At 43.0% G+C, this 60,948-nt stretch overlaps 1 long non-coding RNA gene across 1 annotated transcript; it reads left to right on the top strand.

Annotated features, from left to right (window-relative positions):
- The first annotated feature begins 574 nt into the window (after positions 1-574).
- LOC119706890 lies at positions 575-24,467 on the top strand. Its single transcript, XR_005258623.1, has 4 exons — positions 575-729; positions 17,380-17,466; positions 18,121-18,249; positions 24,307-24,467. It is a non-coding gene; the product is annotated as an uncharacterized LOC119706890 (long non-coding RNA).
- Positions 24,468-60,948: the final 36,481 nt, after the last annotated feature.

Here is a 60,948-nt window from a genome sequence, read left to right as displayed (position 1 = left end):
GGCCTATGTTGCTAGATGAGGGTGAAACTGAACAGGTCTGGGGAGAAAGTTTCAAATTACTTAAATGAGTTCTGTAGGTTAAAGTTGTTTGAATTTACAGTAAAAGAACATTGTGTCAAACGTTGTAACTCCATGTGTAAGGGCAATATAATGAAAGGGAGACTGGCTTTGAAATATAATGCAAGCAACTAGATGCAGTTAATTACATGACTTTCAAGAGGTGAAAATGACAATACTGTGAAAAAGTAACTAATTCCTCTTAACAACATGTTTTTGTTTTCATCAGTGTGACCTTTAGTGCACATTGGCTATTTAGTTAAGTATGGTTTCATCTAAATTGTGTCTGCCTGTAAACTGAATCTCCTTGTCTTCCACAAGCTGTTTATTTCTAGAGCCTTTTCAACATTTGAGTTTTATCTCAGGGTGTGAGATTGGTAGGTGTACTGTATTCTCTTCTGTAACTGGCCTTTGTGGACAAGTTTTGCCTGGACCAAAGTGCCCCAGAGATGTGAGTAAAAGAGTAAAAAGAGAGCTGTCTTATGTCTCTGCATTTGTTTCTCAATTTCAGTATCTACAAATGCTTCAGCCGCTGATGGCTCATCTGTGAAATGAGATGCACTGGCCAGTTGGTGAACTCTGGCAGAGAGTGAGCCTGTAGCTTTGCTTTGGACGATGGGAAATGCACAGTTCATCGTTTCCTGAGCCTTTCTTCCTCTGTCCTGAAGGCTGGTAAGGAGCAGCACCAGCAGTGTGTTACAGCCCCTCTGTGCCTCTCAGCTGTGCTGACTGGTGAAGCCCAGGGAATGAAGCCAGAGCTCAGCTGGCTCCTCCCAAACCCCTGTGGGCTCCCCTGTAGCCCATCACACAAGGAGGATGCCACCCACCTGTTTCCTTACAGACCTTTCCCAAGAGCACAGCCCTGCTCCTGTCCTGGAGTCACTGTGCCCTCTCACCTCTCTAAATCATCTGTTTGGGCACACAAAATCAGTGCCAATCTCACATTTGCATTCCATGGGGCTGGCAGAGAGCCTGGGGTGCTGGGCAGGGTGCTGTGAACGGAAGGACCTGCTGGGTCAGGAGGGCTGAGGTGGCTGTGGTCAGGAAGCCACAGATTGCTGGTGTGTGAAACCACTGGGAGAAGTCAGGAGTGGGCTGCAGGTCAGGATAGTCTGGAAATTGGGCGGCAGGCAGGCTCAGGGACCAGGTCTAAGGTATTCCAAGGCTGGTGCAGCTTCCCAGGACAACCACATTGCTGGCCCAGGGCAAGTGTGGGTGCAAGAGAGTTTGTGCTTGTGCTGGGATCTGGGGGCTGTGTGATCCACTCCTGCTAGGGAAGGGTTCCCTTTTTCTGCTGCAAGGGAAGAAATGGGGATTTGTGTCCAGCCAGCTAGATTTCAGCCCTACATCCCTGCCCATGTGTGAGGCCCTGGCTCGTTCCCTTCCAGTGCAAGTGCAATATTTGCATGCAAGTTACCTCCTCTGGCTTCAGATATTTGCCTTCAAGACTTGACAAAACCCCCCAAATTTTTGATAACTGTTGATTATTGTTCAAACAGGCTTTTAAGTACCAAACTTGTGTGCATAGAGCCACAGGGTATTTGTAATCATGCCTGATTTGGGCAGCTGTTAGTTAGAAGATAGTTGTTGATCATTTAGTTTTCCAAGTTAACTTGGTCTTAGTAAGGAATATTTAAATATTTCTCCTTCACTAAACTCTACACCTTCATATGGAATTCCAGTATGTGGCAAAGAGCTTTCTATTTCTGCTATGCTGTGTGTTGGACCAGCATTACCCCTGTAATTGCTGGCATTATGTAAACAAGAAAAGAATAAGTTCCTAATGGAATATTATTACATCAATAAGTCATTGCATACATCTCATTTCAATAATATAAATGAAATCGAGTCATTCACATCAACTCTTTATTTTATTTTTGGTCGTTGAATTAAAATCTTTCCTCTCTTCTACTGAAGTACTTGAATGTTATTGGGAATTTCACATTGAATTGCTACAATCACAAGCCAGGATTGCTTTGGATCTAACAGGCTTCTTAATTTGGTATTACAAATTGGCATTCAGCACTTCTTTGCATGTTCTACCTTTGCTTTTATTTAATAATACAATCAAGAATTCAGGAGGGGTTACTGTCGTATGTCCTGGCATTTCTTCATTGTTCTGTGCATGAATTAATACCTTATCTGCTGCTGAAATCTGGGTAGATGTTTATTTTCCCCATTTTTGCCTGCCTGCCTCGCTGAGCAGCGACAATGGTCAGTGTACGTGATAGTGTATTCAGGTAAATAAATGAAGCATGGTTTTGGGTGAGTAAATACACCCAGCTATTATTTTCTGCTATAACGGTTTACAGCCGTCTGATGTAAAGCCTGAATGCAGCAGGGCAAGCTGTAAGTCAGGCCTGATTGCACATTTTGAATCAGTGTAATATTTTTATTGTTACTTCTAATGGCAAAATGGATTTTCCTTCCTGAGAGCCTCTGCCTGTGATGCTGGAAGTCCTGAGGGCATCACATGCCTTGCCTGGCCCCTGTGGCACCCTGCTGCCCAGGGTGCTCTTCCTGCTCTCCCTCTCCTTCCTCCCTCTGAAGACTCATGTGCTGACCTAATTTATTGGTGCTTTGCCTTATAAACACAGATTACACTGGCACTCTGATGGGTACTGCATATTAACCTCCCACACTGCCAAAATCATTTTATTGCTGAGGAATACACTTGGTACTGAACAGGAGGTGATTCCATAAGCTTGATTTCACTGTCAGCTTTTTCTGTGTATGAAGAATCAGCAACACACGTTTCAAGTGGTGTGCTGGTATTTTTTCAATAATGCATACTAATGTTCTTTTGGCTGCCTTCTGGCCCAGGGTTTTGTTAGGTATTTGGTATTTTTTTGGAGTGAATCTTGATTAAATCTCCACTCCCAAATCATAGAGGTGGTGTGGTCACCTGCTCCTTCCCATGGTGGCTTTGCTAAGGCTGCCTGAAGGAGCACTGAGCTGCAAGCTGGAGCTCAGTAATGCTGAAAGGATCTGACTTGGCCCTGTCAGATCCTCAGGGCAAAGGGGGGTTCTGTGTGGAAATGCATCACCAGCCTCAACAGATTTTGGAAATCCAAAGCTTCCAGCTCCAGCCTTTTGATTTCAAGTGTGCCCATTCTTTAATTTGGGATACAACATTCTGGATGATCTAAACCCCCAGGGATTTCTTGATCAACCTGCTGGAAGCACTGAGCTGGTTATTCTATCAAGGCAGTGGAACAGGAGGTTTTTCCCCTGCCTGTTTGTTACTCCTCAGCTATTGCTGCTGCAGATCAAGGGCTGGCTCCTCAGCTGGTATCAGCTGGCCCTGGTTTCAATGAAATGCCATCTTATTATATCAGCTGAGGATCTGGGCCACAATGCTTAATTCTTCCACTGTTTGGAACAAAGACCTTCCTGGTCATGCAAGAACAAAATTCTTGTTGTTACTGGAGTGATGGGGTTGGGCCTGTGGAGGGATCACATTTGCTGCAGGCATTCAAGTGGAGTAGTGATCCTGCATACAGCTACATTACAGAGGGGCTGAGGAATTACCTTCCTGAGTGGTAGGATGTTATAAAGAAAATTAGGTGTTAGGAGGTTGTGTTCTTATCTAAAAATTATCCCTGAGACCAAGTCAAAACAAATTATCTTGATGTGCATGACATAAGAGCATGCACTGCTTGAGTTATCATAATTTCATCTTTTTTACAGCAACTAATTCCTCTAAAAATAATTGTGATCAAATAGCCTGTGCTCCTTGTGGACTTTCTGAGTTAGTGCATGAATCTTTGTAAAGCATAGAAAACATGGCTTGCTAAATTACACATAAAATAATTTTGCAGTTTCAGTGAAATTGAGGAAGCTGCCTAATTTATGCCAGGAAAAAAATGCATCCTGATGCTGAAACAAGGTGTAGCTACACATGCACACAGAAAGCCTCTGCCTACTGCAGAGTGCAGTCACACATGGACCCATTTGAGTGCATACAGAACTATGAACAGCTTAATTTTATATTGAAGAATCTCTTCTGGGAATTCTTTTTTTTTTTTAGTCTAATTTTGTTTTGTATGGATGTTTTGACACCTCAACTCGAACTTTTTTCCTCTTGGATGGCTAATTTTTCAATCAGATCATTTAAAAAGAAACACCTGAGAAATTGAGAGCAAACCACAAGACATTTTAAGCATGTGACAGCCTGAAATAGAAATTAAAATACTAATAGAAACCCTCACGGGAGAGTCTTACAACTAGGCAGTGTATCCTAATAGGCTGTGAATTACTCTGCCCCTGGGAGACACCAGGATTCTCCCCAACCTGGATGCTCCTTGCCAATGTGATTCTGAGAAGTTGCTTTAGTTCTGTCTCCTTCTCTGCTGGGAAGGATACCCTGGAGCATTTTGAGATCTATTTATAAAAGCCAATACAGGAGGGAAATGGTGGTGTTTTAGGTCTTGCTTCTTTGGAGAATAATTCGTACTCCTGACTTTAACCCCACGAGAAATTCAGAATCCAAAAAATATCCTTTATAGGAAGGTCTGAAACACTGGGACTTAGGGTGAGTCCTTGAGTCGTGAAACCCCTTAAACTTGGCAGGGTCCTTATTTCTTGGCTTGGTGGGAGCTTCCTTTCGGATGAATGGCTCCTTGCCCTGTGCTTTGGGCCTCTCCTTGCCCCCTTCTGCCAGGGCACTCCCCTGCTGCTGTAACCCCACTGAGGCAGCTGCTCCTGTGCCAGGTGTGCAGCTCCTGCTGCACAGCCCCGAGCTCAGAATTAACCCATTCTAGCCTGAATTAGGGTGGGCCCAGGGCTGGCTCAGCCTCGATGGAGATGTGGGGAGTCTGCTGTTATTTTGCCAAGGGAGTTGGTGCTTCCTGGGGGTCTCTCTCCCTCCCTTCCCTTCAGCAGGATGGGTTTTCCTGGAACTGTTTTGCTGTCAGTGATTTCTGCTCTTCTAGTGCTAATCTCTTTTTGTTTCCCCAAGGGCTTTTTTAAACACTGTCTCACTTTCTGGATTGTTCTTTTTGATATGTTGCAATAGTAAATTTTAGCAATTAGATGTGGCTATTTTGCATTTGCTGTTGAAGGTTGGAGGTGTGTAGCCCTTATGGAAAAGCAGCTGTGCTCTTATGGGGGTGGGATGATCTATGAGTTTGGGAATGTGTCAGGGTGCTGGGGGCAAGTTTGTTTTCTGTATCCATTTTTTCTTGTCAGGCCTTGGGCTTCTCCAAGGAGTGGGTCCAAAACCAGAGACATTTGAGACAATTTAGGTGCCTGAGCTGGAGGCATAATTTCCATAGACTCCCTTGTAAATCAGACCTAATTGCCTTTGGGTTTGTCATTTAGTTGAGAGACCAACATGCTTTTCCACATATAGGTTGGAGTAATAAGATTTGATTTATCTGCTCTGTCTCTTCAGAGAGGGGTGCTTTGGGGCAGGGTGTCTTCTGTCTTCTGTGTTTGTACAGAGCCTACAGCAAGTGAGCTCTGTCCTCAGGTGAAATCCAGGCTGGAAGGAGGGTGGGGATAATATCCATACACAGCACCTGTAATTCAGTGGCAAAAGGAGTTGCTCACTTACCTTCACTGCTGGAAGATAAAACTCCAGGCAGTTGCCAAGAAATGTGTCAAGGTTATGATTCTCAGGTGGGCTGGAAACACGAATGTCAGACATGCAAAGTGAAAGTGGCTTTCAGTGCAGGCTTTGTCCTTGTTGGGTTCTTTGAAGATTGAGGTAACTTAAAAAGAAAGGGGGGAAAAAAAAGGTTTCCATGGAAATTTTTGAAGCCCAAGGAGTGAATATTGGTGTTCGCTTTGTTCTGTGTTCTTCACAGCTGATAGAAGTCACAGTGTAAATGGACTTAACTGCTGGGTGACCTTTGACAAAGCCAGATAGGAAGTCTTTGTTGTTGTTGTCAGTGATTGTAATTTCCTTTTTTTTCCAAGGTAAGAAGTCTTTTTCAGTGTGGTGATTCACTAGTTTTAACTGAAACTTTGAGACAGAGACGTGGTGACAAGATAGTGATTGCAGTGAGTAACAAGGCTCAGTCAATTATTGACCAGCCCATCTCAGCACCTTTGTTTTCCTTGCTGACAAAATATCACAACCTTTATACAAAGAGCTGAGCCGGCAGGAACCCAGCATTGCTCATTCTGGATGTCACTGTGAGAAATGAACATTTGCTTGTTATAAAGTGAATTGAATTCTCTCCTTGCAAAGTTTCTTCCCATTATCTTTTGGATTAGTCCTCTGTACATGGCTGTCTGCTCTGATTTCTGTCCTTTCTCATAGGAAAACATGCAGAAGAGGTAAAAGCCAATGTAATAGCTGTTTTCTGAAATACTTTACAAGACACCCTAGCACAGCCAGCTAGAGCAGGGCTAGGATGGCCCAGGTCTCATCTGGAACCCTTCAGACATGACTGCCATGCACACAAATGCTGATGTGTTGACTCATATTTGTGAACCCTCCTTCAGGAGCCATATCTGCTATTGGTACTGGAGCTGTTCTTTCCAAGAGCATATGGGCTTTGTTGTGACAGTGGCTGCAAAGCTCTTGCTGTGCTCATATTTTGTGTGCAAAGGTGTGCAGCTCCCTTTCTCTTTTCCAGCTCTTTTCAAATATAGGTTGTGCCCTTCTGGCAGGCTAGCCAGGGCCCAGGGATAGGACTTGGTGTATTTTGCATAGATGGTTACTCCATTCAGCACTGGTGTAGCTCTGAGAAAGGGTTCATGCTTGAGATCTCTGAAGGGGTAGTGCCAAGGCTCAAAGCTTTTTGCCTTGAAGTAACAGGAAGAGCCTTTTTCAGTTGGATCCGATTCCCTCAGCTTGAGGTGAGCCAGCAAAACCTGCCTGGCCTCCTTGATAGCTCACAGAAATCAACAGTAGCTTGATATTCAAGGGCTGAACAGATTGAAGTGAGAGGCTGGTGAAGCCCTTGCACATAATTCCATCATCTGGAGCAGAAGTCCTGCTCAGCTCATAGTGAATAACACCATAAATGTGAGCAGACTTCCTTCCCAACTCACTAATGATCAGCACTTTGCTGGACTAGGTTTGCAAGACTCAAATCAATGATATTGGAGACCTCCATGTAAGGCCATAGATGTGTTTTGCTTGTTATAGGGACCACTTTAGAATTCCAGTCTACAAATGTTGTTGAGGTGGGCAAGTCAAGTTTTAGGGGCAAAAAAGTGAAAATTAAATTTAGTAGTTACAATGTGCAGTGATGCAATAAGTTTCCTAGCATCTGATTGCTTCTGTCTCACAGATAAATAAGCCAGCGAGGAAAATAAAAGTTGCATGAAGAGCAAAGTAGCAGCAAATTCAAAAATGCATCAAAGACAGCACATTGAAACTGGCAGAGTTTACAAAAAAGCTTTTGAAAAAAACAGAAGTTAAAAGGATAAAGATCAAAGGAAGAATGAAAGGAAATAGGGACAAATAAATTAAAGAAAAAAATTATGAAGCAAAAGAGCAAAATGTCTTATACAGGAGGACTGAAAATGAAGGACACAGAAAAATAATGAAACAAGGGAATAACAAATGGTGAGAGCAGCTTTGAGAATCATTTGCGTAGGTGTTCGTAGTGCAATACGAACACTTCCTTTATAATTTTGATTTTCTTTTCTTTAATTGTTTCTCAACCCAGAAAAGATAATTATAAGTTCCTTCTAATAATAATTACAGGTGGGCTGTGCCTCCTGCCTTTAGGATCTCTCAGAAACAGCGCTGTGGGTAGTCCCTCTGCTTGGAGGCTTTGCTGTGTGCCCCTGGCAGAAGTGGGTGGGGGTTGCAGATGGCAAAGGGCAGAGCACTGGGAAGCGCTGGAGTTTGGGCAGGACTTGGGGGTGTTCCTGACAGTTGGGTGAAGGATGGGGAGGAGTCTTTGATGGAGGTCTGACAATGTGTGACTGGTCCCATCTGCTGCCTACGGAGTGGTGCAGAGGAACACGAAGTACTTCTGCAGTCCACAGGGTCCTTTCTGCACCAAGGAAGATGCCATTTTCCAGAGTCTCGTCATGTAGCTGTTAGCTGGAAACTCGATGTGGAGGTCAGCACATAAATTAGGGTCAGAAGGTCCCCATGTTCCCCCCCTGCACTGGTGCTCAAGGCACAGCAGCCCTGGTGAGGGCTGAGGCTGCTCTGGGGGTGTAGCAGATGCCCAAGCACACTCCAGGGTGATCCCATTACAGAGCCAGCACAAAAGTCACATAGCTTAATCAGTCTATTTTCCACCTGTTTGGAATTACAAACCTGTGGCAAAATGGGAGTGAAGTGGCTGTTGTATCTCACGGGTCCAGCTAGACCCAAACCATTTCCCTTGTAAAGGAGCCTTCCCCTCCACGCTTGATCTGGCATTTTGGTTTATCCACAGAAGGGAGAGGTTGACATTGCTGCAAAACAGTTCAGAGTCCACTTTTATTTGCACTGAAATACAAATAGTCTGCGGTGAATTGACCCTTGATGGACACCAGGTACCCACCAAAACTGCTCTATCAGCTGGACAGGGGAGGCAAAATATAACAAAAGGCTTGAGGGTTGAGATAAGGGCAGGGATAGATTAATCAACAATTACTGTTACAGGCAAAGGAGTCTCCACTTGGGTAAACAAGTTTAATTTTTTGCCGGTCAAATCAGAGGAATATAGTGAGAAATGAAATCAAATCTTAAAAATGCCTTCTTTTGGTTCCTTTCTTCCCAGGCTCAACTTCACATGTGTTTTCTCTACGTGCTGCTGCCAAAGTGGCACAGGGGGACAGGGAATGGTCCTTCCCCACAGACTGCAGGGAAGTCTCTGCTCTGACATTAGGAGCGCCCCTTTCCCCTCCCTCACTGACCTGGGTGGCTGCAGGGTTGTTGCTCTTGTGTGGTCCCTTCTCTCCTGGCTGCAGCTGTGAGGATTTGTGGGGTTATTCCTGTTCTTAAGCAGGGATCCTGGGGATGCACTGTTGCTGATGGGCTCCGTGGCAGGTCCCTCTTGGAGCTGGCATTGGCTCCACTGGGCCACAGGGGAAGCTTCTGGCAGCTTCCCACTGAAGCCACCAAACCTTGCCATGCAAAATGAATATATAACCCTACCTCAGAGGGCAATATTGGCAGTTTGTATGCCCTGGAGCCTCTTCTTCCACCATTAATTTATCGAGGCCGTGCTCTGGTGCAGCAGCTCGTCTGCTCCTGCCGTGGAAGCAGGAAATGGGGGAAGGCAGCAAATGTGCTCCTGGCTGTACCCCACAGGAAGTGCCATCTGAAGGAATTTTGTTCTTCACTTTGCTGGCACCTGACAGCCAAGAAGGGCTGAGGAACAAACTGCAGTAAAGGAGAGTGAGGAGAGAAAAAAGGACTGAGCCTTAAAGAGGTGAGAGACGCAGGAGTGGCAGTCACTGCTGAAGCCTTTTAATAGAAAATCATTTTCCCCTTTTCTTTGCTCTCCAGGCCCCAGCGTTCAGAGGGCATGGGCAACTCTGACTGCTGCCAGCTGGATCCTCCAGAGGTGCCATTCTTTCAGCTAGGGCAGGCTAATGCCAATAGTGGGAAAATACCCTGGATGCTGAATATTCACATTTGCATTCTTGAAACCCAAGCTGAACTTTTATTTAGTCTGAGTCATGATTCAAAAAATAAAATATGCACGGATCACAGTTGTGAAGAAAATCAGCAGAAATGGCTTTCTGGCACAAACATATGCAAGCCATATTTCTCTAGAAGTAATTTCCCATGGAAATTTAACCTCTGAAGGACACTGAAGTTAAATTAAACTGTAGGTTTTGTAACATAAGATGCTATTGTCAGTCTGGCAAGTCTGGCAGCCATGGAGGAGTAACACAATATGAAAGAAATGGTACACCCATATTTAGAGCTAAAAACAAGGAGCTTTTCCCAGAGTCTGTATTAATGTTGCCATCCCTTTGTTACTATGGCCATGTCATTTAATCTCATTGCATCATCTGAAAATGGCTGTGAAATTATTACCATATGTAGCCAGCACATAAGGGCCAGGGCAATAAATCACAGTGAGAGAAGATCACATTGTCCTTAAAGAGGAGAGCTTTGGGAATGTGCACTTCTGAAGTGACTTGACCTGATGGGCAAGTGGGCACGTGATGAGTGCTTGCCCTGCTTGAGGTGAGGGGAGCCAGTGGCATCTCTGTGGTGATCATCACAGGAGGTAGATGAGCCCTGTAGCTGCCCCAGTTGCTGACAGTTCCATCGTGGTGATGGTCTGGGACCTGTGAGTGCTGGGGGCTGGCTGTGCTGGGCTGGCCTGGCCAGCCAGATGTGCCTCTGCTAATAATAACAGGAATTGCCCTACGAGCAAAGCTCCATCTGGGTCGCTTGTGTAAGCTCGGGGTATCAGCTCCTCTCCTCCAGGACAGGTTATGTAATCGCATCAGAAATCAAATACATAATTTGGATTTCACCTTTTTCTGAACATCTGGCTGTTCACGTTTTGGGCCTGCTGATTTCATAGGGATCCTAGTTAGAAAAAGGTTTTCTGTGCATGCAAGAATGGAAAACAAATGCTGAAAAATTGCCCAGGAAGTGACCTTGGAATTAATTTTCAAATTTGAGTGAATATTCTTATATTTTCTCCACTCAAAGTTTAATAAGAGCAGTGCTGTGGTGTGTGACCTCTCTAGCCCTAACTCTGTGCTTCTTTGAAAGTCCCTCTTTTCTCTAACGCTGCATTGCTGCCTTTGAAATCAGCAGAGAGAAGGGCAGTGGAGCCCTGCAATGAGATGTGACCTAAAGCTGGTGGCATCTACAAAGAGAGTCCAGTTGACTTCAGCAGGCTTTGGAGTGAGCTCCTAAAAGGCTGCTGCCAGGGCACTCAGTGATGCCCTCACAGTGTTTTAAATTCCCCCCTTTGCTGGTCTCTGATAGTGTGAACCTACTGACCTCTGGTGCATGCTGATCATCCTCTGTTTTTCACCAGGGAAGCAAAGCTTGGGACAAGTTTTGCTGGAGAATTGTCAGAGAAGTGATTGCAGCTTTTAATTTGCTTGACTTACTGGCTGAGGTCCACGTTGGCAGAGCCTTCAGTAGCTCGTTATTGTTGGAGGCTTTTCTTGATGGGTGTTCTCTGCAGCTGTGCTGAAGGTATCTGCTACACCCCGAGCTGTGTGCCCAGCCTCAGGATCCTCTTCTCCAGTGAGCAAAGTCAGTGGGATTTTTTTGTCCCAGCAGCAGCATGTAAACAGAAAGAAAGGTTTCACAGCCTTGTTCTTGATGGTTTTGAGTCCAGAGACTTTGAGGAAATAAGATAAGTGTGATAGTCTGTTCCTTCAAAGTCCCCACAGCATTTTTAACTGTACTTCTGATCACTGTAGTAGATAATAAATACAATACATGCACCCATGCACATAAAACAGTGTTATTTTGTGCTTAGTCCATGTGTTTCAAGTAGAAATCTGGATGATGGCCAGATCAGTAAATGACTCTCATTTTTAATGGAAATCAGAAACACAACAGATGTACTGTACACTGAAAAGAGTTAAAAATAGCTGTTTGCAATCTCTGTGCTTGCCTTTAAACAAAATACGTGGTACAGAGCAGTGGTGGTTTAGCATATGGAGGCTTTAACATCCGATATTTCTGAGAGTTTGCCAGGTTTGTGCAGGGAGGTCTTGAAGTTAATGGCAAGTTTCACAGACAGGATTTCTGCTAACATCTTAACTCTCTCCATGGTCAAACCCTCTGGCTCCTGTGAAACTCTTTATGACCACTTGCATGTTGCAGTAAATTTGTGAAAAGATAGGGAAAGCCCAGTAGGAGTTGGTTCCCATCCCTGCCCTAGTGGGGAGCTGGGTATTTTTATTTGGTTTTTATCTGGATAAATTGAGATATTAATTCTGGGTCATGCAGCAAAATATTTTTAATGCTGGTGCCTCTTTCTTATGACTGGTGCCACTTCTTTCTCATTACAAATCAGAATAACTAGAGCAGCATTACATGGGGGATTGGCTGCACCTGGCAAAACTGGATTAATTCCAACATGCTGCATAACTCCAGACTGACTGCAGTCCTTGGGAGAAAAGGAGTTGCCTTTAAGAGTTAACTTAAATGCTGTCCCAATGTGTACATCTTCCAGTGTGCTTGGCTTCATCGCTGTTGTCAAAGGACTGGGGAGCCTTTATGTAAATCATTTTGATAATACACATTTGTAAGCTGGTGTAAAGAAAACATTTTCTTATGAATGTTATATCGTGGAGGAGCTTCATCTCCATATTGCATTTATACTTTAATGCACAACAGCTTTTAGTAGTCTCCATGTCAGATGCTCTGTGTAGACTCAGAAATAAGTCTTAGAGAGCAATTACTCAAACTACCTGAAAGGCTGATTTTTTAAAAAGAGGAATTTTACCTATTTCTGCTGATTTCCATGCAGCACATTTTTGATTCAATATGTTTTTCTTGTTTAAAAAAGACCTTGTTTTCCCAGAGTGCTAAAAAAAGCCCTTTGAAACCCCATGAGACTATAGTGATGAGCTATGCTAGAGAAACCAATATTATATATTTCATCATTTGTCTGGTGTCCTTGCCAAACTTCTAATTTAGCAGCACACAGTAGTGCACCAAAGTGAGTCATGAATTCTTCAGTATAATTACCATGCAGTGCAAAACCAAGGCTACAGAAGTCTGAACCTTTTCCTGTCTGTCGTTTTTCCCTTCTACTCTCTTTTCAAATACCATATGCTGTGCAGGAAAGCTGTGCATTGCATCACAGCTTCAGCCCTGTTCTCAGCAGATATGATTAAAGGCTAAATTTTGAATTAATAACTAAAAGTCCTTTTCCATGGGACAGTCACAAGAAAAAGAAGAAAAAGGTGTTTGATTTCTTTTGCAGCTAAAATGTAGGAGTTTTTTAGAGAAAACTACCTGGTAGAGACAGGCACTGTGGAGTTGTACAGCTTGATATGAGATCTGAGTAAATGCTAAGAGAAGGTCTTGTTGACATTTTAAAATTAGTTTTTCCTTGAATTGATTTTTATGTCTTCATATTTGTCATTTTAGAAAGTGAGCCTTACATGTGAGGTAGTTGCAAAGGGCAACTGGAAACCTCATGTGTTCACTCAGGGTTCACCCCCAGGAATAACCCAACCCAGAACTGTGGTGATGACTTTGTGTTATCAGTGAGATGTGAAAGTGTACCTGCAATCTAGAGTTTCAAAATTGCTGCTGCATCCAAATTCATGTTCAGTTCAGTGTCTGTATTGAGGGTCACTAATTTTTACCAGTTCTGAAAGTGTGAATACAAAGGCTCACATTCTAAAAGGGCATCACACAAGTCAAAGATTTACAGAGTTGCTGACAGATAAAGACTTTCTTCAGAAAGACCCATTTCAGGTTGGTTTTGAAATTCTGCATCATTCAAGTTGCTGCACGTGACTTACACACTCCTGCCTCCTTTTGAAAGTAAGAGCTTAGAAACTCAACACAATTTCTGCCATACTTGTGTTTCTTCAGACTGCAAGAAGATGAATCCTCTTTGCAAGCTAAAATGTGTTGATATGTTAATTATTATCTGTGTTTGAATTATTCCTGCCTCCCTGCCTGTGTTATGGGATGGTTTCAGCACAGGTTTTACCAGAGCACAAAGAGATGAGACAAACAGACTTGTGGGACTCTGCCTCCTTCAGCTGCTGGGAGGTTGGTCACTGCTCAGTTTTGTTTCTAGGAGTTGTGTAAAGCTGTTTCCTGAGCAATTAACTGCAGAATTTTGCTTGCTGCAGAAGGAAGAGGAAAATGTGGTTGCATTTCTGAAGTCACGGTTACATTTCAGAGAGCTGCTAGAGAAATACTGCCACTGCAAGGTTTGACTACATAACCCTTCCCACCTCCCCCTTAATATTTCTTTAGTATTTCTTACTATTTCCCTATTTACTAGGGAAATTTGCCTTTCAGACCTAGGTCTGCTCATAAACTGTAGATTAAAGATTATTATTTTCTAATAGTGACTATGGAAAAATATAATGACAAAAGAGGCTGCAAACTCCCCTTGCGTTTCCAGAAACTTCTTTCCATCCTTTCTAGTTGCTCTTTTGTTCACTGTTACTTCTGTTTCTGGCTTGTGGCTCAGCCTTGCACTTGTTTCATGCTTGGATAAAAGCAGATAAGGCAAAGGCCTTGCTCATGTGAGTGTGGCTGTACAGATGCAGAGCACTCTCAGTTCACTGTTGCTGTACTCTGCCCACACTCCTCTCCCAGCTCTCAATCACCCCTTTTCAGTAATTGCATTAATTCAATGCAACAGTCTGACAAATTCCCAGATGTGTCATTTTTTTTTCCTTTTCATAACTATGTTTAAAGGAACACACTGTGGTGAGAAGTTAATTCTACATCCAACGCTAAATTAGTTGTGTTTTCCCCCCTCAAATGTTCTGTTTCAGAACTGCAAAGTAAGAGCTTAAATAGAGGTGAGACTATTGTGCCATTGTGGGCAGACTACTCCTTTGCTTGGCAGTTGAATAATAAGTTATATTTGTAATGAGAGGGATGGTTCAGGTTATGGAGGTTTTAGGCTTGTCCATTGTGTGATTTGCCCTCTTCAGCTGCTGCAGCATCAAAACATTTCTCCCAATTAATTTTTTGTACTTCCACAGATGCATGAAAAATTGCAAAATGTAAGTAAAATCACTTTTTAAAAAAGTGCACAGCCTAATCTTGTATGTGTATGAGGAAGAGAAAATAGCAGGTGATAGAACACCCTTGGTATGAAAGACTACATAATTATGTAGTGCGATCACTGGGGCAGGTGAACAAATTGGGTGTTTTGATGAGAGTGTGCTGGATGGAAAACTTAGACAAGAGCTGCTGGGAAACAGCTTATGCCAGAGATGAGGCATGGTGGATTAAATCCAACTTGAGGCACTGGGACAGCATGAACCAACCCTGTGCTACTCACTGTGATTAGAATAGCAGCCTGAGAGAGATGGGCTCAGTCTGAATGCTGCATTACTTTGATTTTTGTCAATTAAAGCCTGATGCAATTAGATGAAGCCCTTGCTCTGCCTACTTGACACTGCAAGATGCTGAGGAGGCTGGCCCTGATCCAGCAAAGCACTTAAATGATTCCATTAGTTTAAATGGCTCTACCTGTATGCTTAAAATTAAGCATGCACTGAAGTGCTTTGCTGGGCTGATGCCAGTGTGTGCAATGAGTGGCAAGATCAGATTTTTAGTGACCACCAGCACAGCCTTTCTTTGGTTTTGCATGCAGGGGAACTCTAAGGTTTCCTTTATTGCCTCTTTAGGTCATCTGTCTAGCTTGTGATTTTGATAAAAATAAGTGGCAACACTAAATAAATCACCCCCAAAAAGTGCTTCTCTCACAGAATTTTTACAATGCACTCTATCACAAAACGTCCAGCCAGAGTACTGTTAAACTGAGCCATACCAGAGAACAGCACTGAGCTGTTTGAGGGAGTTAAATCCAGAGACCTGATGCCTTGTAACCAGTGAATGTTTTTCTGGGAGCAGTTGAGAACCATTATTTGAAATAGCTGATGTTCTTGACAGAGTGAAGGCCACACAGCCAGATGTCTAATGGCATTCTTGGATTAAATGGAGCTATAGCCTGTGTATAATTGTGATAAAAGTCTATCATAAAATACTGTAATTATAATCACGAGGTTTATATGCTATTCTTGTAAAGAATCCCTAGGTACTGTTAATTCAGAATTAAGCACATCCACCATGTCTGCAAACTTAGAGGTCATATAGGTGCAAGACTGTATGAAGAAATTTGAGCTGATTTATCCTAAATTAAAGAAAATGGGCTTGGAAGAGACCTGAGGAGTTCACTTAGTTCATCTGCCTCTTTAAACCACCAACTCCATCTACTCCCCAGTGTCCCTAAGCTATCTGTTTCAGGACATAACAGTCTTTACCATTAGAAAGTATTTCCTGATGTCTGAATTGAATTTCCCTAGCTGTAATTCTATCTCATTATTTCTTGTCTAACCTACCACGTACATGAAGGATAGATTATTCCCTTCCCATATGCAGCATCCTTTTACAGCAGTCTCAGGGCAGTGCTGAACTACTGTTCCTCCTGTGATTCTTCCTAATTATTCTATTTTTTTTCCATTTTCCCACTTCTCTCATTTCCATCCCTTTAGGATCTTGCTCTGGACAACCACCTTTGAGGGACTAAGAAAGGAGCTGAGACTGTGCTCCTGGGGTTTTGGGCAGCAGGAAAGTCTGGTGGGTAGAAAAAATTGTGAATCTCTGCTTTGCTGGCTCTCACCAGCACATCTGAGTGCAGAGTCCCACTATATGGGCTGGTGTATGTGACTTTATTTAGATTTTTTTAAATTATTTTTATTAGAGAAACATCTAATTATCAAACTTCTAATTTCTTTCACTTCACAGCAAGTGAAGGAGAACACAAAGCTGTGGTCAGAGGCAGCTGTCACTGACAGGTCTGGGTTTTAGCTGAGTGCTGGATTTGCATTCCAGCTCTTTCTGGGTGCTGCTGACTTGTTCCTCACAAGGGAGGCTCAGTTCTGACTTTTGGTTCTGTTGGGCACCAGACAAAAGGCCAAGGATGGAGCAATTTGTGAGCCACACTGCAATTTCTGCAAGCTTTGGCTGGTCAGCTTTTAGAAAGAGACCAAGACCTTGCAGGGAGGTGTGGAACAGGAAGAAAGAAGTCAAGCAACTCCTGAAAGCCTTCTGCACTTCTTTAGCTCAAATCCAAGAAAGACTATTTCAGCCTTGGGAAGTTTCAGTTACATTCCAGTGATTGATTTTTATTTCTCTGCTAAAGATCAGGTTTTCTTAACAGCTTGGCACACTTGATAACCCTATTTCAGCATTTGGGCACCCTTTAGGTACAGAATTCTTTCCTCACACAGCTCTACCAGTATTAAACATTTTTCCCCCCCCCAGGAACATCCCTGAGGGCAGTCTGTAACCATCAGGGATTCAGAGGGCATCTCTGGCACTGACCGTGCTTACAGAGCAGCCCTTCCTTCCACGTGCTCTGCTCTCTTTAGATTCCCAAAGCACCTCAGGAAAGTTGTGCAGCCCCAGCCCTGCCTTCCCCGAGCTCTGATAATGCTGCCCTGGTGACAGATGATACTCACGTGGGTGCAAAGCCAGTTCTATTTACACTCTCCCAGCAGGCTCAGTGCAGTTGTCACAACTTGTCAGTGGTCGGGGCCCAACGGTTTGTGGTCGGCGTAAAGATATTTTTCTGTTACAGAATCTGGTGTGTTTAAAAGGGAGCTGGCTGACTGTGATTATTAAGATGTAATCAAATGCATTAAGGCAGCTATTTCCTTCGCCATTAATAATGAGAAAGCTGGCAATATAATCTCCCCTTCGTTCTCTTGTTTCAGTTTTGTGGTGAGAAATGAAATGAAAGCAATCACGAGCTCCAGGAGCCTTTTGGCACTGTATGTTTTTGTTGTCATAAAAATCATAAAGTAAGTACTTCTGTCATGTATTTTTAGTTAAAAATTTTGCTGAAGAAAATCTGTCCTTTATCATAGCTCCTAAGTGTTTCCATAAATAAGAATTAGGTTCTTAATTCATTGAGATACTTTAGAAAACTCTCTTCAACCACACTTGCAGTGTGTCTGTCTCCTTCCCAGGTAATCTTCAGTTTTCATTTCCTATAGGGTATATTTATTTGTTTACTAAAGCTTATATAATTTATTTTAAATCCTCCCGAAGAGTTAAGGGATTAGAAAATGATGGGTTATAACAATAATTTAAAATCATGTTTAATACCTTAAATACTTTTCCACTACAGCAGGTTAAATAGTCACCAGCCTTTACCTTATAAAGCCTCATTTAAACCTAATGCTCAAGGAGAAATGCTGTAGAAATTACCATTTAACACTTGTGTTTGACATGGGTTTATGATGTTTTCTCAGCTGAGGAAAATGAGAAAAACTGAGTTGAAACAGTTGAATTCCATTATCTTTGATTCTGCTCTTTTTTAAAACTGATGACCTCACAGTTTGTGCAATGATTCCCTCGAGTTTGTTAACCTTTGCAATTATGCCATTTATTTTTTCATCTATCTCTTTAGTCAACTTTTTCAACAGAATCAAGACAATTCCTTAATATTCTAGAGTAAGCACCGTGTTCCTACCAGAACCTGGAGCTCTAATCAGACACCCAAGGCTGAGGTCTTCTGTTGTGCTTTGCCTGTGCTGGTCTTAGACTCCTCGGGCTGTAATTCCTACTGGGAGGCCTCAAAGGTGAGCTGGGAAATCTCAAAGGTAACTCAGACAATTAGTGGAATTTATTTATCCTTGCTTTCCAAAGTGATAAAGTGAGTGAAAAGAAGGTGCAATGACTTGTGCAAGATAAAAGAGGTGATCCAAAAGTCCTCATGGTGAATGGCAGGACTGCACTCATTTCAGTGGTTTTGGAGCTGGTCCTCTGAGCCAGAGCAAGTGACACTCAGTGGGTACATCTTCAAAGACTGGATCAGGAAAGCCCTTGAGATACAACCAGGCCTCTGTCTCCAGATTTCACTAATGCTGTGTCCATCCCTTGCAGGGATTTCTCACGGTACTTTCGCTAACTCAAAGACTTAAAATCCTCAGAAACATGCTTTGTTCTCCAGTGCTTCTACAGGCTCTCAGTTCCTTCTCTGGGCTTTCTCACTCTGGGTAATGAGAGCATGGTTTTAGTCCTCCAGCAGCAGTTGAAAGCCCTTTCTTCAAGGAAAAGAAGTGGTTTTTTTTGCTTTGGACTGGCATGCTGAAGGTCCCCAAAGCTGCCAATGTCTCTTTTATGAGATGCCGAGCTCCTGTTAGCCTGGGGAGAGCCCTGCCTGCTCACTCTAATCCCCCCTGAGGCAGTGCCATGCTCAAAGACAGACATGTGGAAACAGGCCTGCTCCCAGCAGCTCCTTCCCACCAGTGCCTGGCTCAGGGTGGCAGAGAGACCTTGCCCATGCCCCCATGGGCCACTGTGATCTCCTGCTTCTGGGAAGCTGTCAGGATGGCTCCTCCAAGAGAATCATCTGTGTTTCCAGAGATAAATGCTGGGATCTATCCTCGCCTTCCAGCAGCTGGCGGGTGCTGGGCACAGGCTGGCTGCTCCCTGGCATGGCTGAGTCCCTCTCCAGATGTTCCCTGTGCCAGGGGAGGGTTTGCCTGCAGCTTGCTTTTCCCCAGCCACTGTGGGTCATGTTCCTGCAGAGCTGTGGCTCCCGATGGGGTTTGCTGCTCCTCTGGAGCTGACAGAGCATCCTGCAGTGTTTCCAGTCCTCCCCAGGTTGGTTTTGTGTCACTCTTGGTCTCTCCTCTTTGCTCCTTGTCTCTGCAATGTCTAACTTTAATTTCCCATTCCGTGGAGCTGCTGTGGAGGTACGATGGGATTTCAAAGGAATTTTTTTTAAAATTTTTCTTTTTTTTTTTTTTTTTTTTTTTTTTTTTGGGTAGAGACCATATCCTGTGCCCTACAAATGAGAAAAAAGCAATGTAGTCTCTAAGTCTGTATCACTTGATGCCTGCATTTTGTTCCCAGTGTATGGAAGAGGGACAAGGCCCTTTCTTAGGGACAAGGCCATCCTGTGCTCTGTCAGCCCTTCCCTGAAGGGCTGTACAAACCCTGTGTTGTCCTTTCACTGCTGGATTAGGGGATGCCTTTGCCCAGATTTTTTCTGCATTATTATTCTCCCTCTCCCCAAAACACTAAACTGCCAGCTCAGCCTCTGATGGAGGAGCAAAGGAAAAGCACTTTTTATTAATGTTTGCATAGAAAATCAGCTGCAGCGCTGCAAGGATGAATTTATCTTTCAGCTCTTTGGCTTGTACTTTAGTCACACTTTGTCAACCAGACAATGCTCATCACTTATATATAAAATCCTTCCACAGAATATACAGGTAAGAATACATGCATAATGAAATAACAAGTCTTGGCATTTTCTACAGAAGCAGCCAAACATTCAGCTGTGATCAGTTTTATAGAGAGGAGAATCTACTGGAAACAATAGTGTCCTAAGTAATTGATGAGAGATGAATTTGATCTCTGGCTGGTGGCTATAATAAATGTCTCTTGTCTGCTCAGTCCACTTACTGCAGGTGGGAACCAACCCTGTGCAGTGATTAAAGAAGCAAAATATTATAGGCATAATAGAATAGAGAAATTCTCCTAGTAAGCTGGACAAAAATAGCTCCACAGGTAGATAAATGGAAGGGGAAGTGCTTTCATTCGAAGTCCACATTAAATTAGGGAAGCTGTTATTTTTGTTCCTTACCCTTTGCAGCTGACAGTGAAGCAAAATGATATTTTTGGGATATTGCCTTGTACAGGCTCTGTCCAGCCTTTTCATTAGCACCTCAGGAGCTGAGGCAGGAAAAGGAGCTGCCTTCCCTTGGTGGAATTGTTGGGCAGGAGAGGAGGGAAGGTCAGGCACTGCTGCAGAGGAGGGAGGGAAAGCTCATCTTTGGGTTTGATTTACTGTGGGTGGTGTTCATGACCTGGATGTCCTCAATCCCAGCACCAGGGCTGGGCAACCATGGCAGGGTGGAGCCAGGGTGTGGACAGGACCTGCACAGAGAGGGGGTGCCCACATAGCCCCTGCCTTGGGCATGCTCCTGCCATGGGTGTAGAAAAACACCAGTGCTCTGCTCTAAATGGGAAATTGGGTTTCTTGAGGACGTTGTGACTGCAGCCCAGGATACCCAATATTTAGTATTAGGCATAGAAAGCCCTGTTGCTTTTCAGCAGGGCAGTATTAGACTAGAAGGCACTATTAGGGTCAAAGACAGCAGCTATAAATAACTCCTTTAATCTGTGCAAGAAAATGAGTAAATAACAACATCGTCCTACGAAACAGTTATGTCTAATGTTTCATTAATGTTTTGCGAACATTGATAATTCTTTTTATATAATTTAGCATGCTGGGCTCTTCTATCCCCGTAGTTCTTTCCAGATGGGGTAGTGCATCCCAGAGAGCAGGGAGTGTCAGGGCCATCAGCATGTCATTAGAGCTAATGCAGGAGTTGTCAAATGATGCCTGTTCACTGCTGAAAAGCTCTGTATTAGCACAAGGCTGCAGAGCTGCAGCATTCATCACCAGGGAGTATTATTTGAAAGATCATTTAGTATCTGCCAAGGCTGCTGTAATATTTTTTTGGCCAAAGAATTTAAGTGGGAAGACATGTGTGTGTGCGCGCCTCCACTTCTGTTTAATTGTGATCTCACATAATGCACTCCTTAGCTTGACATTTTTAAAGTAAAGGGTAGGTTGGTTGATTCCTAAAATTAATTATAATTCAGATTTTGGAGTGTGCAAAATGGATAGAGAGCTTTCTATAAACCTTTTAGACACAGCTAGAATTTGGACTGATTTATTATGCACTTCTACTATGCTCTGCTGCTCATGTAATGAAATCTTTAGGAATTTATTACAAGAAAATGGCTCCTTTTCACAAATTTGGTGTAAGGAGAAGATGGAATTTGTGTTTTAATTTCATTTTGGTAAGAAAAAACAAAACCAGCAGGGCTTTGGCCCTTTGTACACCTGACAAATTGAGTCTCTGGTGTTCGTAACTCAGGGTAAGAGAATCTTGTATCTGCATTAATGCCTGTGTGAAACTTTTAAAGACATAAAAACTAACATTTGCTGGGTTAGTTTATTTGCTTTCTCTCGCAGGAATAAATTAGCGAAGTCAAAATACTTCCTGATGCTTCAGCAGAAGAGATTTTAGTTGGTTCTCCTTTAGGTGTTGCACTCATTAATGCATTTCTTTAGAAAGATTAAATGGCCTCCAAGTTCTCCTAAAACAGCAGAGATCTTAACTTCTGAATTTATGTGTGCCCCCAATCAAGGTCTGTCCTGGAGATGATGTTTTGGAATGACAGCTGTCTGCACAAGGAGTTAGTGAGAAACAGCAATTACAGACTCCTGTTTTAATCCCAATCACCTTTCATGTATAAACATGGTGAACTCTATCACACTTAACAATCTTTAACATTTATGAAGCAAGTTTCCAGCTGAGGAATCCAATAACACCTGCATGGACCTCAGAAGTCCAGCAGAGGAGGGGGAAAAATGTGGTGAAATGCTGTCTGGGCCCTTGAAGAAGAACTCAGATTTGGATCTAAAGGAATGTTTGTAGCAGTGTGATGGGAATCAGTGTATCTCCATCGGGTATCAGTGCCTGGCTGGGAGCTGGGAGCAGATTGTTCCTGAAGAACAATAGGGTTTTTTCATTAAGCTCTTCCCTGTTGGCTAGGATAGATAAGAAAGCCTCCTCCCCTACTTGACTCATGCAGCAGATAAGATAAATATCTATATATGAGATAAAACTTAAGTGCAGCAGGAACTTAGAAAAGCCATTTTCTAGGAGAAAAAAGCTTAGCAGGCATCAGTGTATAAAAAATAAAATAGGCATGGATTTGTATTGTGTTCTAGTAAAAGCAAAGCCCTGTTGTTGTCTCAGTGTATTTTCTGTTGGAGACTGGATTGTAACCAAGGCATCATCTGCAGGTTGTAATTCTCCCCTCTGCAGCTTTTGGAGCTGGGGAAGTTCAGCTTGCTCTGGGATGGCCTTCATGCCATGCTAACATGTGTGGCAGTCAATTGCAAAAACTGCTGACCTTAGCAGGCTGCAAGGCTTGTGTCTTATGTGGATGAGTATTTCCATCCACATTTGAATTTCCTTCTTATAGTGAGGTGAAGAAGACCTTTTACAGGTTTACCATTCCTGAGCCTTGGTGGTGGCAGCATTCCCAGTCATTAGGACAACTCAAAACCAAGCAGGGTTTTTTTTCCTTTCTGGGAACACGGCCTTTTCAAAGCAGTGACAGAGCAAGAGGAATTGTCCAATTTTTTTCCCTTGAAGAACTTATTTCCATTTTCTCTTAATTATCTGCACCACTGGTTTTTGCCTGTGTGCTGGGTTTGGCTGGGGTAGAGTTAGTATTCATGACAGTAGCTGGTCTGAGGCTGTGTTCTGGGTTTGTTGGTAAGTCTGGGATGTTTTAGCTACTGCAGAGCAGAGCTCACACAGAGTCAATGCCTTTCCTACTCCTCACCCCACACACCCGCTAGGAGAATGGGGGTGCTTGAGGAGCTGGGAGGGGACACAGCCAGGACAGGTGACCCCCACTGACCCAAGGGATATTGCAGGCCATATGTGTGATGCTCCATGTTTAAAGCTGGGGTGAGAAATAAAGGAAGGGGGAACACAGTCAGAATGATTTGTGGGAAGGTGTTTGCCTTCCCAAGTCACTGTTACATGTGATGGAGCTCTGCTTCCCCTGGGCTGGCTGAACCTGCCTGCCCATGGGAAGTGGTGGATGAATTCCTTGTTTTACTTTTCTTGTGGGTGTGGACTTTGCTTTTACCTATTAACTGCCCTAGGTAGGTTTTTGCGGGTTTTTTGGGTTTTTTTGTGGTTTTGTTTTGTTTTGTTTTTCTTTTGTTGTTGTTGGTGGTGGTTTTGGTTTTTTTTTTTTTTTTTTTAATTTTACCCTTCTGCTGCTGTCCCCATCCCACAAGGGGACAGTGAGTGAGCAGCTGCTTGGGGATGAGTTTCTGTCTGGGGTTAGACCATGGCTGCACATTATCCACCTCACTGGCTCTCATGAATAAAGATCCCAGGGATTGTGCTCACACATTTCCCCTTGCTCTGCGCTTTCCCAGTGCTCTGTGCAGTGCTCTAATGGCAAATATGGGTCAGATTATATATTACATTCTGAGCTTGCATGATGAGCTCTGACTGAAACACCTAGGGACAAATAACCCAAATACAGGCCTGTATTCCTCTAGTAACTTAGTTGTAGTACACTGCTCATTATGTGAGTGCTTGAGTACCTATCCCTACATGATGAAAGAGATGCAAAATATAATTTAGGTGTTTCACTGTCTGCTTGCTCAGGGAGTTATTTCCCTTCTAGGTGAATAAATCCCTTAGCTTGAAAAATGCAGTTACAACTTTCATGTTATCCAAGTTTGTGGGGTTTTCTCCACTACCCTCACCTTCATATAGATACACTGCAGGTTCTCTAGAGGAGAATTGTACCCTGAAACCCAGGGCAAATTTCAGAGGAAAAATGTCTTAAGATTAACTAGTTTTAAACAGAGTGTTTAAAAATACATACAAAACACATATAAAACTCTTTATTAAGCAGCTCTACATTGAGTCCCTGTTAAAAAATGCCCAAAGAATCTTCAAGGGAAAAGAACATATGAACCAAAGGGGTCTTCTGTCCTGGAAAATGATTGACTGAGGCAGAGATGTGAGTAGAAAAGATTATTTGCTCTTGGTTGTGTTGGATGTGCTGCATTTTAGGTGTGCCAGTGCGCTGGAGTCCCTTGCTGCAAGAAACCTGGGCTGGCAGCAGATAATTAATGAGAGGATGAAAGTGTGAAGAAAAAAAGAAGAGTGGGATCATCAGGTATCTTCCAAAATGGATTGTAATAGAAAGTGGCAGAATATGCTGGCAATAAAATCCAAAGATGAAGAGCTTTCATTTAATCAATTAAGATCGATTAGTGGAATCAAAGGTACAGTATGGGTAGCAGCTAATGCAGAGGTTAAAGCATTTTATCACTAGTAATTATAAAATTGGCTCAATTTTCTGTTTCAAATCCTCATGTTTGCAGTAAGCATTATAAATAATAAAATGTTATTATGTTTTATTTAATATTTATCACCCATCTTAGTTGCTTGAGTAAAATCATGCCATACTTAAAACCATGAGTTTTTCTCTCTAATTCTAAATAGCCAATTTCCATCACCTTTTTGTGACCTCTCTTTAAACCTGTTTTATAAGAGTATCCACCCATGATTTTTTTCAGTGAAATGAAAAATTATTTGGATTATAGACCTTTGCTTTTTCAAAACCAGTCTTTTTTTTTTCATATCCCAACCCTCACTTCACCACTTCACAGAAGCACGATTTTTCTACATATCCCTTTGTTTTCATTTTGGAGAAAAGCCTTAATGGAGACATGCTTACACAGCAACACCATCCTTTTTTTGTAAGAGCTGGTTTGCTCAGGGAGCCAGCCCGAGCTATCCTGACAAATGAATTCTTTTATGGGTGTGAGCTGTATTTCCCTTAGGGGTGTGAGTAGTCAAGTTGTACCAGCACATCCTTGCTAATGCAAGCCAGTCCCAGGCTTGGGGCAAGAAGGGACAGGGACAGGGACTGTTCTGCTGCTGAGGACACCCAGAGAGGCAGGGGGTGCTGAGCAGGGGCTCTGTGGGAGCTCTGGTTCACAGGACACTTCACAACGAGCACCTTCCCAAGGTCCCTTTAAAGCTCTTCCCATCATTCTGGCCCTATCAAATAAGAGAAGTTTTTGGCTCACAGAGAAAGATGTTTTCAAATGACTCTTGGCTTTCAAACCTGAGCTCCACCCTGCTCCAAGGGTGCTGATTTAAATGCAATTATAGAACTATATTGAATGCAGCTGAAAAAATATGGGTGGTGAAAAAAAAGATGAAAAAAAAATCTCAGCTAGAGCAAGGCACTTTTCCTTCACCTGCACAGACTGAATATTTCCTGCAGACCCCTTCCCCTTGTTAGCTCCAAGAGGTGAATATTTCTGTCCTGAGTGTTGCTTGTTCCCAGCCCCTGAGGGGTCAGAAAGCTGCATTTTTTTCCATGTGTTGACTAGGGTGGCTGTTCCATGCCTGGGTTTTGGAAGAATCCCTCAGAGATCCCCCTGGTGTGCTATGTGCTGAGGTGGAGCCAGGGGCTCTGATAAAAATGATTGGACCAAGAAAGGAAATAATCATCATATATACAACCTTTGATCCAGAAAAAGGGAAGGGTCTGCATACTCTAATGTTTTCCAAGCCCTTCATGTGCAATATTTTTTTTTACACAGTTGTTATTTCCTTGGATCCTGATCCTCTGAGGGTAAAAATCTGCCTCCCATCTTTGACGCCTGAGTAAGGCAGGAGGAGCTTTACCCTGATCCAGCAAATACTGCAAAACCAACAGTGGAAAAAAAGCTGTCAGCCTCAAATCACCGTGGGACCAGAACTGCAGTGCTCTTTTGTTTTGTGTGGTGTTCAGACTTGAGCCTCCTCAGAGGAAAGTTTGTTTCAGTTCAGGACCCAAAGCAGAGAAATAGATATTCTATATTCTAGAAAGTAGGATAGTTCCTGACACATTACAAACCATTAGTGTAAGATTTTGAGGTGAGCTATTCTCTGCTTTTCTATTAAAAATCCATAAAACTGAGCTTCTCCCACCCACTCAAGCTGATAAAGCACAAAACCACAAAAACTTGTAAATAAAACATGAGGCAGAGGAATTCTCAATGTCTTTGGGGGAAGGAAGAGACAATAGCAAAATATGTAGCAGCCTAAAGCAAAACCCCACATGAACAGCAATTTGTACTTGATTCAGAGCAAAAAAATGACTACTCCACCCTCCCCAAGGTAGTTCATGAGTTCTGTGGAGCCCCCTTGCACAACTGATGTAACAATTTAGATGGGTCTTTTTTCCTGAAGAGCTGCAGAAGTTCCTGCTCATCTCCAAAAAGTAAATTTCAGCTATATGTGCCTCACGTGACAGCAAATATCTCTCATTTGAAATCCTTGCTCAGTATCAGAGAACCCCAGCACTTGTGGAGTCCTGTGCTGAGCTGCAGCTTGGCCAACTCAAATTTTACATCCCACCCTGCTGCAGAAAGGTTGTGTTGATAGAGCAAAGGAAGGAGGGGAAAAAAAGTGTCGGAAAGGGTTCTGGGCAGTACAGGCACATCTGCAAGCAAAAAAGGCAGAGCAAAACCTGCCTGTTCAGCTGCAGGTGTTGATTGGTACCTTTGACAACACAAATGAACAGTTCATAGGGATGTTCTTTGAGTCTGAATTCTGCCAGAACCAAAATGTTTGTGAAATCATGTTGTTTAGTCATTTTGTTGTTGCTGTTGCTGTAAAAGAAACAAGAAAAGGAAAAAAAAAGAAGAAAAAAAAAAAGACAAGGAAATTACAGCAGCATGGGTCTGGTCTATGTCTGCATTAGTAAAATAAGAAACTGCAATTTCCCCTTGGGGGAACTTCAAATTATATTTTTCCTACTGTCATAGAAACTGTCAAAAATAAAAAGTAATTCGTGCCAAAACCAAATGTTTTGATAAATGCAAAGCAACTATTTCCTCAAAAAATTTCTTTTGCCAGGAATTTTGAAATGTTGGTCTATTCTAACGTGGAAGAGAAATTCATCTGAACATATTCTCCATGAAACTAAGATGTCCAGTTGTGACCCACGGCTGCAATGAAATGCTCTTACTGATCAAATTCTAGTGGTCTAAGCACCATTAAGGATTTGGTGGATGTGGCCTAAAATCCTTTAATTATCATAGATTTTGTTATATTTAAATAGTTCAGTCTTTCTGCACCTCTTATCTGTGCAGAAATTATCAACTCTGCAGATCATAGAGTTGTAGATGAAAATCATGAGAGGATCTAAAGATTTCAGGTAGAGCTGAGTTACCAAATAAATATAATTCCACAAAAAATAGGGTGAATTCTGTGCTCTGGGAAGCAGGGCTAGATGGGATTTTAGGTGGGATTCTTTTCTGTGGAGTGGGCAGGGCTCAGCACAGATAGAAAAGTACTCAATAGTTTTCTGGGCATCTTAACTGCAAAAGTTGTGGAGAGGGAAAGTGCAAGGCATTAAGAAAAGCCCATCTGTCTAAAACATACACTGAATAAAATCCTAATCTGCCTTGTTGATTGGTATGAACATGTTTTCTTATTTTTCTTTCATCTGTGTTGAAAAAAAAGATGTAAGCATAGATGCATCTTGCCCTTCAACAAGAATGTACAGTAATCAGGATTATGTTGTTTTCATACAAGAATGGAAATTAAACAAAGTATTGCTTTTCTTTGTCCCGTTTCTGCAAGACAAAGCAGATCCTGCTGTAAGATCTCCTGTGTAGTGCCAGCCATGTGCCAATGCTCTTGGCTGGTGTATGAATGTGTCTGCATCACTTCACAGGTAAAGGCAGTTCTTGGTGTTTATTCTGTGACTTAGAGCTGTGTATGATCTCCAGGCCCACAACTGGGCTCTGAGCCTTCATCCCCCCAAAATCAATGGGAGTGTAGACACCCAGAAATTTGCTTTATTTTGAAACTAGTGTTTTTGAGCATCTCAGTTCTTCTGGGAAGAGGGAAGCTGTCTCAGCTGGGAGTTGTCTCCAGCTGAGACATCCACAGGTACATCCCTCTGGTTGAGGACTGCTGGCACAAGCCCCAGAGGAGCCCAGCAGTGACTCAGTTCCTTTCCTTCTCTGAAGTTTCTTCATTAAAAGCTATGTGTGTTAAATTTGTGGTCGCTTCACCTTAAGTTGTCCCTTCCAGTTGTGATTTTCCACAGCAAATATCTAGACCTGGGGAGCCAGAGATAATGTTTAACCACATAGCTCCAGATTTGATGATGATGTGATCTATTCTGGGAACAAGGACCATGGTTTCAGTACATATTTATGAGGGTGGCGAGGTGCCCAACAGGAAGCATGACGTGAATCTCCAAATTCAGGGCAGCCCTGCAAGGTGGTTTGGATGAGCTCGTGTGTCCCATGGAGTGGAGCAGGGGGCAGCAGCTGGGAGGCATGAATGGGTACACATGAAAAAAAAAAAGGTATTTTTCCACTCCTGCTGCTGAGCCTGTGCTGCCTTGAGGTGAGAGCTCAGCAGCCCTGATAGTCCAGACACGTCCTAGCTGGGCGTTTGAGTGTGAGCAGCAGCACAGGGAGGCCATCAGGGCTGGCAGGGCTGCCTGTGCCACCCACCCTCTGTCAGCACAGGGACTGGCCAGGTTGGGGGTGCCCTCTGCATCCTGACCCGCTCACGTGTTGTACCCAAACGCTATGGCTTTGTGGGGGTGTTTTTGTCTTAGGAATGCTGTGTGGAAAGAAGGCTGTTGTTGTTCCAAAACCCGTGGCTCTCCCAGGTGTCCCACATGCCACAGGCTCAGCTGAGCTTGCGGCCACTGCAGCTCCAGGCCCTGATTGAGGCCACTGCAGCTCCAGGCCCTGTTTGGGGCCATTGCAGCTGCAGGCCCTGTTTGAGGCCACTGCAGCTCCAGGCCCTGTTTGAGGCCATTGCAGCTCCAGGCCCTGTTTGGGGCCACTGCAGCTCCAGGCCCTGTTTGGGTCCATTGTAGGTCCAGGCCCTGATTGAGGCCACTGCAGCTCCAGGCCCTGTTTGGGGCCATTGCAGCTCCAGGCCCTGTTTGGGGCCATTGCAGCTCCAGGCCCTGTTTGAGGCCACTGCAGCTCCAGGCCCTGTTTGGGTCCATTGTAGGTCCAGGCCCTGATTGAGGCCACTGCAGCTCCAGGCCCTGTTTGGGGCCATTGCAGCTCCAGGCCCTGTTTGGGGCCATTGCAGCTCCAGGCCCTGTTTGAGGCCACTGCAGCTCCAGGCCCTGCCGTGGTCCCACACTGCTGTTCACCACCTGGCTGATAGAACAGATATTCCAGCCTGGATCCGGCTGTTTGGGAGCTGTGTTAGTCGATTCCTCCTGTCCTGTCATACCCTTTAAACTGCCAGGAGTGGTGATCACTGCACAGGTAGGGACAGGCGAGGGCTGAGTTGCTTCATCTCCCCAGCAATCCCAGGGGCAGCCCTGATCCCAAGGAACATGTTGGTGCCTGCAGTGAGAGCGCTGATCTGCTCAAAGCTCGGAACCAGGCTCTGGGGCTCGTTCAAAAGGAGTTTTTGAGGGCTGTGTTTGCTGAACACAGTGCTTAGAAAATCTGTGGCAAATTTAGGAAGGGCATCATGGAGATGTCTGCCAGGGTTTGTGAAATGTCACAGAGATTCAGGGGCAGTTTCATGACTCCTTTCAATGTTTATATTGCATTTTATAGTAAAAGCAGGGTTACAGCATTAGTTTATAATAGAAATAGATGCATCAGTAGATATTAAACAAAGAAAGGACTGTTTTTACTGGTGCATATTTGTCTTGCATCTCAAACAGGAAACAATATTCAGTCTCAGAGCTATAACCAAGCAAGCACTATGGGTGCAAAGCTGCACTTAGTTGTATCAAGTACCAGAGCAGTCTTTTAAAGGCAATCCCAAGCAAATGCTATCTGGGAATTCCCATATGCCTGAATTAAGAGGAAACAGTGTTAAGTATGGTGAAGATGTGGGAAACACCCTAAGGCCCAACTGAGAAGGAGAAACCACACACTTACCATTATTGTCTGTTCTTGGAGGTTCTGCTCTTTTTTTACCCCACTATCCAGATTAAAATGTTTGCTTATGACCTGCAGCACTGGGCACCTGATCTTGCTGATGTCTGTGGCAAGGGTACATTAGTGTCATCTTCCAAGCATTCACTTCTCTGTGAAAGGCAGGGAGAAGCAGAGTGGCCCCACAGGCTCCAATGACCATTTCCAGCTCAAAATAGGATGCAATTAGGCTCTACTTGAGTCTATTATAGTGGAATTTTCCTGCCAATATTGTGCTGTGAATATACCATATATGAGCGGTGGGGATGCCTGGCTCGTCCTGCTGACTTGTAGAGGACAAAGGGTGTTCAGGTTGTGTCTGTGCTCTGGGATGCAGCTTCCCACATGGCCACGGCAAGCAGAAGTGGCTTTAAGGTAATCAAATGGGTTGCTGTACCCACAGGGATGGCTCAAAGTAGTTTTCAAGGACTTTTGGCAAACAGCATGTCCAGGATGGACTTCCTTAGCTCTGGATGAGAGTGATAGTCCTGCCCTGTGTGACAGCAAGGTGAAATCCACCTGGGGCACACTGTGGTGCTGGGACCTTCCTCTGCACCAGAGGCACCCAGGGACAGGCTGGAAGGGACAGTGGTCCGTGTCAGCCATGAACATCTTTTCCCCACAGCTCTCAGATGTTTTTCTGATCTTCCCCAGACCTTTGTTCATGCTCCAAAATCCCACCAGAGCCACTGGAGGAAAACAAGTCTCAGGGAAAGGCCTCCAACAGTGACACAAATTATGTGAGGATTCAAACAAGTCCTAACCTGACATTTTTCAAAGTGAAATGCAGGACCTGCCACTCGCTGATTGCTTTTGGCCTGTAACAGCAGCTGAAGCACAAACAACATCATTTGCCGTGGATGATGACAAGGAGAGAAAAGAGGAATGGGGAAGAAGTGAGAAAAAAAGAAGTATTGAATCAAATTATGGAGGAAAAGCAGCTTCTTCATAGACAGTTTTGATCAAACTATTAATTTTGTGTGTATGCTTAGAAATTATTGTGATATATTCACTGCCCATGCCAGAGCTAGAAAGCTTGTTATATCAAATACTGAGGAAGGAGGAATTCTCTTCCCTTCTTCAGCAGGGCTTGACCACTAGGGCAGGGAAATCTGAGGGCTTTGTGCAGTCCATGCCAACGGAGGAGGTTGAAAGGAATTTCCCCAGGATGCTCTAGGCTGGGATGCCCAGGGCTGCCATCTGAGAGGGGTGTGGGCAAATGGGGCCCATTTTCTGCAGTCCATCATGGACATTTCCCCTCCTTCCCCCAGCAAACCAGGCAGCAGGTGCTTCCTCATGAGATTGAAACTGTCTGTGGTTGCAGGGGGAGTTCTCTCAGAAAGGTGAGGTGAGGTGAGACACCTTCAAGCATTACCCAAACCTTGCAGAACTAACTTCTGCAGGAAACCCATAAAAGTAGGGAAAGAGGAATAAAAACTAGATTGCATTCCAGTGGAGCAAAGACCATGGTCTCTTTAAATGTTATTGAGTCAATAATTAAGTGAATTTGGAGTGTGAACTGTGTATCCACTTTAAATGGATTAATGATATGAGAATTCATACAAAATTGCTGTGTTGATTTTGTGTTAATGGCTTTTTGAATATAAGCTGAACTATTAACCAAGGATAAGTGGAACTAATGTGGCAGCATTACAATAGAAATATAATTGAAGGGATGGTCTGCCATTTGTAAAGGGCCTTGTTTCTCTGGAGTGGGTTGGAAGAACAAAGGGTCCCTTGAACAGATTAGAAGGATGTCAGTAGGGTGGGAGGGCTTTACATGGAGGGATGCTCAAAAGAACCCTGAATGCTTAAATGAAAGCTCTGGGGAGGGGTGTAATTCAGATATCAATAGTGACACTGGAGACAGCCAGCAGGGCAGGGTATCTACTTTGTTCACCAGCTTGTGCCTGAAATCTCTCAGGATATTCCCAGGACTGCTGTGCTTTATGCCAGCAGACAAGGAGCAAATATTCCCAAGATCTTGAGGAAAAATTTGTGCTTCAAACTGCATTTTACATGACTCAACCTCTCCCTTGGCTTCATCCCATCCTGAGCAATACATGGCAGGTACAGGGCAAGCACAAGAAAAATTGTGTTGGTTGGTAGAAGGAGGCATGGTGAATGGGAACAGCATGAAAAATGAGCAGAAGGAAATGTAAGCTGGCTGGCAGTGTGGCTTTTTCCAAACAGCAAAGTTTGGTGTATTGTGGAATCTCCATTACTTGAATCATTTAAATATAAACTGGATAAAAGCCATCAAGAAAATACTACAGAGTGTTGACTTGGGTGACCTATTCAGTCTTTCCAGCTCTTAGTTTTTGGCAGCTGTGGTTAAAATACAGGACTGAAACAGCTGGTGGATGACCTTCTTTGTTCCTCTTTGATTCCTTTCCCTCCCCTCTCAGAGGCAGCATCCAAGGTGCTGAGTGGACAGCCTGGGTACAGCCCGCAAAGGCAGAAGAAATTTGGGGTACCCAGGGATCCTGAAGCCTTGGATCTCCCCTCACTTATGGCTCTTTCATGCTCCAGTGTGGTTCCTTTTGATTTGTGCAGGGTTAAGATCAGGCTTGAGGCATTTGATGCTGATAATTTTATATAATGCTGCGGTAATATCGTGGCAGTCCTTGGCAGTAAGTTGGCCCTGGGGGTGCAGAAGTGTGGGTTGAAGGTAACTGCGGTAAAATTGCTGACTGGGTGGGAAATGGGGACAGTTTTCTGCTGTATCAGGGGTGGAACAGTCTCACTGGGATGTCTCACAAGGGCCAGGCTGTGCAGGGAGGAGATTGAAACAGGGGCTGAGGGAGAAGGCAGCAAGGTTCTTACATTTAGCAATGGCAGCCAGTGCATCTGCTCAGGTGCACCAAGTAACTTCACAGTATGCCTGTCTGAAACTGAGGGATAAAATGTGCATGGACTTCAGAGCTACTACTAAAAAGCCACCCACAAGAGGAGATCTGCTCTTTGTAAAAACGAGTCTGTTCACCTCTGCCTCTCCAAGGACTGGCTTTAAAACCACAGACTTTATATTTTGAGGTGAAGCTGCAAGTTCTCTGTTGCTCTTGTGTTATTGCCAGTGATTGAAAAAGTACTGATGGGACCTGGTTGAATGCCCAGATGTCTGTGAAAGCCATTGATTCTTTAATGAGGGTTAGATCAGGCTCCAGAGGTCTGCACATAAAAGCAGCAAAGTTTTATCAAAAAAAAAAACCCAAATTGGTGCTCTGAATTTATGGGCATTATACACACAGAATTGGGTTGGTGATTAGAAGTGTCGTTTATAAAATAATGCTGCTGATAGTTAAAGAAAATGTAAATAAATCCTTAATCATGTTGTGCATCCATGTAAAGCCTGTCTGCCAGAACTACAAACAAACACACAATAGCAGCATATAGGTGTTTGGAAAATAAACTGCCTGATTAGCTAATCTCATCTAACTGAGCCTTAACGATAAACTGAATTGTAACTATGTTGTCATTTGTTACTATAAATATGATTGTGTTTCAAGGTTAGAATTTTGATTCCTTTAACTTCATAAAAATGCATGCTTCAAAGAAATTGAAGTTATTTTGTGTGATAGATTGAAAATATAGGGCATCTTACAGTTTTGGGTGAAATTCTGCCATTGTTGGTTGGGTCTGGGTATTGATACACGAAATCCTGATTCTTTGGTAATTTTTTTTCCCCAGAGAGAGTCAAATCTCCACATTTCCAAAACACTCAGTACACTTAGAAATCTACATCTTTGTGTGCAAATTTACATTTGCAAATACACAAATGCATATTTGCATATTTAAATGTTCAATTTGTCAAAACCCTTTCCCCATTCATATTAACATATATATTATCATGCTCAGTGCTTCAGGTTTGTTCCCTCCTCTCTCTGGGACCAAGCTCAGTGCAGCTGAGCATAATTCTCCATTTGTGGTGGGATGAATGCTTCCTTAGTGCTGCATTTTGATACATTTACTCATCTCCCTTGAATATCCCTTTATTTCACCAGCAGTCCGGTCGAGTAATGGACATACCAGTCAGCTATTTTGCACTTACAGAGTAATGCAGTTCTTAACAGATGGGGAGATGTGTGAGCAGCTATTCATAAAGGGGAGGAGGAATGACTGCAGGTCAGCCCAGGAGCGTGGCAGGGTGGGATTGCCAGAGGCTGGGAATAGCTTTGATTCTTTTCACAGTGCCAGGGCTATGTATCCTTTCACTGCCAGACATATGGGAAGCCCCTAATGAGGCTTACATTATTGCTACTTAATATGCAAGTTGTTTCAAAGCAAGTGAAACTTGCAGTGGTAATGAACACTTAAGGAAAACACATTTTTCTTCACTGGCCCATTACTATCCAGAGATAGTTAATATCTGCTAAATGATTTTTCTCTCAAAGATAATGCCCAGAGAAGCTGTTACTGCCTCCTCCCATGCAAAAATTATGTCAGATTCTCCAAAAGTAGGAGGCTGACTTTACAACCACAGTCTCTGAAAGCAAAATATAAAGTCTGGCAACCTTTCCACTTGCCTCTGGTGCCTACAGGGAATGCCCGGGTTATGTTTTTGAGGTTTTCTCCAAAGTCATCAGAGCAAAACAGTTGTGTTGTGTTTTGTTTGTTTTGATGGTTACAATTATCAGTTAATTAAATGCTTCCAGTAGGTAACACTTTTATAAAGGTGCCAAGCATCACAGGAGGAGCATTGTGGTCACCAGTGAGTGACTATGCCACAGCTCAGCGAGGGAGCACACACCCACTGAGTATCTGCCACGATGTTTTTGGGCAGAGGCCCTTCCTCCAGGAGCAATGATAGCCATTGTCTGACTGCTGTCAAAGCAGCTCTTCTTAGAGGCAACGACAACTTGTGCACAACCTCCTGCCTGCCTCCTGGAACACAGCAGCTCTGATGGTCATGTGCCTCCTCAGCATCACAACAGTTGTCCCCAACAAAGCGCCCCTTTATGGGAGCTTGGCTGCTCTGTTAGCAGCAGAGAGGTTTTGGCACTGTCAGCAGCATCACTTGGCTGCAGCAGACTTCAGCAAACCCTTTCTGAATGCTCGAGGAATGAATTGGAACCCTCTGTTCATTTGCAAGCCTGGATGTGTTGGAGAGCAGCGACACTGTGGAGGCACCCACAGCGTGCACAGCCCCTGGCACCTGGAGAGGCAAAGGAGAAGCCCAGTTTGGGAGCAGGGTGACTGCAAGAATTGCATCATGTATGTGTATCATTTGCCCCTCTGGGTTCAAGGCTGGTTAATACAGGCTGCTCTTTGCCCCAAGAGCAGCATTTCCTTGGCTCAGAGCTGGCTCTGGTTGCAGTCCTATGGAAACCAGAGGAGAAGCAGATGAGCAGAAGTTGTCTTTGCTTCTTGCCAGCCCATCTCAGACAAAATTGCTGTTCTTCCTCTGGCAGGTTCCATGGGGGGGGGGGGGGTATTTCCTTAAGGGAAGAAAATTTCTGTTTCTCTTCTCTGCCTTTCCAGTTAGGACCTATCTCCTTCCCTTCTCCTCCCCACCATACCCATGGCTGTTTCTCATCCAGTGTCAACAAGTCCTTTCTACCTGAAAAAATTACCCAGGTGGCTATTCTGCCTCCAGACACAGAGTTTGTATTCCCAATTTGTTTAATAATCTAGACAGTTAAATTAAAATAATATTAAAGGGCAGTTTAGCAAGGATGAAATGCAAACAGTGCTGCCGACTTCAATAGAAAAATATATTGAGTCAGGTTCTCATGAATTACACAGTAATCTTAAAAATCATAGTTAAAATGGCTAAATTGGTCCCTTTTTCATTTTGTGTTCTGATTTCTGGGTCTTTAGGGTATAACCATAAAGTCTAGAAAATTACTGTTAATAAAAATTAAGAGAGGAGCTCGCGGAGTTTCTCATGTCATTGCACGCTTCTGGCAGCCAAGGCTGAAGAACACTCAGAAATCATAAGACTCAAGATAAAAATCATGTGAGTTGGCAATACTGCTCCAAGACTCCCCAGAGACTCTGTACCTTCTTCAGGGAGAATAACTGTTCTTCTAAAACTGCGCCATTGCAAAATTAATCAGGGGAGAGGATCAGCTGGAATAAAGGGGAGGGAGTTTTGCAATGACTGGGGTTTATGGCCGGAGGAGGCTGACTCATGGCTCACTGCAGTTCTGGTGCATGTCCTGTCACGCTGCTCATTCAGGGCTCCAGACACGTCTGGGATGAGATGAAGGCACGTTGTATGTCTTGACTTCCTATGGAGAATCAGCAGAATTGGTGTTCCCTGGGTCAGGGAGATTAAACAGCTTCTTATCAGGAGAGCGGCTCAGCAGCAGGGAGTTGAAATCTCTACATGAGCACGGTGCAGGAAAGCCTTGTTTTCTTCCCTCAGTAAAGGGAAAGGGCAATTTTCATCTTTCTCCAGCCTAGACAATATTTCTGAAGTTAGTTATACTCCTGTTTGTGGCCACAGACTCATACTTAGTCTGTCAGACCCTATTGATTTCCAAGTGTCAAAATTTTATTGCAATATTATTAAGTACATTACAGCTGTTTGAATAGTACTTTCATGGCTCTGTTCCCTGGTTGATCTGTGAATGATTTACAAACTGCTGCTGGTTTCTGAGCTTACCATTAGTTTCTGGACCATATAGTTATTTGGAAATGTGTATAATTCAAGCAAATCATTGACAGCACACAAAGTGTTCCCGTACAAAGGGAGATGTTCTTAAGCACAGAGATGCCACATGAATGACAAACAAGCACTGAAAGACTGGAAAAGCTCAGCTTCCATGTCCTGGATGTACAACCTTTTAGGGGACTTTGTTATTTACTATTTGTGGGGTATAATCAACCACCTTGGTTTTGACTTTGTGATTTGATGGTTACAGCAGGAAAATTACGAAGGGAAGAGCAGATGGTGAGTCTGACCACCACCAGCCAGGCAAAGCCTGCATCTTGCTCCTTGGGGTCCCAGGTTGATGTTCCCCATAATTACAACATGCTGTGGTCAGGATTGGAAGGAGTTTTGCCTCGTCATCATCAGAACCAAGGGGCCGTGAGCTCCCATGGGTGGAGGAGGAGATATTTCCAAGCGTTTTCACTGCTTCCTCACATGTCTGCAGTGAAGGAGTTGAATTAGACGTAGCTGCTTGACAAACTATGGTCTCAAAGTTGGTAGATGGGGAAAACCTAGGGAAGGTGCCCAAGTTTACTCCAAGCTGAGTCCCCCTGAGTCCTTCATGTCACTTGGAGGGAGACTGGTGTGCAGTTTGCAGCTGTGACTGAGACCCTGCCATGTGCTTGCTTCAAATATACCTTAAACAAATCTGTGGAGCAGGATTTAATTTTTATACTTTGTGACTATAGTGCTAGAAAAATAAAGGGAATAGCTGTAAACACATGGGTTGGAGATGGGTGGAAGACATGTTGGTACTTGCTAGAGACCAGCAAATAGAGTCCTAATTCTCCTTTCATTGATATTGTACAATTTAGGATAAATCCACGGCAGTCATAAAACACTGAGAGGAAAACAGAGTGAAAAATGTCTTCCCACCTAAAAGGTGTTTCTTGGCAGATGCATTCTGGCTGTGGCCTGTAGGTTGCAGCAGTGTATGCTTTTCATTAGAACACACCACTTCATCTTTTGTTTCCCCAAAGTGGAATTCCCCAATGAGATAAACCAACTCATATTTGGTCGTATCACTTAAAAAAAATAAATAACCAGCCTTTATCTTTCTGGTGCAACAAAAGGATGTTGTTTCTTCAGCTTTTTGCTGCGTGGGTGTGAGCTGTGCTGAGCCCTTTGGGCCAAGTGAGTCAGCACCATGAGGTCCAGCAGCACAGGAGGGCCTTCCCAGAAAGATGGGAAAACACTGGGAAAGACAAGGACACACCATGAGAAATGCTGGGAAAAACTGGCCCTGGAGGTCACATCCCATTAGGTCAATTTAATTTCTATATTTTCTGTCATTTTTGGATCCGAGGTTTGCACAAATCCATGTGGTTGTCTGTTAATCCAATGTACTGTGCAGTAATGGAGGTGTGCAAATAATGTCCCACCACACACAGGATTGCAGAGAGAAACTGCTCTACTTTAACATGATCCTGTCATGTGCTACAGAAATTAAAAACTTTAGCAGATGGCACTGATGTAGCTCTGCTGCAAAGATAGGAATAAACATCAACTTCATATGTCAAGTTCATTCACTTTGTTGATTACTCACAAAATATTAATTTTTTTTTACTTTGTGACTGTAATGCTCGAAAGATAAAGAGAATATTTGTAAGAATAACATAGGTTATTCTCTAGTAGGTAAGAGAAAAAAATCCGTGCATGTTTAAATGACAAAATGTTCTGTTTTGCACCAAGAAATGCTGAGAGGAATCCAGCACTTTGTAAAGCCAGTAATAAACATATAAGAATATATGAATGCCAATGGAAATTATTGACTGAACAATCTCTTTTTTTGGTGGAAAATGTTTTATCAATATTTATGCTGCTCTGCTTGAAATACTAAAGGCAGAATGGAAAAAACAGTCAAAACTCTGAAAAATTTAGAGCATGTTCTCAACTGGCTGAAAACCAGAAGTCATCATGTGATCTTTTTTTAAAGAAAAGGCAGTCTCTGTTACTTCAGATTCATTTGGCTTACGGCCAGAAAGGACCTTTAGATCATTTACTCTGGCTTTTTTTTTAATGAAGGCCAGTTACCCCTATATTTAGCCTGAAAACGTATATTTGGTTAACTTTTTTCTTCCAGAAATGCAAATAGAGTCTAGTTTTGACTTGTATAGACTGAGAACTGCAGAACCCACCATTTCCTCTGTATTTTCTATGAGCAATTTATAACTTTCCCAATTAAAATGTGCTGTGATTGCTTCCTTAAAATTGTCTTCACATTTCAGACCTTCCTTCTTGTCATGCTTTGCTGCTTTAGATGAAAGGGTTCTCCAGTTTTTCTCCTTTTGTGTGTATAAACACACTGCAATCACCTTTCCATTGTTTTGCTGCTTAACCAGATTGATTGAATTCCATAAAAAGTATATGACATTTTACTAAATTACTTTAGACTCATTCCTTATTCAAGTTTTCAGCAGCCTTAAAAAATGCAAGTGCTAAAACAGGACAGTTTTGCTGGTGCTGTGTGCAGAGGTAAGGATCCACCCCCAATTCTCTTCTTTTAGAATATCCAAAGGTCAAATTTGCTTATTTGCCTTTTTTTTTTCTCTTTTCTAGAACGAGGGCTCACATTCAGTTGCTTAACTCTCTCCCAACCCTCTGTTTCATGGAGTCCTCCTTGCTGCCTGTTTGACGACCTACATTCCTCACTGACAGCTGTCAAACTTTGGATTTGGTTGAATTAAACATACCTTGTTTTCAGAGCCCAAAACTGATAAATGATGCATGTTGATCCCCATGATGAGCCCCTTATATTCTGATGCTGCATGCCAGATTGCTGGGGCTTTGCAACCACTGGCTCTGGTTGCCTTGCAACCCTGTCATGCTACAAACAATCTTTACAGATGTTTCATAATGGTTTTATAACCAGCAGGTTGAGTTCTGCTGAGTCCTGTGACTCACCAAATTCTGTGTGTTGCATCTCTGTGGTTCTCTTTATCAAGCAAATTTGTAATCTCATCAGAGAGTGACATCACATTTATATGATGAGGCCTGTTTACCATAAGCCATGATTACTGGCGTTAATTATATTTCTATACTAGATTATTCTAATTAATTATCTTTATTAATCAGTGTTTTTATCAGCTTTGCCTCAGCTGGCATTGATGCTGGCCAGCTGGCTCACACTTGAGCTCCACTTGACTCTTGGCACCACATGAGCTGTCGTCCACTTTTCAGGAATTTCCTCCATGTCAGCATATTTATTAAAACTAATTCCAGCAGGCTTGATCCTTGTGGCTCAGACACTTAATGCCACTGCTGCTCTCTGTGCCCTTCCTCTCCAGAGGCAACAGCTTTCCTAGTAAGAGTTGGGAGGGGACACTGTCATCACAGCACTGTCACCCAACAGTTCCTCTACATCATAGCAACTTGCCTGTTAAATTGGCAACCTTTGGGCTTTTCTGTCATTACTGAGTGATTGTTCTAGTTCTCCTTCTTATTGTGGGGATAAAATCAGGTGATAGAAGCATTGCGCCTAAAACTTGAGGACAGATGTGTGAGCTCTATGAGCTTTAGCAAGCACCAGTCTCCAAAAGTCTTCTCTTGTGTGAAGATTTCTGCAGTTCTGCCATAGTCAGAGGCAGTGAATCACTCAAACCTGTCCTGTGCTGAGGCTAGCATTACTCCAGAGAGCTCAACCAGCAGGAATCTCCCAATGATCCATGCAGACTCGCATCCATTTCTCCACCAGCACAGGCCATGTCTGTGTTCCTGGGGACCAATACTGGCCTTGTGTGGGCTGCAGTGGAGACTTGAGCTGTGACGTTTCCATGTGAGCAGCACTAAAAACAGCCTCAGGCACTCTGGGAGTCTTTCAAACAGAGCTTCTATTTAATTTGGTGTGTTATGGAAAACTCTGGGCAAGCTTTCCACTCAGAGACATTATATTTTAAGGGCACTCTGTGAAGTAGAGCATTCTTTTTTTATCATTTATCTCTAGGAAAATAAATAGAAGTCCTTATAACAATTAAATACCCATCTGTTACTCTCAGGAAGCCGGGGGTATAATGCCAGAAAAGTAAACCAATCTTTTCATCAGTTGTTGGGTATTTAGATTCAGTGATCAAGAAGACAGTTCAATGAAACACATATTCTAGTTTATATGGCTAAAGGAAAAGGAAAATCATGCCAAAAGGACCATTTTCGCTCAACTAAAAAAATAAATTAAATGCAAAGTTGTCCAGATTCACCGTGGAACCATCCATCTACAGATTCTCTTCCTTCTTGGAAGTGCCAGTGACACTGTGGTAGAATTGCAAATGGATCTATGGCACAAAATGTGTGATCAACACCAAATTTGTGAGTGAGAGTGAAGAATTTTGCCAAAGAATCTAGTAATTTAGAACAGGTTTAAAAATCTCTGTCTCAGGAATAAGTAGCAGTCTCATTAGCAGTACCTCCAACCTCCACATATCCCCATTGCCCGTTGTTCTGGGAAGAATCTCATGCACAACCAATGGATGCTCTGATATGGGCTGTGCTCATAGAATCGTTTCAAATCTGGCTAACAAGTGCCAAAATCTTGACTGAAAAGTTGTGATATCAGAAGCACTTGTTAAAGCTGCCTGCAAACATATCTCTCATCATCCCCATTTTGCACACCCAGAGGTTAGCTCAAATAACTGACAATAATGTCAAGCATATCTCATTTATGCTATAATTATCTTTACTCACATATGTCACCAAACATAATTGTTTTCTCAGTGTTTTAAGAGTCCTTTTAGAGACAGGGAGATGTGGAAATGTCTTTCTAACATTAGTTTAGGAGCATCTGAAAGAAGTTGCAGCTGAAGAGAGGCTGTGATATGCACAGCTGTTAGTGCTTCCAGCTGGTTTTTGTATATTCTCCGGGTGGAGCAGACATTGATAGCTGTTCCCTTATAAAATATGGAACAGTACTTTATGACCTAATACATTTTCCAGTCCTAGGGCCTGATCCAGAATCCGCTTGGCTCCCTGAGCAGGCTTCCAGTGCCACCAGTAGAGCTCTATCAAGTTCTTAATGAACCAAGGCTAGTGAGGGGTAATTTAGGGCCATTATCTTTGTAGGCTTGCATATGGTTCGGTGATGCTCCAGCATTTGCCTCCAGAGTTGTCTCCCTGCTGCTTCCCTTGCTTTCATGAGCTGTTTTCCACCACCCTTCAGAGATTTATACACGACAGCTCTGGGTGTCTCACACTGTCTGAGGCCACTTGCCACTGAGTTGCAGCCTTGGTGCTCTTTTGCCTCCTTGGCTGCCTTCCCCAGGAAAGCTGCAGGCCCCACGGGGGTTGATATTGTCTGGTGACATTTTGTGGCACTCCTTCAGCCTTGTCAGTCTTGTCATACCTCCCTGTGTCATGTGTTGTCAACTGCAGCCTTCCAACTGCAGCTTGATATTGAAGTTCATTGGCAAGGGTGGTTTATGGGTCAGTCTGTGCTTCCAGAGCCTCAGAGAGTGGAGTGGCAGGGAGAGCACACTGGAGCTTTTTGTCAGGGAGAGCTCTGCAGAGCTTTTCTGAAGAAGTTCATTTCCACATACAGAGTGTAGCCTGAATTTGGGACACAGGGAAAGTGAGCGAAGGCAGAGCCAGGCTGCTGAAAACAGAGAGACTAAAACCAGCCAGAGGGAAGGGGAAGATTCTGTGCTTGCTTGTGGGCTTGGAACTCAACATCCCAATTGAAACCCTTCTCTGCCTTCTCTAGGTCACAAAAAATGTGGCTTCAAAGCCAGGATCTGGCCCTTCTGCCTGCAAATTCTGTGTGCTTCGCTCATTATGAGCATGGGGTGCTTGAACAAACAAACATTGCTGCACCTCTTCTGCAGAAGAGTAGGCTCTACTGGCTTTCCCTCACCTTGGAGATGATCCAAAGGGGCTAAAGCAATTTCAAAGCAAGCATGGGTGTGCCAAGTACATATACATCTCACTGGTTTGATGTGGTTGTGCTGGGGACTCCAAATATTTCACACCTACTGAATGTTTCTGGGAAATGTTGTTTCCACTCCTGCAGTTCCTGGTTTTTGCTCTTGTTTGTGCTTGTCCTTAGATCAAATGAGGCTAATGACTGAGGGGTAGCCATGCTTCCCAGGGATTTGAGGACTTAAATGGTTGAAAGCTATTAAGAGACGGGCTCTGCTGTTGAATACATTGAAGCCTTTTGCTGCAGGGGATCATCCTAAAGGCTGTAAGAAAACAGCAGCTCAGTATTTTGACAACATCCACTCACAACTTTGTTTCAGAACAGTCTTTTTCTGATCCTAATGTAGGTCATCACTGCAAGTTAATTTGTTCCATGTGCCATTATGATGCAGAATACATTCAGAAAAACAGGGTTTTCCCAGGGTGAGAAAAAAATTATGTTTACTAAGCAGTTATAGTCTGGTTTAGCTTTTATTTTCTCCCTTGTGCTTTCCCATGCTTTGCTTCGCCCTCCTCCCTTCTTGTTTTCCTGCATTAGTAGCCTGATACACAGGACTGGGGTAACCAGTTTAACTCCTTGTGCTCTCCAGACCTCTGGATGTGCAAGCAGAGAGGATCCATCCCAGTCTCCTTCAGGCTCCTCTGCAGCTGCCCTGGGCTTTAGACACTGCAGAAACTGAGGCAGTGCCTTATTTCAATAAACCATGGATTTGATTATGGATTTTAGGGCTTGGTTGGTGATGACAGGGAGAGGCTTTGCATGTGGCCTCTCCAGTGCTATTGCAGTGAATTTGCTCTGGTATCACAAAATTGTGCAGGAGAATGAAAATCCTAATTACTGTTACCTGAGAGCCCTGTAATCATGATTACAGAACAATTAATCATTCAATACATCACCAGACTGATTTTTTTTTTCTATTTGGTTTCCAAGTTCTGTAGATTTCAAAGAACTGCCGGAGCAAGGGAGATGTGGGGTTTGAGGGTCTCCAGTGGGAATACCAGCACAGACGTTGTTTAACAACCTGCCTTCACTCAAAACTTCACCTACTGTTGCATGGGCTCTCTGTGAGCCTGAAAAGTGTTCCTGGCAACTTGAACTAAACTAATTCAGGCCCTTTGAAGACTGAAGAGCCTGGAGAAAGAATAATTTTCTCTTATATATATATATGTGTGTCTGTGTGTGTGTTGAACTTCTGTCAATACACGTTATTCAATTTTGTTTTGGAGTGGTTGTGCTAAAATGGCCCAAGACAAAAGCATCATAGCATGAGCCCTCACTGTGGAAAAAAACATTGAAAATGTAATGAAACTATAGGATACATGTCCAGGTTGAAAGTTTAAGCCTTTTTCCTGGAGTGTCTTTGTCCTCTGCTAAGTCAGTCACATGAAGACTGTGGGTCACTGTGATTATCTGGGATCCCTAAGTAAAAAAGGCAGTGAAAGATCACATTTTCTCTGTTTAGCTTTTAAGTTCATTGTACTGCATTTCTAGGAAATGTTGATATTTTCCAGCATGTTGGAGAGCAGGTCTGCTGTTAGAATGGTGTATCTCCACCTAAGTCAGTAGATCTCAAATGGTTTGTGGTAATTAAGGGTGGCATTGATCCTGAGCACTGTCAGAGAAAGCAAAATTTTTAGTTTCTCTACAGAAAAATGGATATCTATTAGCTGTTAAAATCTGAAAAAGATTATTTTGAATTCATGTGTTCCACACCAGTAAAAGAGGCATTTTATCACTTTCACCTGATGTGTGAAAATGTTGTTCAGATTTACAAGCAGTGAAAGTGTGATCAACAGTGAGACAGAGACTGTGTTATTTATACAAAAGAAACAGCACAATGTAAATATTTATAAAAAGACAAAATAATGTATGAAAAATTATCTTACAATTGAGACATATGCATGCTATCACCAAGGATAATGTAGAGAGAGAAACAAACAAATGAAAAAATGCCACTTTTAGAGATTTTGGTATAATCTAGTAAAATGCATGTGGCTACACAGTACAGTTTGGTTCTGCAGTTTTAAATTCAGGAAAATGTCTCTCAGGATGACATTAGTGACAACATCTCATACCTGTGCCGAGCAAGAAACTGCTTTTCACCCCTCAGATCTGTCTCATGTTGGACAACAATTTCCATTTCTTGTTAAGACAAACGCCCATCACTCTCATTCTCATTTGCATGGAGATGGAAGGACTGAGGGATGTCATTCTCAGGTCACAATATCAGATTTCCAATCAGATCATCAAAATTAAAAAGCAGTTTGAGAAACCAAACACAGTATTTATAATAATTGTAATCTTTGTAGATCATTTCTGACCCAGTTTTCATATATAAATGTCCTTGCAGTACTGGCATTTTTTTCTTTCTCTTTTCAGGGCCTATTTGCAGTTTCTTGCTGAGACATAAAACATTATCATGCAAATGGTAGTTTCCTTAGGAAGCAAATCCACTGGGATTTTTAATTAGAATATCTTTGTGAACATCTGAACCAAACTGTAGCACACTGTGAAGTCTTGAAGTGATGCTGAGCAGTACTGCTCACGTTGTTATTTCACATTTGCTGTTAGAACTATTTGGCAAAGATAAGATTTCAAAATACACAGCTCAGTCACATAAAAGTTCTTGCAACTTTGACAAAGTGAGGGAGCTTGAAATATATACATAAACCTTCTTTGGTAGAAGGAGCAGGGCAAAATGTCCAATGAGAAATTATATTAAAAATCTTTAATTTATTATGAGGGCAATTTTCAGAATGCAATGTCAAGGTCCTTCATGTTTATGAACATTTTCTGCACTCACCTAATAACTGAGAGTCAAGGAGAATTTATCAAATTAATTTTAGTTTTGGCTGGAGAGTTAGACTTTTTAAAGAATGCTAATGATTGTGCCCAGGCATTAATAAATCCGCAGTAAGGCCCAGCCTGCAAAAGAAAAATGAAGGGACATTTTTGTCCTTCATTCCCTTTCTCTTGGAAGGCTGGAAATGCTATTTGTCTGTGCTGCTGGTGCTAGGGGCAGATTTCAAAGTGTGGGACAAGATCCAAAAGGCAGTGCAGGTTAGAGACACAACTCTAACAAAGGTCAGTGTTACCCTTTGTCTGCAGGGAGATGCCAGTGTCCCAGTGCTGGAAATTTGAGGGAGCACCATCACCTTCACAAAGCAGAACCAGAGCTCTGGATGGCAGTAAATGTGTGTCTGAGAAGGGTGGGTCTGTCCAGCTCCTCATTTTGAGCTTTTTACTGAGCATCTTTTGATGAGCACTGCTGGAAACAGGTACTCCTGAGCTGTTCTGGTGCAGTCTGGCTCTTCTCAGGAGCTTTTCCTTAATTGCACAGCAGCCCCAGCCTCTGGTGTCCCACAGGAATGGAGATTACAGCCCAGGGGCCGTGTCCAGGCAGAAATCCATTTAACTAAAGTGAAAACCTGAGCATCTCTAACTCCCATATGCCTCACTGCCAGCTGAAGACATTAATCATCTTGCACAGGACCCTGAGCATATTTTGTAATCCTAAATGAGGATAAACAATGACGTTGACTTTATTTTTTGCAGAAAAGTGGATGTTACTGAATGTGAAGCCCAGAACACAGTTTAGTCTCTTGCTGCCACCTCTGCAGGGAAAAATGTAATTATATTGAGCTCTAAGTAACTTTATTTGGGACAAGTTATTTAGTCTCTCTGAAAGTACCAGTCCAATCCCCAGAGCATTTAAAAATGAGTGCTGGTGTCCAGCCTATTGCCATGGCAGCCCAGTGAGGGTTTATATGATACACAGCATACCAGGGCCTTCCAATAATTCCTCTGTAGGTTAATACTGAAAACAGAGCTCTGTAAGTCCAGGCTAATACAATATGCAGAGGTACAGCAAAGCCTGGGCAGACATTTAAAGTGAAGAAAAGTAGTGGCCAGAAGCCAAAAGCCCAGCTTTTCTCCGTTTTCATCTCCTCATAAATACAAATACTCAACATGCACTGCTCTCTCCTGCAGTGCCACATGCTTGGACTGAATGCTGTGAGTGTCTATTTCTGCTATCAGTGATGGATAAATTCTCAATGAACTGCTTCAAGACAGCATGTGGATTTTTCTAGGTGGCATCATTCAAGAAACTTCTTGCAAACTCTGTCTCAGTTTAAGTGACTGAAGGATTAACAGTGAGACACAGAGAGGAAAGCAAGCCCTGGGATTTCAAAGCAGCCAAAACAAACTTACTCTGGAAAATAGACCTGAGGATCTTTGATAGCTTTGAGTAGTTTGGTTTGTTTTTTTTTTTAAGAGCTGGAGTGCTATTTCTCCTGAAATGGGTTATGAGTAGGGTTCAGTAATGTTTCTCTGCCCTCCAGCTTTCTGTACATGCATTTTCTCCCCATAGATACAGCAATTTCTCTCTTTCCTGAGAAGAATCAGTGAAGAGTACAGGCTCAGGGTGAAATCCCACCAGCATTATCTGATGTCAAAGATGCATCTGGATTGACTCGCAGGTCCATTCTCATCTCTTTAAACTTGCAAAGCCATGGCAAGGATCCAGGAAAAAGGTGGAACACCCTGTAAATTTCAGAGTGCTCACTGCACCCAAATACTTAAAATCTGAAGGTATTGCCCAAGGAGTTTGCTGTGCAAAGGGATCATGGTATAGAAGGCAACAAAAAGACAAATTTAAGTTGATGGACACAGACATTTGTAAAACCACCTCCTTTTCTATCTTGGCATAAATTCTCTCTGCTCCTCTTTCCTCCATTGAGGTTATGGGCCTAAATTGAGGAAAATACTTAGGTCATGTTCTTTCACAGATAGTTATGTAAATGAAAACTCAGAAGCACCAGGTGAGGCCTTGATTCTGCAAAGAGATGACACGTGGAGCTGTCTGCTGGTGTGTAGTCCCCAGGGGTTGGTGTAGCTCTGTGCAAGAGGTGCTGCAGAGAGCTTCTGCCCTCCAGGGATGTTCTCACCCGCCATGGCAGAATTCACGCTGCTCTTTCTGCTTCTATAAGCTGAGAAGAGCTGCGTTGGAATTTTCCATCAAGATGCTTTTTCTCAAGAAAATATAATTTCTGAAGGCAGGGGAGATGGTGCCTTTTTGCAGTTTTAATTGGGAAAAAAATTTGCCTTGGGAGTTATAGGCTCGTATTGCCTTGATAAACACAAATATATTCTGGCAAATGGAACAACACTGACGTGTCATTTCCTTGTGGGTGTGGAGCAGATCTCTGAGTATTGCTGAGAAGAATCAGATTATTCTTTTTTGGCTACCTCATACTAGAGAAATTTCCCTACTTGAGCATCTTTAATAGGCACTTCGATGCTTTCACATAAATCATTTAGAGTTTAAAGGGTTTTCTCGATGCTTTGGAAAAAAAAAAAGTGTAGAGGTAAGGAATCCTTATCTGGTACTTCTGGATATTGCATGATTTTTGCCTCCCTAGATAACAGGGATCAGACCCAAAGTGTCTGATCTGTGGGTCTTTACATGAGAGAACCAGCACTCAGTGTGCCAAAGTACACATCTGGCCAGCAGGTCAAGACATTTGTGGGAAAAGCCATGTTCCATTCCAACTTGTAACACACAACTAATGCTTGTTGGTTTAAAAAAAACCCCACCCCAAAACATAAAAGATTTGCTATTGCAAAAATAAATTGCATGAGGAGAGAGGAAAAGAAAAGAAAAGAAAAGAAAAGAAAAGAAAAGAAAAGAAAAGAAAAGAAAAGAAAAGAGAAAAGAAAAGAAAAGAAAAGAAAAGAAAAGAAAAGAAAAGAAAAGAAAAGAAAAGAAAAGAAAAGAAAAGAAAAGAAAAGAAAAGAAAAGAAAAGAAAAGACTTTGTTTTATTTTTCCATGGAAGCCATAATCCCCCACGATGGAAACAGCAAAAAATTGAGCTCATAAGGATTTCTGATGATGGGATAACCATAGGTTCTTGCTTCTGAGTATAAATTGCTGCATTAAAATGTGCTCATAAGAACTGCAGCTTCAGTGTGAGTAGCCAAGAATAAGAAACTCAGCTTCATAAAATGACACCTAATGTGAAAGCTGTCCAAAAGACATTACTCCACATATACTCCAAAAAAGGCCCATTTGCTTTTGAAGCAAAAGAATGGGTAAAAAATGAAGAGTGCAGAAGACACTTGTTCTTCAGTAGTGGGTTTGTGTATGGGTTTGGAAGTTGGGGTTTCTTTACTAAAAGCCTTTATAAGCCCAGTCAAGCCAATTCCAAGAAAATTAGCTTTTTCTGGCTTCCTTTTCCTGAGTGGAATGATGTGGGTCATGAAAAGAGCTCTCTGAGCTGGTGGAATCATTATTTCTTGCTCCAGAGCAAAATCAAGGTGGAAATTTTGCTCCATGTATTCAACCACAGTGTTGACACCAGGCTTTTACCCACTTTCCCTAGATATGGATGCATGTTTGGATTTGCTTTTAGTCACATGAGCACATGGGGAGTGGTTCTACCAGCTGTAGGGAGGACACTCAGCATCTACCCCTCATGCTGGAGTGAAGCCAATATTTTGATAAACAAAATTTAAATGATATAGATTAAATTTCCATTAACTGATTCTCACTTAACTTATGCTGACTTGATGTCAGTGTAGTTCCAAGGATATACAAACAGAATTTGAAATGATGAAAGCCCTTTGGGAGATCAGAACTGAAAGCAGTGTAATTTTTTTTTCCAGTGTAAGTAAAGCTGGCTTGAAACTAATTGTATTAGGCTTTATACCCTTTCTGCTAGAGCAGCTGAGGATATGAATGTTTTAAATTAGTGAAGGCAGTTTCTTAGTGGAAATGAGCCTTGGTGGCTGCTTAGACAGACAGGTAGGGAGAATAAGCTCAACACTTTTCATGAGTGCAGGCATCTGGGCAAAGAAGAGAAATCCTATTAGTGCCCAGTTAAGAGAATGGCTGTATCATGAATTCAGTGCTTATTAGAGGATCCAGAGGGACTCCCAGCATACAGATGCAAATCCACAGGAAATTAGGTCCCTGAATTCTAGTGCTCAACAAAATCACTGTTTTTGTGGAGGTGCTCTCAAATATGAATGGTGAGAAATTGGTCTCATTTATATTTCCGTAAATCAAGAATAACCGTAGAGCAAGGAGATGGAGTCATCATTCTTAGATATTTCAACAGCTCCCATGGCCTCAGAATTTGAGTGTTTCTATATCTATGTGGATCAATTACTGCCTGTGAGCTGGGGAGATGCTAATATCCTCACTGCACAGACTGCATCTGAGACAGAGACTAGAGACTACTTCCCTAACAAGACTTAACTATATAATTTCTACTGGTTTCACTGCTAATCAAGGAACTTTAGATGCTCTGTACTAGGCAGTTTTTGGTTTGGTTTTTTTTTTTTTTTTTTTCCCCAGAAAATATGTGTTGAACAATGGAATTGAGCTGACATGTTTCACATTCATGGTTACCTCTTTAATCACAGAACCTACTTCCCCGGCTGGAGAAGACTGTGGCTCTTCCTCACTGTGCAATAGCCTGCAGGTGGTAAATGGGAAGGGGAAGGAGGAGGAGAAGGGTGGTTTTGTTTTCCCTTTATCATGTTTGGAGGTGATCAGATGCTGCAGCATTCTGCAAGGACGGGGCAAATAAGGGAATCCATCGTCTGATGGCAGCTGCTCATTTGCAGTGTCTCACTTCAGGGCGTTGTTTCTTGCCTGTGTTTCCAGAGAAATTTCCTCCTGGGGTAATGATGAAAAACTAGTCACAAATCAACACAATTCAGAATATATGAGAATCATAAAATATTGCAAAATAAAGCAAACAATACAAAAGCTCAGTGCTTTCATCATGTACGGAAAGGCCTCCAGAACACCAAGGAATTTTGGAACTGTTTCAGAGACTCAGAAATCATGAAACTTGGATATTTTTCATCTCAAGGCTTTTCCTTCTCTCTTTCCTCTCTCCTCCCCAATGAATCACTCAGTAAAAGAATACATTACCTGGAAACACAGCAGGAGCCTTGGCCTTAGTATAAGAGAGTAGATTATAATGAGTATCATACTAAAGAAGAGGGAATAAAGAGCACTAGCAGCCAAAAAAGATAGGCAATTTGAGGGATATGATGTAACTCAGACAAGATGTCAGTGATGGGCTGGAAATAAAACAATGTCAGTCACTGTGAATTAATTATTCTTCTATAAAAACAAATCAGTGGAGCAGCATAGCACAGAGCTGTTCTGAGTCATGAGGTTTGGCTGTCAGACAGGGAAGTGGTCACTTCACACTGCCCCAGGGCATGTGTGAGAGGCTGGTGGGTACTGAGAGTCCCATCGAAGGGTAGTCAGGTTCTCAGAGCAGTGGAAAAATTGCAATTTCCATTATAATCCCTTTGTATAGAAGAGCTCATAAAGCCAGCCAGAAAATTTTGCTTTAGGCTGTAACTGAGCTAACAAGGTCTCAGCACAAGAGTGAGTGTATCCAGTGGGGAGTGCTCTCCATTGAGGAGAACGAGGTTCGATTTAATGAATGAGAGAAGGTAAGGCCGTAATTATTCTCTTGGAGGGAAGGAGGACAAGCAAAATGTTTAAACATGCACAACATCAATTCACAGGTCTATTGGAAAGTATAGATATGTGTTACATCAGTCGCAGATGTCTGCAAGGCCACAGAACTGCTGCTCTGCTTCATGGCAGAGTTGGGTTTCTTGCACTGCTTGGCACTTTGAAATATCTGACAAAAACTCCTGAATGTGCCCATGCCTAAACTTTGTCTCCTCCTTCAAAGCGGGACATGTTCCACCTTTCTGTTGCACCCTTGGCTGCATGAAATCCCCAGCAGGAATATTCTCCATCTCCATCTCAGGTGGGGAAAGGTGGAGGCGAAGATCCCCACCCTGAGTGTCCACAGAGCAGAATTTGCCATCACATCTTGCTGTCCCTGTCATCCTTTGGGTAGCTGTAGCAAAACAGCCTGTAAATGGTGTTGGAGATTGAATTGCCCAAAGCCCCTGGAGGGCTGGAATGATGCTTCAGTGTTTTTTACAGATAATTTGGAAAAAAAATCTGTGCTCTTAATCATGCCCTTTATTCCACGCTGACAGTGCTTCCCATCCTAACAGTCAGCATTCATTAAAAAGCAACTGGAGAAGAGTTGAAACAGGGACAGGGGCACATATTCAGTTGGGTGGGCAGCATGGGTGTGAAGTTGCTATCTGCTTTTTTTCCATGCTATCTGCATCTTTTTTCACATTTTTCCCCTCTAAGCCAAGATTTAGCTGAAGAAGTGGGTTCAGAGTCACACTGTCAATTCCCTTGCTGAGCATTTGGCTCGTGCTATTAGGGAGCACTTGAGGCTTCTGAGGGCTTCCAAAGTGAACTGCTGCAGGCATAGATGTCATATTTTACAACAAAAAAAATCCCCCCTAAAAAACCTTTTTTAGTGTTTCCATCTTCTGGGCTGACATTGTACGTACACGGAGTAGTTGATAGCCAAAGGACATGAATTTTTTGGCTGGGATTTTCAGAGAGCCTCAGAGGAGCACCATTACCAGTTATCAGTGATGACAGATTCTGTTGGAGCTGTAACTTTCTCACAGAAGAAGGAGGAGTTTAACAAGTCACTGCAGGGGGAACAAAGCGTGGAAGTTGCAGCTCTTTGAGTACCCCTAAGAGCTGCTCCTTCCCTGCTACCAAGTAAATGAGCAAAGCCTCAGTAAAGAAGTGAGGGTCCTTGTATGCAGGAAATGCTGTAGCAGCTAGAAACAGGCAATTACTGTCAAATAATGGAGTGCCCAGAGGTTCATGCTGAGGGTAATCCCTCAGTAACCCCTGCCCAAACCCTTTGAAGATCCCAGGCTCTGACAGCTGACACAGGGGCTCAGCAGTACACCGAGCTCCCAGAGCCTGCAGTCAGCACAACAACTTATTCTTTCACCAAAATCTTCCTCTGAAATTTTAAGCAGTGGCAGATGGTGACATCAACGTGTACATCACCACTTTGTAGCACTCAGGGGTTTTATTACATCCAGGAGTGGGAGACCAAATTATTCAGTCATGCCTTCCTTGGATGAGTGGACAAGCACAAGTTCAAACTCTGGGGGTGAAACCCAGTTTCTCCAGTCCCCTGTTGTGCTTGGACTTGAAAGAAGAGGTTTCTACAACTCACCAACTTGCAAGTGTAAGGGAATCCTCTTCTGCTTGTGCATAGCCTGAGCAGATCATGCATTTATCTGCTGTGTGTATTTTTACAATTTGGAATCCTGTTTGAAATGTGCTTCAATATTTGCCACTGAGTAATCGAAAACCATCTTGGAACTTTTTCAAAGGAACACTAGCAAAAGAGCTTGGTTCATCTATGTACATATGCTAGTCTCTGATTTGGAAATTCCTGCTTATGGAGTTGATCCATCTAGATATCTTTAAACAGCTTTTCTCTCGAGGGGTCCCTAAAGCCTGCCAGCAGCTCTGTCACCCTGGGATTTATCCCTCTGGAGTGTTATAGCCCAGAGGGACAGTGTGATGCTAATGGCACTCAGAAGTGCCCCTGCACTGAGAATTGCAGAAAATGCATGGGCCAAAGGGGCAGTGGGGCAACGGGGCTGCCCACTTGAATGCATTCACATCCCCACAGGTGACATTTGGGCCAGGCCACACAGTAGGGTAATGATAAAACCATGGGAAATCAAGGTCAGGTACTTTTAGTGGTGTGCCCAATGAAAATACTGGTTTTAAATGGAGCATCAGTTTCCCTGTCTTAGGTGAAGACAGAGGGTAAATATGTTTGTGAATGATGAGTGGTCTGAAGTGCTATCAAAGGTTCTTTTCAGGCAGATGTGCAAAACCCTCCATTCTCTTTCCCCTCCCCCTGCTCCTAACACAGCTATTTCAAGGTTATAAATGGGGAGAAAATCTCTGGAGAGGAAGATATTGCAAATAAAATCTAATCTATAAATGTCTCTCTTTAAAGGCACAGCCCAAGCTCTCCATTTTATCTTCTTGACAAAGCAAAACAACTCAATTTTGAACTTGCTCACATTGATTTTACATCAGGGAATTCCACCAATTTCTGGGAGATTATTGATTTAAGCAAGATCAAAATCCATGCTTTTTCTTTCTTTTCCTTCAAAATTCTTTTTCATCTATTGATTATGGTTGTGTGCTGTGGCTTATTGGCTCTGAGCTAATAATGACCAAGTGCTTTGGGACAAACCAAATTGCTTAATGGGCCACAACACCAGAATTGATCTCTGTAATGACCCAGAAATTAATTAAAGTAATCATTCTCATGTAGTCACATACAAGGGAGTCTCTAGGATTGTCACCCACCTGGCTGCAGTATTTAAGCCCATGCAATTCCAGCTGTTGAAAATTTGAAAGGATCATACATGCCTTACATATCTAAGTGAGGTCAGCAGGCTGTGACCCTCACCAGGTCTCTGTGGCACAGTCAAGATCAAGCCAACCCTAAACAATAGCAGTTTTTTCCCTTGTTTCCTCTTTGGTTTTTTTCTTTTTTGGGAGGTCAGATGGTTCACATTTAGGAAAGGACATATTTCTTCTTGATCACTGAGAGCCAGCAATCATTTCTTGCAGTGTTTACACGCCTTGGTGTTTTTTAAAATATATTTACAGGGCTTGGCTTCCTTAGTGAGCAGATCCAGATGGAGAATAAAAGCTGCAGCCCAGGGAGGGTGTGTGCTGAGCAGAGCTGTAGCTTGTTCTTCCCAGTCCAAAGGAAGAAGGCTATGGATTAATTTTGCATGATGGCATAAACCCCTGTCAGGGGGCATGCAGGAGCTTGCAGGGCAAACTACAGTCCAAGCTCAGATCTGGAATGTGCTAATGGCAGGAGCAGCTCTGTCTCTGTGGTGGGACAGTGAGGGTGTCCTGAGGCCACATGAAGTGAGTGTGTGGCACCTGGTGGCACTGATGGAGCACTAGACCCCCTCCTTAATGCCTGTGGATAAATACACAAGCACATGCTGGTTTTGGAGGCTAAAATGTCTGATTTCTTCTGTGTTCTGACTGCCCATTGAACTTTGTCAGTTTACCAAGTTGCCCCTGATTCCCCAAAGCTACAGTAAGCTGCAGGCTGGGCCCCATGTTTTTGTAAGAATGTTGTTCTTACAGTATCCTTTTTCTGTAATTCCACATGGGCCTCTTTGTCCTTTCAGTAAAACCACTGTAAACCAGAGAATTCCTTCCATGTCCAGGGGTGTGGTGCAGAATGAGACATGGTTCTTAAAGGAGATTCAGGCCAGAGGTTAGAAGTGAACATGTCTGTGGGAAATATTGAGGCTGAGGGACCAAAATGCTTTCACAGAAGATGGAGAAGACACATTCATGGAGAAATCTCCTTTCTTAAATCTTCCAGCCTGCATGTTAATCTGAAGAGCATGGTCCATTCCACATCCATACCTATCCTCCCTTCCTCTGCCTCCTGGGTTTTGTGGTTACTGGCAATACTCTTGCTGTCAGGGTGATATTTTCCTCTGGCACATGGAGTAATTTACCCAAGCAATCCAATTCACATTCCCCTGCTCCTCCCTGTGGGGTGAACCAAATCTGTGGACCTTTGGGACATTGTCCTTAAAGTGTCTCTGTAATTTGAACTATCACACTAATGCAAAATCACCATCTGCTGTCTCTGTTCTGTGTGGTGCAGATCCACTGAGCTCGGAGTCATTCAGGAACCTCTGGAGTCTCTTTTATTGCCAGGTGATGAAATCCCAGAAAAGAAGAAATTAGAAATCAAAAGGGGAAACCAGAATGGCGTGTGCTGTGGTCACTGTGCAGGGGAGGAGCACAGTCTGGCAACTGTTTCTGTTTGGAAAATGAATTCGTTTCAGCTGCAAAGTCAATAGTTATACCTGCACAAGATTGCAGCAAGAGCCACCAGTCTCATTCCCCTTCTGGGTGCTGTGCAGCCTTCATTTGGGGCTGGCAGGGAAGGGGTTCAAGTGCTGCTCTTTGGCAGAAGAGGCCTCAGCTGTGTGCCCTGAGTACATGGACTGCCAGGGCAGGGACAGCTGGCCTGGGTGAAGGGATTCCCTCACATAGTTAATTAATTTGCTCCAGCAAACTTGCTTGACTGAGTCCAGTCTGCGTGGAGGTTGGAGCTTGTGCAGGTTTAGGGTAGGGTGAAAATTGTGCTTCTCCCTCTCCTATTTATTTTTCTCATATGAGAGTTGTTGGGTTCAATAGCAGTTTTTAAGAAATTAGCTTTTCTGTAGTGCTCTAAACCTAGGATTTTTTTTGGGGGGTGGGGCAGGTACTAATTGGATGCTGGTTCTGTGAGGCTATTTTCTTACCCTCTCTGTGCCTTTTCTATGAAAGAAAAATATCACATTAGGAGATGGCATCTCAGGAGATTAAACCAAGGAAGGGAACAGGAGGGAAAGAAACAAATACTGAAGAAACAGCACAATAGATCTCAGATAAGTTAAGATACATTAATAGAAAGATTTATACAAAAATGTGCCCAGATTTCTGTATTTGAGTAAGTGCCCTTGTTGGTATCTAAACCTTTAAGCACAGAGCTGCTTTTCCAAGGGCAGACTCAGCCCTGGTAGTGGGGATTCACTGCAGCCCCCTGTGCTTTGTCTGTCCGGCAGGGAGGGGGGCTGATGGCACCTGGCTGTTTGTTCCTGCAAGCAGAGAGCACATTTTCAGCAGTATCCAGGAATCACAGAGCTTTATAAGGTATGGATAAATCCCCAGAGATTTGCTGGGAGAAGGGCTTTATTTTAACTCCTCTGGCCAGATTTGGTTTCTGCCTTGAAAACACTGCACAGTGTGCATGATGAGATGAGTGAGTGATCCTGAGTTTTCTGTCTCTTGGAAGAAGCAACTGACTGTATAGGGCTCATTAATTATTGATGCACACGTGTAAGAGGGAAATAGGGAGATTCCTTGCCCTGTGCAGAACAGCTCTGCAGAGAGAAACAGATGCTGGATGTGTCTGTTTAATCACACCCTGGGGGAGATGCCCAAGGAATGAGCTGAGCCTTGTGTCTCTCTGTCTGTCTGGTGTGCTGTAGGCACAGGCCAGCTGTGGATTAGCCTTGCCAAAGAAAGAGGAGGATAATTGGGCTTTGGATGGCCTTTTAATTCCAAGACCACCCTTGCCTTGCCTTTCATCCGATGCTAAAATGGAAAGATACTTTAGTGGCTGCAGAGTTTTAAAATCAGCAGCTCATCATTAAGCAAGCCCTAGGGTGCTGCTGGGGATGCTGGTGCTGTCTGGGCAGCAGTGGAACCCCCTGCTCTGTCCTGTTGGGTTGTGCAATGTGCTCAGACAGAGAATAACACTTGGCCAGCCTCGGCTCAGGGAGGTCGCTGAGGGCTGCTCGTTGGGCAGCAAAGATGAAAGTGCTGTTACATCCCTCAATTCAAGGGCGGTAAGTGAGACTGGAATGGATTGTTCAGTAGTGATGAAGATAATAAAGCTGAGATTTCATCGTGTCTGCCCAGGCTGGTCAGGATGTACAGACCAGTGCAGAGCTTTAGCTGCACTCACAAGGAAGAAAACTGTGAATTCCCTGGGAGCTTCAGGGAGCCCAGCTGGTCCCTGGGTGCTGCTCTGTTCCTGGGTGTCCATCTGCCTGCAGACACCTCTCATGTCCAAGGGGGTGTAAATAACTTTAGAGGGGATTTTTTCTCAGAAAGGTTAGGCAGGGAAAGCTCTCGGGGTGGATAACCCTGGAGGAATTAAAAGCAAAGGCTTGGTATGTTTCCCTCTTCAAATATATCTGAACTCTCCTGCCATGAACAAAGACCTGTTTTAATTTTCTTGCTCATAAACATGACTCATTTTTATAAACAACAGGAGAAATCTTATTTCCACTCCTAAGTTTTAAACTGCAATTAGCAAAGGCAATTCAAGGACTTGCCCAGTACTCAGTTAGGGATAACAAGCATTGACCAATTAAATCCCTTTTGCTTTGAAAATTTGATTCCTTAAACACAAAGAAAAGCTGTTACTGCTGTCTTTTCACCTTATTAAAAAAACTTTAAAAATATTAAGTTTAATTTAGCAATAATTCATTTTAAGCCAGTTTTATTTCAGCCATTTTCATATTCAAAGTCTCCTTTTTGATCTGTCACAGCTGTTGTACTGGCACTTCACGACCAATTTATGTCCCATCTTCCTGTGCCCAGCAAAGGCCACTGTGATACTATCTGTGTGTTGTGGGCATACATTAATGTATGAAAAACTTGTTTTACTGAAGTTGCTGTTTACTGATGTTACTTTCCTCCAGGGTGTGTGCGTGTTTGTATGTAAAATCACAGCAGCATTATATCCTGAGAGATGGGTTTGGGTGTAACGAGAAAATGACCCAAGATTTCAGCCACAGCCAAGAGACTTGTGACTTGTGGAAGCCTGGCTTTGATTAAAATGCTGTTCGTGCAGCCTTAGCACACACGGCTCCTCTGCCAAGGCACTTCTTGCTGCCAGCTTTGCAGGGCTGCTCACTGTGCTGGTGTCACTTTGCTGTGCTTAATTAGCTGAACTCCTACGCACGTGCGAACTCCTGATTGCGCGGTGACGTTACACGGAGCCGCTCGAGCCTGCTCCTGAATTTCCACCCTTTCTAGATGGTGGCAGCTAGATTCAGATTGCTTCTCTGGGAAATGCAAACACTGCATGTCCAAGCTCTCGGGTTTCTGAGAGATGAATGTGAACCAGTTTGTAACGGGAGTGGCTCAGTGGTCAGTGGGACTACACCCATGACTGACCAAATCATTTTTCAGAAAATGTTCAAGCATGTTAACAGGTCCTAGGAGAAGGAACCCCTTGTTTGGCTTGATATAATGAGCAGGAGAGTCATTTGTCCTGCTAAAATGGTGAAAAGTCTTTCCCATCACAATGGCTATGCTGACTCAGGTGCCTGATTTGTTCAGGGACAGGAGTTTATAGGATAGTATGTCACATGCAACTCTGTGTTTTTTGCTGGGATTAGCTGAGATGATGACACTGGGAGAAGATTTGGAGGGTCTTCTGGGTCATCAGGTCCAGTCCAGTGCAATTTCACTTGACGTTCTGCAATACTCTCCTTTAAAGCCAAGCGAGCCAGGAGGAAGGTTATGGAGGGAAGGGGGCGAAAAGGGTAGAGCAGGTTGGCTAAAGACATCACTGTAGGGTACAGTTTGTGTCTCCATACAAAACCACCAGTTTCCCCCTGAAAGTTACATTCCTTGCTGCCAGTTCTAGAGCACAGTCAGTGGCCAGGAGCTGCTCCAGGACTGCAGAAGGGCTGGGGAACCACCAGAGACTGAGCTGCCAGGCTGCTGCTACTGCACTTCTGAGATCCACCACAACATAGCCAGCATGGAGTTAAACACAATGCAAAAAATAATGCTTCCCTTATTTTCTCCTTCTTTCCCATCCTCCTCCCATGTGCTTTTATTTTTGTATTGAGCTAAGTGGAAATGTTGGCTTGGTTTTTTTTGGTTTTTTTTACTTTGGCTTAGCTTATATTGTTGTTTGATTTTTACCCAATCCTCAGGTACCTAATGAAATTGCCACATGCTCAAGGGAAAACAAGTTTCATAACAGAATGACTGTAAAACGCTGCTAAAATCCTTTAGGATAGAGAAAGGATTAGAAGAAGAAAATGCAGAATAATGCAGACATTAGTTTAAACACAACAAAGGATTCCTAGTCCACTGACATACTAGAATCCAACAGAAGTATTCATAATTGCTAATAACAAAAGGCTGCTCTATTATAACTATTCCATTCAAACTAAAACACATGTAAAGCTTGTGTGCTGGTGAGTGTATTTTGATGATAGGTCTGGTTTAAACCTAATCTGCTGAAATACAGACAGGATAGGAACAATGCTTTCTCTAGGGATCAACAACTTTGTCCCTGAACAGACTGCCTTATGTAAACACCCATAATTCTGTTAAAATTCATGCAGACAGCTTGGATTAAAAAGAAACAAAATATCAAGCAAATAAACAAAAGTCATGAGCAACAGGGGCTGGTTAAGTCATTGTGGGGAAAAGTGCTCTTTGAAGCATATGCCAGTGTATGTTAAATCAAGAAAATTAATATTAAACACTACAGGTCACAATGTTGAACATATGTTCCACCTTCTGAGAAAGTAGGTAGAAATCCTCCTTCCAACAGTGGACATCTTGTCTAGTGTGATTTTTAGTCTTAAAAAAAACCCAGCCCTGAACTGATATCTTAGGTGTTCACCACTTCTTTGGCCTCCACTTTTCATAACACTGTGCAGAATAATGGCTCTGGCTTGGAGCTTGAAGCTGGCACTGATTTATTCAACGGGGCATAAAGGTGGCTTACCCAGAAGAGTTAGATAGCAGTGCTTACATGGGTTATATTTTAACACAGTAAGGATAGAAATTAAATTTCTCAAGCATTTGTTCCCTTCCAGTGTCTTTTAGTTCATCAAAAGGGATTAAAATGTGTCTTGGAGTTGACAGAATGACTTGGAGAAGTCTATGACTCTGCTTTAACTGTTGACATAGGGAGAAAATTCCTTCTTTATTAGTTTTTTTGGTTGGTTTTAAAGAGGTTGTTTGTTTGGGGTTTTTTGTTGTTGGGGTGGGTTTTTTGTCTGTTTATTTCCTCTTCTCCTTGTAGTCTCACATTTAAATTATGTTCTGCATGTCCCCAGTGAATATGGGAGTGTTGGATTTTACTTAAAATTTCTGCTCTTTCTGCTTCTGCCACTTGCCAGGTTTTTATCCCTGTTAAAGGTTCTGGGAAAGGCTGTGTGTGAGACATCCCTGAGACTCAACAGGACTGACCTCAGCCTTCTAATTTTAGGGAGACTCTGGGCACCCTACTTGGGTAGCTTTTGCCACAAGACAGGTCAGCTTTAATGTGGGCATTTCAAGAAATATTCCCTATCTTTAAGTGAAGGGACAGGGAGGAAATCTGTAGGAAACTTTCCAAGTTGGTGGAAGAACATGGGAAAAAATAGCTGTGGCTCTGGAATCCAGCATATGGCCAGGGAGCTTGGGCTGAGGAACGTGCTGAGGGCAGGCTCTGGGATTCCTGAGCCAAGAAGTTGTTTGTTTTTCTGGCTGTGTTCAAAGAAACCAAACTCTGTATGCTTGCAAATAAATGGGGTTGTACCACAGGTGCACCTGACAGGTTTCAGTAAGAGAGAAGGAAAATAAAATCTTACAAGGTCTGGCTAATTGCATTGGTTCAGATAATACACTTCAAGAGAGGAAAATTTAATAACT

This window comes from Motacilla alba, chromosome 14, assembly GCF_015832195.1.
Source record: "Motacilla alba alba isolate MOTALB_02 chromosome 14, Motacilla_alba_V1.0_pri, whole genome shotgun sequence".
Classification (NCBI taxonomy): Eukaryota; Metazoa; Chordata; class Aves; order Passeriformes; family Motacillidae; genus Motacilla; species Motacilla alba.
The sequence above is the reverse complement of the archived record's forward strand: the minus strand, read 5'-3'. Positions and strand labels throughout refer to the sequence as shown.